A 60,000-nucleotide genomic window follows, 5' to 3' on the forward strand; every position below is an offset into this window, starting at 1 on the left:
ATCGGGAAATTGCGACAGGAGCAGGTGCTATTAGAGAACAATTAGCAGATTTGGATTTGCGAATTATTATAGAGAATTCTTTGGTCGAATGGAAGGAATTAGAAGACGAGGGGTATAGTGGAGATGAGTGGGAAGATAGAAAAAGACGAATAAGAAAAGTTTTTTTGATTAGACGCATGCAATTGGCGAAACATTTTATTCAAACAAATGTAGAACCAGAATGGATGGTTTTGTGCTTATTACCGGTTCTTCCTCCCGAATTGAGACCTATTGTTTATAGGTCTGGAGATAAAGTAGTGACTTCAGACATTAATGAACTTTATAAGAGAGTTATCCGTCGGAACAACAATCTTGCCTATCTATTAAAAAGAAGTGAATTAGCGCCAGCAGATTTAGTAATGTGCCAGGAAAAATTGGTACAAGAAGCCGTGGATACACTTCTTGATAGTGGGTCCCGCGGGCAACCGACGAGGGATGGTCACAATAAAGTATACAAATCACTTTCAGATGTAATTGAAGGTAAAGAGGGAAGGTTTCGCGAGACTCTGCTTGGGAAACGGGTCGATTACTCGGGGGCGTTCTGTCATTGTTGTGGGTCCTTCGCTTTCATTACATCAATGTGGATTACCTCTAGAGATAGCAATAAAGCTTTTTCAGCTATTTGTAATTCGCGATTTAATCACGAAACGCGCCACTTCTAATGTCAGGATTGCTAAAAGGAAAATTTGGGAAAAGGAACCCATTGTATGGGAAATACTTCAAGAAGTTATGCGGGGACATCCTGTACTGTTAAATAGAGCACCTACTCTGCATAGATTAGGCATACAGGCCTTTCAACCCACTTTAGTAGAGGGGCGTACTATTTCTTTACACCCATTAGTGTGTAAGGGTTTCAATGCAGACTTTGATGGAGATCAAATGGCTGTTCATCTACCTTTATCCTTGGAAGCTCAGGCGGAAGCCCGTTTACTTATGTTTTCTCATATGAATCTCTTATCTCCTGCTATTGGGGATCCTATTTGCGTACCAACCCAAGACATGCTTATCGGGCTTTATGTATTAACAATTGGAAAGCGTCGAGGTATTTGTGCAAATAGATATAATAGTTTCAGAAACTATCCAAATTTAAAAGTCAATTACAATAATAATAATTCTAAGTATAGGAAAGATAAAGAACCCCATTTTTCTAGTTCTTATGATGCACTGGGAGCTTATAGACAAAAACTAATCAGTTTAGATAGTCCCTTGTGGCTACGATGGAACCTGGATCAACGCGTCATTGGGTCAAGAGAAGTTCCGATTGAAATTCAATATGAATCTTTGGGGACTTATCATGAGATTTATGCTCACTATCTAATAATGGGAAATAGAAAAAAAGAAATTCGTTCGATATACATTCGAACCACTCTTGGTCATATTTCTTTTTATAGAGAAATAGAGGAAGCCGTACAAGGATTTAGTCAGGCCTATTCATACACTACCTAAACAAGAAAGTTAGATTCGGCGATGCCCCTCCCCTTTGCTTTCGGGGGGCATTCCGATTTCCCTAGTATCATCATTATTTGCCACGCGAATCCAGATTGAGATTGAGGCAATTAAGTTAATTAAATTTTCGAATCACTGACTCAGGCCCATTGTCGAATCCTACTCAGCAATTGTCGAATCCTACTCAGCCGAAAAGGGGGTACTTATGTATGGCGGAACGGGCCAATCTGGTCTTTCATAATAAAGAGATAGACGGAACTGGTATGAAACGACTTATTAGCAGATTAATAGATCATTTTGGAATGGGATATACATCCCATATACTGGATCAACTAAAGACTCTGGGCTTCTATCAAGCCACTACTACATCGATTTCGTTAGGAATCGAGGATCTTTTAACAATACCCTCTAAGGGATGGTTAGTCCAAGACGCGGAACAACAGAGTTTTCTTTTGGAGAAACACTATTATTATGGGGCTGTACACGCGGTAGAAAAATTACGCCAATCTGTTGAGATATGGTATGCGACAAGTGAATATTTGAAACAAGAAATGAATTCAAATTTTCGGATAACGGATCCTTCTAATCCAGTCTATCTAATGTCTTTTTCAGGAGCCAGAGGAAATGCATCTCAAGTACACCAATTAGTAGGTATGAGAGGATTAATGTCGGACCCTCAAGGACAAATGATTGATTTACCTATTCAAAGCAATTTACGCGAGGGACTTTCTTTGACAGAATATATAATTTCCTGCTATGGAGCCCGCAAAGGGGTTGTAGATACTGCTGTACGAACAGCAGATGCTGGATATCTTACACGTAGACTTGTTGAAGTAGTTCAACATATTATTGTGCGTAGAAGAGATTGTGGTACTATCCGAGGTATTTCTGTAAGTCCTCAAAATGGGATGACGGAAAAACTTTTTGTCCAAACACTAATTGGTCGTGTATTAGCAGACGATATATATATCGGTTCACGATGCATTGCCGCGCGAAATCAAGATATTGGAATTGGATTAGTCAATCGATTCATAACTGCCTTTCGAGCACAACCATTTCGAGCACAACCAATATATATTAGAACCCCCTTTACTTGCCGAAGCACTTCTTGGATCTGTCAATTATGCTATGGCCGGAGTCCTACTCATAGTGATCTGGTGGAATTGGGAGAAGCCGTAGGTATTATTGCGGGTCAATCAATTGGGGAGCCAGGGACTCAACTAACATTAAGAACTTTTCATACTGGCGGAGTATTCACAGGGGGTACTGCCGACCTTGTACGATCCCCTTCGAATGGAAAAATCCAATTCAATGAGAATTTGGTTCACCCCACACGTACCCGTCATGGACAGCCTGCTTTTCTATGTTATATAGACTTGCATGTAACTATTCAGAGTCAAGATATTCTATATAGTGTGAATATTCCCTCAAAAAGCTTGATTCTAGTGCAAAATGATCAATATGTAAAATCTGAACAAGTAATTGCGGAGATTCGTGCCGGAACGTCCACTTTACATTTTAAAGAAAGGGTACAAAAGCATATTTATTCTGAATCAGACGGCGAAATGCACTGGAGTACTGATGTTTACCATGCGCCCGAATATCAATATGGTAATCTTCGTCGATTACCAAAAACAAGCCATTTATGGATATTATCCGTAAGTATGTGCAGATCCAGTATAGCGTCTTTTTCACTCCACAAGGATCAAGATCAAATGAATACTTATGGTAAAAAAGATAGGGAAATTCTTGATTATTCAACGTCGGATCGAATCATGTCCAATGGCCATTGGAATTTGATCTATCCTTCTATTTTTCAAGATAATTCAGATTTGTTGGCGAAAAAGCGAAGAAATAGGTTCGTCATTCCATTACAATATCATCAAGAACAAGAGAAAGAACTAATATCCTGTTTTGGGATTTCGATTGAAATCCCCTTTATGGGTGTTTTACGTAGAAATACTATTTTTGCTTATTTTGACGATCCCCGATACAGAAAAGATAAAAAGGGTTCAGGAATTGTTAAATTTAGATATAGGACCCTAGAAGAAGAATATAGGACTCGAGCGGAAGACTCAGAAGAGGAATATGAGACCCTAGAACACGAATACAGGACCCGAGAGGACGAATATGAAACCCTAGAAGAATCTAAATATGGAATCCTAGAAGACGAATACGAATATGAAACCCTAGAAAACGAATATGGGAGCCCAGAAAACAAATATGGGAACCCAGAGAACGAATATAGGACTTTAGAGAAAGACTCAGAAGAGGAATATGGGAACCCAGAGAGCAAATATAGGACCCAAGAGGACGAATATGGAACTTTAGAAGAAGACTCAGAAGACGAATATGGCAGCCCCGGGGAAAGCGGCGAGGAAAAATATGGTACTTTAGAGGAAGACTCAGAAGAAGACTCAGAGGACGAATACGAGAGCCCAGAGGAAGATTCCATCTTAAAAAAAGAGGGTTTGATTGAGCATCGAGGAACAAAAGAATTTAGTCTAAAATACCAAAAAGAAGTAGATCGGTTTTTTTTCATTCTTCAAGAACTTCATATCTTGCCGAGATCTTCATCCCTAAAGATACTTGACAATAGTATTATTGGAGTGGATACACAACTCACAAAAAATACAAGAAGTGGACTAGGCGGACTGGTCCGAGTGAAGAGAAAAAAAAGCCATACGGAACTCAAAATATTTTCCGGAGATATTCATTTTCCTGAAGAGGCAGATAAGATATTAGGTGGGTGTTTGATACCGCCAGAAAGACAAAAAAAAGATTCTAAGGAATCAAAAAAAAAGAAAAATTGGGTCTATGTTCAACGGAAAAAAATTCTCAAGAGCAAGGAAAAGTATTTTGTTTCCGTTCGCCCTACAGTGGCATATGAAATGGACGAAGGAAGAAATTTAGCAACACTTTTCCCGCAGGATCTCTTGCAAGAAGAAAATAATCTCCAAATTCGACTTGTCAATTTTATTTATCATGAAAATAGCAAGTTAACTCAAAGAATTTATCACACAAATAGTCAATTTGTTAGAACTTGCTTAGTAGTGAATTGGGAACAAGAAGAAAAAGAAAAGGCTGGTGCTTCCCTTGTTGAGGTAAGAGCAAATGATCTTATTCGCGATTTCCTAAGAATTGAGTTAGTCAAGTCCACTATTTCGTATACACGAAAAAGGTATGATAGGACAAGTGGAGGACCGACTCCCCATAATAGGTTAGATCGCGCCAATAGCAATTCTTTTTATTCCAAGGCGAAGATTGAATCACTTAGCCAACATCAAGAAGCTATTGGCACTTTGTTGAATCGAAATAAAGAATACCAATCTTTGATGATTTTGTCGGCATCCAACTGTTCTCGAATTGGTTTATTCAAGAATTCAAAACATCCCAATGCGATAAAAGAATGGAATCCTAGAATTCCTATTCTAGAAATTTTTGGGCCCTTAGGGGCTATTGTAGCTAGTATATCGCATTTTTCTTCATCTTACTATTTACTAACGCATAATAAAATCCTGCTAAAAAAATATTTGTTCGTTGACAATTTGAAACAAACCTTCCAAGTACTTCAAGAACTTAAATACTCTTTAATAGATGAAAATAAAAGGATTTCCAATTTCGATAGTAACATAATGTTGGATCCATTCCTTTTGAATTGTCACTTTGTCCATCATGATTCTTGGGAAGAGACATTGGCAATAATTCACCTTGGACAATTTATTTGTGAAAATGTATGTCTATTTAAATCGCACATAAAAAAATCTGGTCAAATTTTCAGTGTAAATATGGATTCCTTTGTTATAAGAGCAGCTAAACCTTATTTGGCCACTACAGGAGCAACTGTTAATGGTCATTATGGAGAAATCCTTTACAAGGGAGATAGGTTAGTTACGTTTATATATGAAAAATCGAGATCTAGTGACATAACGCAAGGTCTTCCAAAAGTGGAACAAATCTTTGAAGCGCGTTCAATTGATTCATTATCCCCCAATCTCGAAAGGAGAATTGAGGATTGGAATGAGCGTATACCAAGAATTCTTGGGGTCCCTTGGGGATTCTTGATTGGAGCTGAGCTAACCATAGCCCAAAGTCGTATTTCTTTGGTTAATAAAATCCAAAAGGTTTATCGATCCCAAGGGGTACAGATCCATAATAGACATATAGAGATTATTATACGCCAAGTAACATCAAAAGTGCGGGTTTCCGAAGATGGAATGTCTAATGTTTTTTCGCCTGGGGAATTAATCGGACTATTGCGAGCGGAACGAGCAGGGCGAGCTTTGGATGAATCGATCTATTATCGGGCAATCTTATTGGGAATAACAAGGGCTTCCCTGAATACCCAAAGTTTCATATCTGAAGCAAGTTTTCAAGAAACTGCTCGAGTTTTAGCAAAAGCTGCCCTACGAGGTCGCATTGATTGGTTGAAAGGCTTGAAAGAAAACGTAGTTCTGGGGGGGATTATACCTGTTGGTACCGGATTCCAAAAATTTGTGCATCGTTCCCCACAAGACAAGAACCTTTATTTCGAAATAAAAAAAAAAAATCTATTCGCGTCGGAAATGAGAGATTTTTTGTTTCTCCATACAGAATTAGTTTCTTCAGATTCTGACGTAACAAACAATTTTTATGAGACATAAAAACCCCCATTTAACATTTAACCCTAAGGATACATAAAACATATTTTTTACTTTACTAGACTTTTGAACTTAGAACACTAACAGGTTAAATTTTAGATTTTTAAGATTTTTATTTTAATAAGTAAAACAAGTCAGTTAATTCATTAAATTAAGGTTTTGTTTATACCATGTATCAATGTATCAATGGCCAACTCTTAGTACAAGGTTCTCTCAGAACAATTATTATTTTATTTATTTCAAGCTATTTCGGATCTTTCTTAATCTTCAAAAAGAAATAAATTCCGTAATGGAATGTTAGGATGAAAAAAAAAGGAAGTGTGGAAAAAATGACAAGAAGATATTGGAACATTAATTTGAAAGAGATGATAGAAGCAGGAGTTCATTTTGGTCATGGTATTAAGAAATGGAATCCTAAAATGGCCCCTTACATTTCGGCAAAGCGTAAAGGTACTCATATTATAAATCTCGCTAGAACGGCCCGTTTTTTATCAGAAGCTTGTGATTTAGTTTTTGATGCAGCAAGTCAGGGAAAAAGTTTCTTAATTGTTGGTACCAAAAAAAGAGCAACAGATTTAGTAGCATCAGCTGCAATAAGGGCTCGTTGTCATTATGTTAATAAAAAGTGGTTCAGTGGTATGTTAACGAATTGGTCGATTACGAAAACTAGACTTTCTCAATTTAGAGACTTAAGAGCGGAAGAAAAAATGGGAAAATTCCACCATCTCCCAAAAAGAGATGTGGCAATCTTGAAGAGAAAATTATCTACCTTACAAAGGTATCTCGGCGGGATCAAATATATGACGAGATTGCCAGACATTGTGATCGTCCTTGATCAGCAAAAAGAGTATATAGCTCTTCGGGAATGTGCCATTTTGGGAATTCCTACTATTTCTTTAGTCGATACAAATTGTGACCCGGATCTCGCGAATATATCGATTCCAGCCAACGATGACACTATGACTTCAATTCGATTGATTCTTAACAAATTAGTATTTTCAATTTGTGAGGGCCGTTCTCTCTATATAAGAAATCGTTGATTAAGAATATATAGTGAATTCTTGGACAACTGCGTAGATTTATGGAATGACTTACTATATCTTTTTTTGCATAGAATTTGTTTTGCATAGAAAAAAGAAGGGGAATATTGATATATATTAGAGGGTATTGATATATATTATGATCTGATGTGCTTTCTTGGTATCCTAAATATCAAATTAATAGTTCAAGTTGCTGAGTTGAGAAAGAGATGGTTGAATCAAAAGAATTCCTTTTTTGAAGTTCAATTTTTATCAGAGGACAATATGAATATTATACCTTGTTCCATTAAAACACTCAAGGGGTTATACGATATATCGGGTGTAGAAGTAGGCCAACACTTCTATTGGCAAATAGGAGGTTTTCAAATTCATGCCCAGGTACTCATCACTTCTTGGGTCGTAATTACTATCTTGCTAGGTTCAGTTGTCATAGCTGTTCGGAATCCACAAACCATCCCGACCGACGGGCAGAATTTTTTTGAATATGTCCTTGAGTTTATTCGAGACTTGAGCAAAACTCAGATTGGAGAAGAATATGGTCCCTGGGTTCCCTTTATTGGAACTATGTTCCTTTTTATTTTTGTTTCAAATTGGTCGGGTGCTCTTTTACCTTGGAAAATTATAGAGTTACCCCATGGGGAATTAGCAGCGCCCACGAATGATATAAATACTACTGTTGCTTTAGCTTTACTCACGTCAGCGGCATATTTTTATGCTGGTCTTAGCAAAAAAGGATTGAGCTATTTCGAGAAATATATTAAACCAACCCCAATCCTTTTACCAATTAACATCCTAGAAGATTTCACAAAACCATTATCGCTTAGCTTTCGACTTTTCGGGAATATATTGGCGGATGAATTAGTCGTTGTTGTTCTTGTTTCTTTAGTCCCCTTAGTAATCCCTATACCGGTCATGTTTCTTGGATTATTTACAAGCGGTATTCAAGCTCTTATTTTTGCAACATTAGCCGCAGCCTATATAGGTGAATCCATGGAGGGTCATCATTGAATTGACTAGTTTTGGAATATAGTATTTTTTTTTTCAGCTTAGCTCAATTCATGCATGGTTCCAGATAATCTGCTTGGTTGCAATAGTTAGAAATGCGTATGAATATATAGCCTAGAGTTGTAGGAGAGAGAATAGAATAGACTATATTATGGAATTTTCAAAGTATATATGCATTAAGGAGGGTGGAGTCAGGCTAGATCTATACTATAATAAATATCCTTAATATCTATAAGTGGAGTCCTCTTTTATGCGGGTTTCCACTTTAAGCAATGATTTTAGAATCCGATTCAATAGAAAATGAGAAAATATGCAAACAAAATAGAAGAAACAAATGTATATAGGATATTGATATTATATTATATATTCCTAGGTTAGATTCATTATCTAATCCGATATATGGATATAGAATTCCCTTCTATGTAGTTCGGACAATTCACATTTCAATTTGATTTCAATTTGTACTTTTTAGTTACTTTACTTCTCCCCAATAGAGCTTAGAAGTAAGAATTTTTTGGTTGATTGTATCCTTAACCATTTCTTTTTTTTTGACACGAGGAACTACTCACCATGAATCCACTAATTGCTGCTGCTTCTGTTATTGCTGCTGGATTGGCCGTAGGGCTTGCTTCTATTGGACCTGGAGTTGGTCAAGGTACTGCTGCAGGACAAGCTGTAGAAGGTATTGCGAGACAGCCAGAAGCAGAAGGTAAAATACGAGGTACTTTATTGCTTAGTCTAGCTTTTATGGAAGCTTTAACAATTTATGGACTAGTTGTGGCACTAGCGCTTTTATTTGCGAACCCTTTTGTTTAATCCTAAAAAAAAAAGTTCTTTCGATTTCGATTAGATACTTTTTTCTTTTTTTAGTAAATTGGTATTTGCTTCCGCAATTCCAATTATATCAATACTTTATTTAATTTACTCCTATTTATTACTCCTGGAATTATCTATTTATCGGGACAGATAATACCGCATTCTAGGAAGGGCTGAGTTGAGTATGATTAATTTAGAAGATATGCTCGCCTTCTTATTTCCCGTCCTTAGTTTAGGAAAGTGGAAAGTTTTTTCCTTTTATTTTAGGAATTTTGGGAACGGAACATTTCAACAAAGGAAGCCTTTCACCGGTCAAACAAGACCTAAGACTTAATCTAAAAGAAATTACTAGATTGAATCTATTTGCATTAAAAAAACCGATCAAAAAAGGGCGAGCGAAGTAAGTGATCGAAAAACTTTGTTCTTTGTTCGTCCTATCTATAAGAGGAGAGCATATGAAAAATGTAACCCATTCTTTCGTTTTTTTAGCTCACTGGCCATCCGCTGGCAGTTTCGGGCTTAATACCGATATTTTAGCAACAAATCTAATAAATCTAACTGTAGTGGTTGGTGTTTTGATTTTTTTTGGAAAGGGAGTGTGTGCGAGTTGTCTATTTCAAGAATAGATTGGATCTATCCGGCTGCACTTTAGAATATTTTTTAGTATTTTTCGGATAAATAAGAAAAGGGTGCACGATCTCGACGAATTACTTCTGAATAAATTCAGAAATCATATGGAAGAACCATAGCATTTCGCGACTCATTGGTAAATCAATTTTGATTCTCTATAAACCAAGAATGTGAGACCATTAACACGGTTAAAGCTAAACTGCTTGAAGTCCAGGCAAAAAGAGGTACTCTTTCTACAACTATATTAGTATTAGTACCGAATTTAAACGGGAAATAGCTAATGTAAAATTTATCTGATATAGAACACTCATATCGATAAAATGGTTTGAACTATTTACTAGAAAAAAAAAGAAGGGGCACCCTGCCCTTTTTTAACCAATGCCGAATCGACGACCTATGTATAAAAAAGAGAAATTTTTTGGATTTGAAGAAAAAAAAAAAAGAATTCTATTAATTTTCATTTTCCATTTATTTAGTTAGTTTTTCTTAATGAAATTGAAATTATTAACTAAAGGGCAAATATAAATAAAGAAACAACTTTGCTGACCATGATATATTTTTATCTAGGCGGAAGAGTCCTCTTAATATTTATCTAGTCTTATATAGGTTTCGGTATATTGAAATATAAACATAAAAAATAAGATAGAGGATAGGCTCATTACTTATACTTAAAAAAAGATATGGAAATTGCTATAGCAAAAAAAGAAAAAAAGGAGCGTGAGAGCCAAATGAATCGAAAGATTCATGTTTGGTTCGGGAAGAGATCATAAAAGTTGTAAACTTACAAAATAATCTACTTTCATTAAAAGATTTATTAGATAATCGAAAACAGAGGATCTTGAGTACTATTCGAAATTCAGAAGAATTGCGTAGAGGGACCATTGAGCAACTCGAAAAAGCTCGGATTCGATTACAGAAAGTCGAACTAGAAGCGGATGAGTATCGAATGAATGGATACTCTGAGATAGAACGAGAAAAAGCAAATTTGATTAATGCTACTTCTATTAGTTTGGAACAATTAGAAAAGTCTAAAAACGAAACCCTTTATTTTGAAAAACAAAGGGCAATGAATCAGGTCCGACAGCGGGTTTTCCAACAGGCCGTACAAGGAGCTCTAGGAACTCTGAATAGTTGTTTGAATACCGAGTTACATTTCCGTACGATTCGTGCTAATATTGGCATTCTCGGGTCCCTGGAATGGAAGAGATAATTAAATTAATTAGGCCTTGAACTTCTACTTTCGTTTAGAATTTAGGCATTATTTTTCCCCTTGCTTTCGAAAAAAGAGTCAAGAAACACTAATGGCAACCCTTCGAGTCGACGAAATTCATAAAATTCTCCGCGAACGTATTGAACAATATAATAGGAAAGTAGGGATTGAGAATATAGGTCGCGTAGTTCAAGTGGGGGATGGGATTGCTCGTATTATAGGTCTTGGTGAAATAATGTCGGGTGAATTAGTCCAATTTGCAGAAGGTACTAGGGGTATTGCTCTGAATTTGGAATCCAAAAATGTTGGGATTGTATTAATGGGCGATGGGTTGATGATACAAGAGGGCAGTTTTGTAAAAGCAACAGGAAGAATTGCTCAGATACCCGTGAGTGAGGCTTACTTGGGTCGTGTTGTAAATGCTCTGGCTAAACCTATTGATGGGAAAGGCGAAATTATAGCTTCCGAATCTCGCTTAATTGAATCTCCTGCTCCAAGTATAATTTCCAGGCGTTCCGTATACGAACCTCTTCAAACAGGGCTTATTGCTATCGATTCGATGATTCCTATAGGGCGCGGTCAGCGAGAGTTAATTATTGGGGACAGACAGACTGGCAAAACAGCAGTAGCTACAGATACAATTCTCAATCAAAAAGGGCAAGGTGTAATATGTGTTTATGTAGCTATCGGTCAAAGAGCATCCTCCGTAGCTCAAGTAGTAACTACTTTCCATGAGGAGGGGGCCATGGAATACACTATTGTAGTAGCTGAAATGGCGGATTCACCTGCTACATTACAATACCTCGCTCCTTATACGGGAGCAGCCCTGGCTGAGTATTTTATGTACCGCGAACGGCATACTTTAATAATTTATGATGATCTCTCCAAACAGGCACAAGCTTATCGCCAAATGTCCCTTCTATTAAGAAGACCTCCCGGCCGTGAGGCTTATCCAGGGGATGTTTTTTATTTGCATTCACGCCTTTTAGAAAGAGCCGCTAAATTAAATTCTCTTTTAGGCGAAGGAAGTATGACCGCTTTACCAATAGTTGAGACTCAATCTGGAGACGTTTCCGCCTATATTCCTACTAATGTAATCTCCATTACAGATGGACAAATATTCTTATCGGCGGATCTATTCAATGCCGGAATTCGACCCGCTATTAATGTGGGTATTTCTGTTTCCAGAGTAGGATCCGCGGCTCAAATTAAAGCCATGAAACAAGTAGCTGGCAAATCAAAATTGGAACTAGCTCAATTCGCAGAGTTACAAGCCTTTGCACAATTCGCCTCTGCTCTCGATAAAACAAGTCAGAATCAATTGGCAAGGGGTCGACGATTAAGGGAATTGCTTAAACAATCCCAGGCAAATCCTCTCCCAGTGGAAGAGCAGATAGCTACTATTTATACCGGAACAAGAGGATATCTTGATTCGTTAGAAATCGAACAGGTAAATAAATTTCTGGATGAGTTACGTAAACACCTAAAAGATACTAAACCTCAATTCCAAGAAATTATATCTTCTAGCAAGACATTCACCGAGCAAGCGGAAATCCTTTTGAAGGAAGCTATTCAGGAACAGCTGGAACGGTTTTCCCTTCAGTAACAAATAAATTTGGCATATCTACTCTTGTTATTTTGCATGTCTACTCTTGTTATTTGAATCATGCAAAAAAGTTTTCTTTGTTTTTAGTTTAGTATAGTTATTTAAAGAATAGATAGAAATAAGATTGCGTCCAATAGGATTTGAACCTATACCAAAGGTTTAGAAGACCTCTGTCCTATCCATTAGACAATGGACGCTTTTCTTTCGTATTTTATTCTTTCTTTTATTCTTTCTTTTATTTGTTGTCTTCTTCCGAGAAAAAACTGTTAGACCAAAACTCTTTTAGGAAATCAAAAAATCCAGATACAAATGGATGATGTATATATCATGCATATATCATTAAAGAAGGAGTATGGGGCCGGTAGTGGGAATCGAACCCGCAACCCCAAGGTTATGAGACTTATGAGCTACCAAACTGCTCTATACTCTTAAACTAAAGAGGGGTAACTAGTGGATAAAAGAGGGTTCGATACGTCCCTCTACCATATCTATACAAATAGAATAGTCCATTTATACAGAATGGTAAAGAGGGCTCCTCTATGATTATCAATTCCAGAAATCCATACAAATACGAAAGGGTATTTTATCCTTACCAACTGGATCTTGTTGCACCCGGTAATAAACATTCATAAACCATTTCTCGAAGTACGTGTCCGGATAGCCCAAAATGTCGATAGTTAGCTCTAGGTCTTCCGGTCAAAAAACAACGTCGATGAAGGCGTGTAGGTGCACTATTACGCGGTAGGGATTGCAATTTTTCTCGCATTTTCGTTTTTTCACTCAAACTCAAGGGAGAAACTTTGCTTCTTATCTTTTTTTTTAAAGATTGACGAATCAAATGATATTTCTGTTCTAATTTCTGCCGCTTCTTCTCCCTCTGAATCAAACTCTTTTTTGCCATAATGTGCCGTTGCTATTATTATCAAGTATACGGTTCTAATCCTAGATGGAAAAATAAATAGAAAAAGAAATTTAAGAAGGCGGATCCTCCCTCTCTATCAAGAGTAATGAACTAGGTGCTGATACAGTACAAAAAAACAAACTAAATTAACCAAACTTGCCTGATGTTGAGGCAATCAAGAAAGCTGCATAAGTGAATATATAACCCACGGAAAAGTGAGCTAATCCAACCAATCTTGCTTGCACAATGGAAAGAGCCACAGGCTTATCTCTCCAGCGAATTAAATTAGCTAAAGGTGTGCGTTCATGAGCCCATGCTAAAGTCTCAATTAATTCCTGCCAATACCCCCGCCAAGAAATTAAGAACATAAATCCAGTAGCCCAAACAAGATGTCCAAATAAGAACATCCAAGCCCATACCGATAAACTATTCATCCCAAAAGGATTATATCCATTGATAAGTTGTGAAGAGTTTAACCATAGGTAATCTCTTAACCATCCCATCAAATAAGTGGAGGATTCATTAAATTGTGAAACGTTGCCCTGCCATAATGTGATATGTTTCCAATGCCAATAAAAAGTAACCCACCCAATGGTATTTAACATCCAGAAAACTGCCAAATAAAATGCGTCCCAAGCAGAAATATCACAAGTACCGCCGCGCCCTGGGCCGTCACAAGGAAAACTATACCCAAAATCCTTTTTATCCGGCATTAATTTGGAACCGCGTGCGTCTAAAGCGCCCTTTACTAAAATCAATGTAGTTGTATGCAAACCTAGAGCAATAGCATGATGAACCAAGAAATCCCCAGGTCCTATTGTTAAGAAAAGCGAATTACTATTCTCATTAACAGCATTCAACCATCCGGGCAACCATAGGCTTCGACCCGCATTGAAAGCGGGGCCATTCGTTGAAGATAAGAGTATATCGAACCCATATGTCGTCTTGCCATGAGCAGATTGTATCCATTGGGCAAATATAGGTTCGATCAAGATTTGCTTTTCTGGAGTACCAAAAGCAAGCATGACGTCGTTATGAACATAAAGGCCCAAGGTATGGAATCCTAGAAAGAGGCTAGCCCAACTTAAATGAGATATGATAGCTTCTTTATGGTCTAACATTCTTGCCAATACATTATCCTCATTCTGTTCCGGATTGTAATCCCTAATGAAAAAAATAGCTCCATGAGCAAAAGCCCCTGTCATGATGAACCCCGCAATATATTGGTGATGAGTATATAAAGCAGCTTGAGTAGTAAAGTCTTGTGCTATGAATGCATAAGGAGGTAAAGAGTACATATGTTGAGCTACTAAGGAAGTAATAACCCCTAAAGAAGCTAGAGCAAGACCTAACTGAAAATGAATCGAATTGTTGATTGTGTCATAAAGGCCCTTATGCCCACGCCCTAATCGACCCCCCGGAGGAGTATGCGCTTCTAAAAGATCTTTAATACTGTGCCCAATTCCGAAGTTAGTTCGATACATGTGACCGGCAATGAGAAAAATAAATGCAATAGCTAAATGATGGTGAGCCATATCAGTCAGCCACAAACTTTGTGTTTGTGGATGGAATCCCCCAAGAAGAGTTAGAATGGCAGTTCCCGCTCCTTGAGCGGTACCAAATAAATGATTACTCGAATCAGGGTTTTGGGCATAAAGATTCCACTGACCCGTCAAAAGGGGTCCCAACCCCTGGGGATAGGGTAATACATCTAAGAAATTATTCCATCGAACGTACTCCCCCCTGGATGCGGGAATAGCAACATGAACTAAATGTCCTGTCCAAGCCAAAGAACTTACCCCGAAAAGTCCTGACAAATGATGATTGAGACGAGATTCCGCGTTTTTGAACCACGAAAGGCTTGGTTTCCATTTGGGTTGTAGATGTAACCAACTCGCTATTAAGGACAGCGTAGAAAGAAATAATAGAAAAAGAGCTCCAGTATAAAGATCTTCATTGGTGCGTAATCCTATTGTATACCACCACTGATAAACCCCAGAATAAGCAATATTCACTGGACCAGCAGCACCTCCTCGAGTAAAGGCTTCCACAGCGGGTTGACCAAAATGAGGATCCCAAATCGCATGAGCAATAGGTCTTACGTGTAAAGGATCCTGTATCCATGATTCAAAATTTCCTTGCCAAGCTACATGAAACAGATTTCCGGACGTCCATAGAAAGATTATTGCTAATTGCCCAAAGTGAGAAGCAAAAATGTTCTGATAAAGACGTTCTTCAGTAATATCATCATGACTTTCGAAATCATGTGCGGTAGCAATACCAAACCAAATACGACGAGTAGTGGGGTCCTGAGCTAAGCCTTGGCTAAACCTGGGAAATCTTAATTCCATAATGCCTTTCAAATCCTCCTAGCCACTATCCTACTGCAATAATTCTCGCTAAGAAGAATGCCCATGTCGTGGCAATTCCACCCAGAAGGTAATGGGTTACTCCTACAGCACGTCCTTGTATAATGCTCAAGGCTCTAGGCTGAGTAGCAGGAGCAACTTTTAATTTGTTATGAGCCCAAACGATAGATTCAATGAGTTCTTGCCAATAACCACGGCCGCTGAATAAAAACATTAAACTGAAGGCCCAGACAAAATGAGCACCTAAGAAAAAAAGACCATATGCAGATAATGAAGAACCATAAGACTGAATGACTTGCGATGCCTGTGCCCACAAGAAATCTCGAAGCCACCCATTAATCGTAATGGAACTCTGTGCAAAGTTTCCCCCTGTAATATGAGTTACCACCCCTTGATCACTTATGGTACCCCAAACATCCGACTGCATTTTCCAACTGAAATGGAAAATGACTACCGAAATTGCATTGTACATCCAGAATAAACCTAAGAAAACATGATCCCAAGCAGATACTTGACATGTTCCCCCTCGGCCAGGCCCATCGCAAGGAAAGCGAAAACCTAGATTTGCTTTATCGGGTATCAAACGGGAACTCCGAGCAAATAAAACACCTTTCAAAAGTATTAATACAGTCACATGTATGGTAAATGCATGAATGTGATGGACTAAAAAATCTGCGGTTCCTAATGGAATCGGTAACAAAGCCACTTTGCCACCTACTGCTACTAACTCGCCGCCTCCCCACGTTAAGCTAGTACTTGTTGTTGCACCAGGAGCTGTTACGCCAGGCGCAGTAGCATGGATATTTTGTACCCATTGAGCAAAGATAGGTTGTAATTGTATGGCGGTATCCGAAAACATATCTTGTGGACGGCCTAAAGCACTCATGGTATCATTATGAATGTACAAGCCAAAACTGTGAAAACCTAGAAATATACATACCCAGTTAAGGTGGGATATGATTGCATCGCGGTGTCTAAGGACGCGATCTAATAGATCGTTGTATCGAGTAGTTGGATCATAGTCTCTTACCATAAAAATTGCTGCATGTGCAGCAGCACCGACTATTAGAAATCCGCCAATCCACATGTGGTGTGTGAACAAGGAAAGTTGTGTACCATAGTCAGTAGCTAGGTATGGATAGGGAGGCATAGAATACATATGATGAGCTACAACAATGGTTGTAGAGCCTAGCATAGCTAGGTTAAGAGATAATTGAGCATGCCATGACGTTGTTAAGATTTCATAAAGACCCTTATGGCCTTGTCCTGTAAATGGGCCCTTGTGAGCCTCCAAAATATCTTTAAGTCCATGGCCAATACCCCAGTTGGTCCTATACATATGACCTGCGATTAGGAAAAGAATAGCAATAGCTAAATGATGGTGTGCAATATCGGTCAGCCAGAGACCACCGGTTACTGGATCTAGTCCTCCACGAAAAGTCAGAAATTCTGCGTATTTGGACCAATTTAAAGTGAAAAAAGGGGTTGCTCCTTCGGCAAAACTAGGATAAAGTTGAGCCAAAAGGTCCCGATTCAAGATAAATTCATGAGGAAGTGGTATCTCTTTAGGATCCACCCCAGCGTCAAGAAATTGGTTAATTGGTAAAGATACATGAATTTGGTGTCCCGCCCAAGAAAGAGACCCAAGTCCTAATAATCCCGCTAAGTGGTGATTCAACATGGATTCTACATCTTGGAACCAGGCCAATTTGGGAGCGGCTTTGTGATAATGGAACCAACCAGCAAAAAGCATTAACGCTGCAAAAACCAATGCACCAATTGCAGTACAATAGAGTTGTAATTCACTAGTTATTCCAGATGCTCGCCAAAGCTGAAAAAAACCAGAGGTTATTTGGATTCCTCGGAAACCCCCACCTACATCACCATTCAATATTTCTTGCCCTACTATAGGCCAAACTACCTGAGCACTGGGTCCAATGTGAGTAGGATCACTTAGCCATGCTTCATAATTGGAAAAACGGGCACCATGAAAGTACATGCCACTCAACCAAAGAAAGATAATGGAAAGTTGCCCGAAATGAGCACTAAAAACTTTTCTAGAAATCTCCTCCAAATCACCAGTATGACTATCGAAATCGTGAGCATCAGCATGTAGGTTCCAGATCCAAGTGGTAGTATCAGGGCCCTTAGCTAGTGTTCTTGAGAAATGGCCGGGTCTCGCCCATTCCTCAAAAGATGTTTTTACAGGATCCCTATCCACAACAATTTTTACTTCTGGTTCCGGCGAACGAATAATCATTAACTCCTCCTCTTTCCGGACAAGACATACAAAGAGACCCGCCAACTGTCTTTTTTTTTAGTGAATCTTTGAAAGATAGATTTTGAAAGATAGATTTTGAAAGATAGATATTGTGATTAGTTCTTTTCTTTACTATACTACCACCCTTCTTTTTTTTTAGTTATTCACTGGAGCAATTATATATTAAAGTCAATCCGAGGCAAGTGTTCGGATCTATTATGACATAAAGGTTAGGTGCCTAACGGACATTGTTTATCTTGAAAAAACAAATATTTCTCGGCGTAAGAAAAAATCTTTTTTATTTTAAATTTAAGAAACTAGTGTATTTTTTTTTAGGGCATAAGCTCCTATCTATATCTACTTTCCTTGAGCATAATATAGGGTTTTTTATTTTTTATTTGATTCTAAATTCCAAGATAACTCATTAGAATTATTAATAAGATGGTTCTAATATATTAGCAATATTTAGATTGGCCCCCTTTTTTTTATTCACTTTATTACTTCTATTCTAGACCCTATCCCTATGGTTTATTCTTATGAAATATCTTATAAAATAGAAGGTATAAGAAATGGATATAATGAAATTCTTGATTCGATCTTACGACCTAATTTATTTGATTAATGGATCAACAACCAAACCATCCATTTTAGGAAAAAAAAGGAGCATGGTCTTATTCAAATTCAAAGCGCTTCGTAATCTTCAACCAGTTTTGTGCTTCAATATAATTTCCCGGAGTAAGCGCTATAGCTTGTTTCCAATATTCAGCAGCTTGATCAAACCAAGCTTCCGCAATTTCCGAATCACCCTCTAGAATGGCCTGTTCTCCTCGGTCGGAATAGGCAGTTCCTTCCCTTAGAACCGTACTTGAGAGTTTCCTACCTCATACGGCTCAGAAATTGCTATCTTAATTTCCCCTATCTTAACTGAATTCGATTTATCAAAAATCGATCCAATTTGTTCTTGTGTTAAGCAGAAGAAATTAATTACCTAAGTTTCAAACCCTAATTTTTCTCAATAATTAGTTTGATCTTTTTTCCCACCTTCAGAAGAATGAAGCATAGATAGATATAGAGCCTTCGTTCAAATTTTCTGAAAGGTAACTATCCCGGTTTCATATATGAAATCTCTATAGAATCCTTGAAAAAGACTTTTTTCCATAAGAAAGAAAAAAGAACTTACTATCTTTGGGATCTGATACTACACCGCTGCTTAATCCCTTAGTGGATCGGCTCTATTACATAAGCGGATTCCTAAATTTTGCCCCATATCATGGGATAAGTAAGCAGTTTTTTTTAGTTGTATCGACCCAGTCGCTCACTAATTGATCTTTACGGTGCTTTCTCTATCAATTTGAGAAACTTTATCCATAGAGTAGTAGTATAGGCCATACTTTCTTCGTTTTTTGATTCTCGTGAAGTGTCCTTCCTTCCTACAGCTGATAGGGAAAAATCGTTGTTTTTACGATCCCTATGTAGAAAGCCCTTTTTTCCAGTATTTACTAGAAAATTTGATCCTCTCTTTTTTTGTCTTTCTATAGTGGAGATAGTCGCACGTAATGACAGATCACGGCCATATTATTAAAAGCTTGCGGTAAGAAGGGGTTTCGTTCTAGTGCCCGGAAATAATATTCCAAAGCCTTTGTATGCTCTCCATTGCTTGTGTGTATAAGGCCTATGTTATAGAGTATATAACTTCGATCATAGGGATCGATTTCTAGTCGCGTAGCTTCATAATAATTTTGCAAAGCTTCCGCATAATTTCCTTCGGATTGAGCCAACATCCGTTACGGTCGTTCATTCTATTCAAAAAATCTCCGTTCCAAAACCGTACATGAGGTTTTCATCTCATACGGCTCCTCCCTTCTGTACATAATAGTACTAAGCGAAATAATCTTAATCTATAGAATCAAAATAGAATTAGTCCCGTCTCATTATGAACCGAAAGGGGCTGGTATTTTTCCAAGAAATCTCTAGCCAACCTTCCCACAAGAGGTTTTTCTTAACACCAATGAATTCTATTAATGCTAGAGGAAAACGATAGCTCCAATAATTTCTTTGTTCTCAACGCCTCCTATTTAGAGGAATTAGCTACTTCAACGATCTTTGATGGTTATAGGGGTATCCAAAGTACAAACCTGATGGTTGTTTGTTATCCCAACCATTCTTCCCAGCCCTGATACCGATCAGGAAAGGGGTAATTTCTACCAAAGTTTTTCTCTTGTTGATTCCTATTTCTAGGTGTAGTGCTTTTCTCCCCTATGCTGCCTACGGATACTAATAGAGTGGCCTGTAATCCATACCATACCATATCCTGTAGGTGTAACCTTTCGCTCAATACTCAAATCTACAATTGAAGTATCTGAAGCCGCATCAATCGAGGATACACGACGGAAGGAATTGTTAGTTCGCCTCACCTTCCCGAAGCGTGGGTTTGCTTGCTTTACAAATTTGGTTCTCTCTATGCCAACCCCTTTTCTTTTTCCTAAGACTGAGGTATAGGTAGGTCTAAAAAAAAGCAAAAAAAAAAAGAGTCAAATCGCACCATCTCTATAATAAGTAAATGCCTTTTTTTCTCCTGAGGTTGTCGGAATTATTCGCAATAAAATATTGGCTATAATTGAGAAGGTCTTATCAATGAAATTTCCATTTACACGGGATCTAGGCATAATTCCCAAGCCATTCTATATAGAATTGTTTTCATTCCTTCACAAAATAACATAAAAACAAACACATTCGATTCTTATAATTATAAATAGATTGATCCATATGCTCTAAATCCATATGTTTTAAATGGATAAGAGAGATATGGATTTTCCGCTCAGCTCAAATTGTATCCTTTTCCTTCTGCTTGGACACGAAGAGATATGCAATATTTGACTAAGACTGGATTTCATTCCACTTTCCTATTTCTGAACAACAACTTATGTCATCAACTATTTCGTGTTTTCAAAGTTATTAATTGTCTCATACTCTATTTTTGATTTCAATGGTGTAGCGTATCTTATGCAAACGGAATTCTAAGGTTTCTTTATTTTATTATGCAATAAGAAGAATTCTTGCATTCTCTTTTTCTTTAGTTGCGGGAAAACCTAAATTAAAACTTTTATTTTATAGCGAGCGCAATTTCTAGTAAAAAATCCTGTATCCTTCCACCTAGATCAAAAGGAATTTTTCCAATAGAACTAGGGAACCCCCGAGCGGTTGCGGTTGTACCTGTACTGCAGGAATAAGAAAACTCGCTATTCACTCAGTTTATTTTCCATAATAAGTTATGTAGGAAAGATGGCCGAGCGGTTCAAGGCGTAGCATTGGAACTGCTATGTAGACTTTTGTTTACCGAGGGTTCGAATCCCTCTCTTTCCGTTTTTCTTAATTCATCAACGTTAAGGATCACAATGTATCAAATCAAATAGCAATTTATTCCAGTAATAATATCTTATATTATCTTATTTTTATTTAATAGAAATTAAAAATTCTCTATAGCAAATTACTGTGGTATGTAAACATAGAGGAAAAAAGCAAAAAGGATCCTAATCCTAGGGTTAATCAATTTTAGCTAGTTGATGGGAAAATACGAATTAATGGTAATGGTCTTAGGGCTATTTAGTTCGGGGAAAGGGGAAGGGGAAGAAAATTCTATGAACCTTTCCTTTTTTCATTAAGTTCAAGTCTGACGAGAGTAATATTCTACAACTAACAACTCATTTATTTTGAGACCGACCCACTTCCTATCTAGGATTTTATTTACTAGTCCTTTATATTCCAATGTGTCAATCGTCAAATGGCTTGGCAATTTCCCCGGGTCCGATGAAGCAATATAATTTTGAACCAGACCTTTTGATCTTTGGTTATCTTTCGTAGTAATAATATCTCGGGGTTTGCAACGAAAACTTGGTATATTGACTATACGGCCATTAACTAAAATATGTCTATGGTTGACTAATTGGCGGGCCCCAGGAATGGTTGAAGCCATACCCAATCGAAAAAGGATATTATCCAAACGCATTTCAAGTAATTGTAGTAAAACCTGGCCTGTTGACCTTTTTGCTTTTCCAGCGATATGTACATATCTAAGTAATTGTCGTTCTGTCAGACCATAATGAAAACGCAATTTCTGTTTTTCTTGAAGACGAATACGATATTGCTCCTTTTTCCCAGAATTGAATTTTTTTTTAAGATTACTTCCGGATTTAGGTGTTTTTCTAGTGAGTCCTGGTAAAGCTCCCAAACGGCGTATTTTTTTTAAACGAGGTCCTCGATAACGGGACATGAAGACTCCTTTTTTTTATTGAAATTTCATTTTACACAATTAATTTCATTGTATTTACATTACAGAATACATCGAAATTAAAACTGAATTAAACTACAGGATAAACAGAGTAAAATCAACTAAAGTACCACAAAAAATGGAATTTCATCAAAATCTGTATTTTTTGTATTTTTTGTATATATATTATTTATTTTATTGTTTTGTATCTAGCAAAATAGTAAGGTAAAAAACATAAAAGATCCTGGATTCTCCATTTAATTCGGAAAAAAAGAGATTCTTGTTCGTAGAACATCGATAGAGAAAAAAAAAGCCGACTATCGGATTTGAACCGATGACCCTCGCATTACAAATGCGATGCTCTAACCTCTGAGCTAAGTGGGCTTACATAACGGAAATAGTGTAACAAATAGAAATAGGTATAGTATAGGAAATCCGTAAAATCTCAGATATTAGTTATTACTCTTAGCTATTAACTAGTTCTAAATTTGAAGTTCTACTTATAAAAAAATACTAAATAAAAAAATACTAAAACTTCTTAAAGATAAAGTTAGCTTGATATGCTTAACTATAGGATATTTAAAAAGAAAATTATAGACTTTATGGGTATTTTCATTCGATCATTATAGACTTTATTATTTGTTAATAATTTGAGGATTAATATTTCACTAAGGGGAACATAAAGTCAGAGTAAATAAAATTGATAATTCTGATTAGAAAAAAAGAATAAATATCCAGCGTTATAGTATAATTTCGAATACTATAAAAAAGTAAGACGGGAGGTGGGGGAGATAAAAAGTTTTGGATATATTGATTCGGATTGAATTGCAAATACATCAAGGATAGAATCAATGTAATTCAGAATTGCAATAAGCAAGCGGGGTCTCTCAAATAGAGTCGAACTGAACTGCTAGACTACGTTGAGTGATGAACTCAATGATTCAAAAAAAAAACTAAGAGATGGATGAAATTACACAAGGAATCCTGGTCTCAAAGAAGAGGGAAGTGGGGATATGGCGAAATCGGTAGACGCTACGGACTTGATTGTATTGAGCCTTGGTATGGAAACCTGCTAAGTGGTAACTTCCAAATTCAGAGAAACCCTGGAATTAAAAAAGGGCAATCCTGAGCCAAATCCGTGTTTTGAGAAGGGATTCTCGAACTAGAATACAAAGGAAAAGGATAGGTGCAGAGACTCAATGGAAGCTGTTCTAACGAATCGAGTTAATTACGTTGTGTTGTTAGTGGAATTCCTTCTAATTCTAAATTAGAGAAAGAGGGGTTTTATACTTTATACATTTAATAAACACGTATAGATACTGACATAGCAAACGATTAATCACAGAACTCATATTATAATATAGGTTCTTTATCTTTTTTAAAATTTCAAAATAAAATTCGAAATGATTATGAAATAAAAAACTCATATCATAATTTTATTTTGAATTATTGTGAATCCACTCCATTCGAATATTGAATAATCAAATTCTTCAATTCAAATTCAAAGTTTTGAGAACTTTTAAAAAGAAAGTGGATTAATCGGACGAGGACAAAGAGAGAGTCCCATTCTACATGTCAATACTGACAACAATGAAATTTCTAGTAAAAGGAAAATCCGTCGACTTTTTAAGTTGTGAGGGTTCAAGTCCCTCTATCCCCAAATCCTCTTTTTTTTTCTTTTTATCAATGGGTTTAAGATTCATTAGCTTTCTCATTCTACTCTTTCACAAAGGAAAGGAATGCGAAGAGAACTCAATGGATCTTATCCTATTCATTGAATAGATTTCTTTTTTATTAGAGTATCGGCAAGAAATCTTGGTTATTCACTCTATTTTTAAGTATTATTTAAGTAAACCATGCACAATGCATAGGGCTACCCCCCCCCTTTCAAATTTTGAATTTGAAATACTTTAATTGATTTTTTAGTCCTTTTAATTGACATAGATACAAATACTCTACTAGGATGATGCACAAGAAAAGGTCAGGATAGCTCAGTTGGTAGAGCAGAGGACTGAAAATCCTCGTGTCACCAGTTCAAATCTGGTTCCTGGCAGAGAAAAAAAAAGATCCACCGAATAGGTATTGATCCAAATACCTCGAGATGGATTGTGATACATATTTATTAATAATATATAATATAGATAGAGTATGATTTATTCATCTAAGTGGATAAATCTATAATATAAATATAGAGGCACTTCTTTTTAGAGAAGTTTTAAAATATACCCTTTCTTTATGATAAGGAAGGGGGTGAGATTAGGTTCCCCTTTATTTTTTTGCGTTTCTTTATTTTGTATTCCACTATTCCGACGAATATTTTTTTAGTCTTGCTTATCTTTATCTTATCTTATTTTCCTAGTTGTGCTAAGTCATGTGCGCGATACAAAGTTCCTGGTAGAGAACTTCTTTGAGTCATCCTATTTTTCTGTTCATATGAAGGAAATTAATATGTGATTTTCAAAATAGGGGAATCCAAATGAAACCCTTTTTTGGCTCAGTCTATCTGGAATGCTTTTGTATAATAGGAATTAATTATAAATAGGTATTCCGTTTCATCTAGGAAAAGAACCTAAAAATATTCCTTGACTTGAATAAAATCTGGAGTTGTGTTGTATAAGTGAGCACGAATTTCTTATCATTCAATGAGCATCTTGTATTTCATAAAAATTGGGGGTTATATAGTCCTTACGTAAGGGCCAGCCTATCCAACTTTCAGGCATTAGGATACGTTTAAGGCGCGGATGATTATCATAAGAGATTCCCACCATATCATAAGATTCGCGTTCTTGAAAATCGGCACTTCTCCAAATCCAGAAGACAGACGGAATTCTAGGATTATCCTTTTGGGCAAAGACTTTTATGCAGACTTCTTCTGGATTATCTATACCGTATTGTATTCTTGTAAGATGATACACGCTAGCTAAAGATCCACCGGGTGCTACATCATAAGCACATTGGGAGCGTAAATAATTATAACCATATACATATAAAATGACAGCAATGGAATCCCAATCCCCTGCTTTTATTTGTAAAGTCTCTATTCCTCGGTGATCAAAGCCCAAAGATCTATGAACCACCTCATGTTTGACTAGCCAATTAGATAACCAACCCTGCTGCATTGTCTTCATCTCTCCCTCTTTGTATAAATATTTCCCATTTCGGATGCAAGTTTGAAAGATTGCTCTGCTTTTTCTTTTTCTACACAAAAGAGCCCCCCCCTCCTAATTCACTAATTTGTAGGAAGGTACTGGACTTTTGGATTTTAAAAAAGTTTCAGAAGATATATCTAATGTCGATGGTGATTGATAGAGCAATTCTTGCTCATAAGTTCCTGTATGAGTACTGCGCCTAACATAAAGCTTGTGACTGGTAGTAAAACATCTTTTTTTATTTTGAGATAGAGTTCGATCCTCAACTATTTCTCGCGATATCTTCTTACGAAGTTTTGTTAGGGCATCTATAACTGCCTCCGGTTTAGGAGGGCAGCCCGGCAAGTAGACATCCACAGGAATTAACTTATCAACTCCCCGAACAGTACTATAGGAATCCGTACTGAACATTCCCCCTGTAATAGTACAGGCTCCCATAGCAATGACGTATTTTGGTTCAGGCATTTGCTCGTATAATCTCACTAAAGACGGAGCCATTTTCATTGTTACCGTACCGGCTGTTAAAATTAGGTCTGCTTGCCTAGGACTTGATCTTGGTACCAATCCATAACGATCAAAATCGAATCGTGAACCTATTAATGAAGCAAATTCAATGAAACAACAACTGGTACCGTATAGAAGGGGCCATAAACTGGAGAGTCTTGACCAATTCGAAAGATCATTTAGTGTAGTTGAAATAACAGAATTGGAACTTGTTTGGTCAAGTAAGGGAAACTCAATCAAATTCATAACTGTCTCAATAGAATCTTTTCCTTCTTTTTTTTTGTCTAAATATTCAGTTAAGACCATTCCAAGGCTCCTTTTCGCCATGCATAAACTAAACCGACAACTAAGATAAGCACGAAAATCAAAGCTTCGATAAAAACGGATACACCCAATACGTCGAAACTCATTGCCCAAGGGTATAGAAAGACGGTTTCCACATCAAAAACAACAAAAACGAGCGCAAACATATAATAGCGTATTCGGAATTGTACCCAAGCCCCTCCCATGGGTTCTATACCCGATTCATAACTAGAAAGCTTCTCTGGTCCTTCACTAACCGGGGCTAAAAGCCCTGAAATCGAAAATGCCAAAATAGGAATAAGGCTTGCTATTATTAGAAATGTCCAAAAAATATCATATTCGTGAAGCAGAAACATAATGTACTCCCATTAATGTGGAATAGGCGGAACTTAAATTAGTCAATTCAATTCAGCATTGTCAATTTATCCAGAACTTCTCTCTTTTCCTCGGTGAAACAAGAATCTTTTTTGTTCAAACAAAAGCGCTTAGTTTAGCCTTTGTTTCCTCTGTGCTGCATCTTCTTTAAAGATTCATCCAATGGAATCCCAACTCCCTTTCTTTTGGATTTCCATTCTATTTAGATATGGTGTATGTAGATCTAATTCTTATATAAAGAAAACTTTATCGTTTCACTTTGTCTCGCTTTCTCTAGAATCTCTATAAAAAAAGAATAGCTCTATCCTTTATTTACTATTTAATAATAATAAGAGACTATTAAATAAAAATGAGAATACTACTAATTAGAATAATTAGAACCTAATTAAGATAGTAGGACTAATCTATGCAGTATAATGAGAAGTAATACTATAAAAATAAAAATAAAGAACTCTATTTCAGAACTATGAGACAGAATATTCTGTTTTCTTATTTACTCTTTACTTTATTTTTTCTATTTTTCGTTTTTCTTTTCCTGTCTGTATGATTTTGATTTTCGATGAATGAGCCTTTGGTAATGCTTTTATCTCTATTCTATGTCGCAGGCGCCTATCCAGTCTATAAACAAATACTAATGCGAAAATGAAAACTATACTAAACTAAAGAAAACATAGGATAGAGATCCTAAAATAGAAAAAAGGGCATATTAGGGCTATACGGATTCGAACCGTAGACCTTCTCGGTAAAACAGATCAAACGGATTATTATCGAAATGATTTGAACTGTTTCAAAGACCCAACATGCATTTTTTTGCATTGGGCTCTTTCATAAACTGATTTAAAGATCAGTTAGTCCACCATAGTTTTTCTTTACGGAAAGATAATGAGATGGCTCCCTGTGCTCTGATTGATTTTTTGTATTATGATCTATCTAGGAGCAATACCAAAGTGTTTCAAAGGAGGATTACCTTGACTTAGGTCTGCCTCTGGTCTAAATTAAATCAACCTAAGTGAAATGGAGTCTCTATCGTTCCACTGCAAGAGTTAACTATGAGACTTCATACACCTTAAAGTTCATAGAACGAAAAGAAGTTTTTTGGAGGCCCTTATCCTCATTACGCCTAGCATTTAGTGGGCTGGATATTTACCTTATCAACTAGCAAATCCATAAGGGTTCTATTTGATTAGGCACCTGAATTGGCACCTGAATCGGACTGAACCGACTGTTTGTCAGGCTACTGTTCTCCTATTCTCTCGAATCTATGAAGTAAGACATTGATTTTGCAATAAGATCGATTATGTTCATTGCATAATAAGCTCCTTTGAAAAGCATTGGCGCACGTGTAAACGAGTTGCTCTACCGAACTGAGCTATAGCCCTTATCAGAGATATCTTAACATATAGAGAATTTCTTGTCAAGATGAATATTTTCTAATGCCAGAGGATATCCCTTTGATCTGTATCTGTTTAGTATTTAGTTTAGTATTTAGTATATAACAGACCAATAACAGAGCGGTATTGCTTAGAAAAGGGATTCAATATATAATCGATCGAAGTAATGGGTCTTCCTTTGTGGTGATAAATTGCCTACTTAACTCAGTGGTTAGAGTATTGCTTTCATACGGCGGGAGTCATTGGTTCAAATCCAATAGTAGGTAAGTAGGTAGAAAAATTACTAGATAGCATTGGACTTACTTCGCTTCGCTATCTAATAACTTTTTCTACCCCTCTTCCCTTTTTCTTTGTATCAACTATAAACCACTGGATTGTCTTCAATTGGATGGGGGAATCCAATTGACAGCCTCGATTCGTATCCTAGCTCGTCTGAGAGCGAGCTTCGCTTCAACCAAATCTTTCGTACCCTCAGCTTTACTCAAGTTAGCTTCGGCTATTTCAAGTGCCTTTTGAGCTTCTTCCGGATCAATATCACTACCCAGTTCCGCATCATTTCCTAAAATGATGATCTCATTATTAACTATTCTCGCAAAACCGCTCCACAGAACCGCCGTTAACCATTGGTCGTTGAGGAGGCGTATTCTCAAAGGACCCATATCTACTGCTGTGTTAATAGGGGCGTGGTTTGGTAATACGCCAATTTGGCCACTATTCGTGGATAAAATGATTTCTTTCACTTCACAATCCCAAATAATTCGCTTAGGAGTCAGTACATAAAGATTTAATTTCATTTCTGCGATTTGTTCTCCTCTTCTAAGGTTATAGCTTTCGTGCTAGCTTCATCGATGTTACCCACCAAATAAAAAGCCTGTTCAGGTAGGCCGTCTAATTCTCCGGAAAGGATTAGTTGAAATCCCCTAATAGTTTCCGCAAGAGCAACATACTTTCCTGGAGAACCAGTAAAAACTTCTGCCACAAAGAACGGTTGTGATAAGAAACGCTCAATTTTTCTTGCTCTTGCTACAGTTAAACGATCCTCTTCCGATAATTCATCCAAGCCAAGAATTGCGATAATGTCCTGAAGTTCTTTGTAACGTTGTAAAGTTTCCTTAACTCTTTGCGCAGTTTCATAATGTTCGTTGCCAACGATCCGAGGCTGTAACATAGTTGATGTTGAATCTAAAGGATCTACTGCTGGATAAATACCCTTGGAAGCTAATCCTCTGGAAAGTACGGTAGTAGCATCCAAATGTGCAAATGTTGTGGCAGGGGCAGGGTCGGTCAAATCGTCCGCAGGTACATAAACTGCTTGAATCGAAGTTATAGATCCCTTTTTAGTAGAAGCAATTCTTTCTTGCAAAGAACCCATTTCTGTACTAAGAGTAGGTTGATAACCCACTGCGGAGGGCATTCTCCCTAATAAAGCGGATACCTCTGATCCTGCTTGAACAAAACGAAAGATATTATCGATAAATAAAAGCACGTCTTGCTTATTAACATCTCGGAAATATTCTGCCATAGTTAGGGCAGTTAAACCAACTCTCATACGAGCTCCCGGTGGTTCATTCATTTGGCCATAGACTAGAGCTACCTTTGATTCTTCAATATTTTTTTCATTAATTACTCCGGATTCCTTCATTTCCATATAAAGATCATTTCCTTCACGAGTCCGTTCCCCTACTCCACCGAATACGGATACGCCCCCATGAGCTTTAGCAATGTTATTGATTAATTCCATGATCAGTACTGTTTTACCTACTCCAGCCCCCCCAAATAGTCCTATTTTTCCTCCACGTCGATAAGGAGCTAAAAGATCGACGACCTTAATACCTGTTTCAAAGATGGATAATTTCGTATCTAACTCGATAAAGGCAGGCGCAGATCTATGAATAGGGAACGTTGCACTACTATCTACAGGACCCAAATTGTCAACAGGCTCCCCAAGAACGTTGAAAATTCGTCCGAGAGTAGCTCCACCGACCGGAACACTGAGAGGAGCTCCCGTGTCAATCACTTCCATTCCTCTCATCAACCCGTCCGTAGCACTCATAGCTACAGCTCTAACTCGATTATTTCCTAATAATTGTTGTACCTCACAAGTCACATTAATTTGCTTATCGGCAGTGTCTCTACTCTGGACTACTAAAGCGTTATAAATATAAGGTAACTTGCCCGGGGGAAAAGTGACATCCAGCACGGGTCCAATAATTTGATCGATACGACCTGTACTTTTTTCTTCACTTGTGGAAACCCCGGGACGAGAAGTAGTAGGATTGGTTCTCATAATTATCACATAATTAAAAAAAAGGAATTTGTCGAAATTTTTCTTTTTTTATTGTTGAATAATGCCAAATCAAATCAAAAAAAATCCAAAAGTAAAAAGGAAATGAATTAGTTAATTCAATAAGAGAGAAAAGGGGACCAGGACTTGATTTCGTTGCCCAAGCGAATCCCATTCAATCGTTTACTCATGGAATGAGTCCGTTGGAAAGTTCAATCAATCTTTTTTTCATATACATTTTGCCTTTTGTGGAGGATCTGTGCCTACTCTACTTTCCTATCTAGGACTTCGATATACAAAATATATACTACTGTGAAGCATAGATTGCTGTCAACAAAGAATTTTATTAGTATTTAGTTAGGTATTTGCATTCCAAATAAGAAAAGAGACCTATTAAGAACTTGTAAAATAAGGATTAGGGATTAATTTGGGTTGCGCTATACCTATCAAAGAGTATACAATAATGATGGATTTGGTAAATCAAATCCATGGTTTAATAACGAACCGTGTTAACTTACCATAACAACAACTCAATTCCTATCGAATTCCTATAGTGGAATTCCTATAGGATAGAACATACACAGGGTGTACGCATTATATATGAATGAAACATATTCATTAACCTAAGCATGCCCTCAATTTTCTTTAATGAGTTGATATTATATTAATTGAATATCCTTTTTGTTTTACGAGATTTTTGCTAAAGTTTCATTTACGCCTAATTAACATCGAGTAGACCCTGTTATTGTGAGAATTCTTAATTCAAGAGTTGTAGGGAGGGACTTATGTCACCACAAACAGAAACTAAAGCAGGTGTTGGATTTCAAGCTGGTGTTAAAGATTATAAATTGACTTACTACACCCCAGAGTATGAAACTAAGGATACTGATATCTTGGCAGCATTCCGAGTAAGTCCTCAGCCTGGGGTTCCGCCCGAAGAAGCAGGGGCTGCAGTAGCTGCCGAATCTTCTACTGGTACATGGACAACTGTTTGGACTGATGGACTTACCAGTCTTGATCGTTACAAAGGACGATGCTATCACATCGAGCCTGTTGCTGGGGAAGACAGCCAATGGATCTGTTATGTAGCTTATCCATTAGACCTATTTGAGGAGGGTTCCGTTACTAACATGTTTACTTCCATTGTGGGTAACGTATTTGGGTTCAAAGCCCTACGTGCTCTACGTTTGGAGGATCTACGAATTCCCCCTACTTATTCAAAAACTTTCCAAGGCCCGCCTCATGGTATCCAAGTTGAAAGAGATAAGTTGAACAAGTATGGCCGTCCTTTATTGGGATGTACTATTAAACCAAAATTGGGATTATCCGCAAAAAATTATGGTAGAGCGTGTTATGAGTGTCTACGTGGTGGACTTGATTTTACCAAAGATGATGAAAACGTAAACTCACAACCATTTATGCGCTGGAGAGACCGTTTTGTCTTTTGTGCCGAAGCTATTTATAAATCACAGGCCGAAACCGGTGAAATCAAGGGGCATTACTTGAATGCGACTGCGGGTACATGTGAAGAAATGATTAAGAGAGCTGTATTTGCGAGAGAATTAGGGGTTCCTATTGTAATGCATGACTACTTAACCGGGGGATTCACCGCAAATACTACTTTGGCTCACTATTGCCGCGACAATGGCTTACTTCTTCACATTCACCGTGCAATGCATGCAGTTATTGATAGACAGAAAAATCATGGTATGCATTTCCGTGTATTAGCTAAAGCATTGCGTATGTCTGGGGGAGATCATATCCACTCCGGTACAGTAGTAGGTAAGTTAGAAGGGGAACGCGAAATGACTTTAGGTTTTGTTGATTTATTGCGCGATGATTTTATTGAAAAAGATCGTGCTCGCGGTATCTTTTTCACTCAGGACTGGGTATCCATGCCAGGTGTTATACCGGTAGCTTCAGGTGGTATTCATGTTTGGCATATGCCAGCTCTGACCGAAATCTTTGGGGACGATTCTGTATTACAATTTGGTGGAGGAACTTTAGGACATCCTTGGGGGAATGCACCTGGTGCAGCAGCTAATCGAGTGGCTTTAGAAGCTTGTGTACAAGCTCGTAACGAAGGGCGTGATCTTGCTCGCGAAGGTAATGAAATTATCCGAGCAGCTTGCAAATGGAGTCCTGAACTAGCCGCAGCTTGTGAAGTATGGAAGGCGATCAAATTCGAGTTCGAGCCGGTAGATACTATCGATAAGAAGGTCTAAAAAAAAATAAACGAAATAAAAAGAGAAAAAAATAAGTTATGAAATGCAGTAATTCTTCTTTATTCTTCTAATTGATTGCAATTAAACTCGGCTCAATCTTTTTTTTTATAAAAAAGATTGAGCCGAATAAAAATAGATCATGATATGATCATGAGACTTGACAAATCGAGATTCGTCTATTCTATATATCTAGAATATATATATATATTAAGGTATAATACAATAAAGAAATAAAAAGAAAATAATAAAATATAGTAGTATCATATGATAATGGAATCAAATACGCAGTATTTACAGAAAAAAGTCTTCGTTTATTGGGAAAGAATCAATATACTTTTAATGTCGAATCGGGATTCACTAAGACAGAAATAAAGCATTGGTTCAAACTCTTCTTTGGATTAAGGTGGTAGCTGTGAATAGCCATCGACTACCTGGAAAAGGTAGAAGAATAGGACCTATTCTGGGCCGTACAATGCATTACAGACGTATGATCATTACCCTTCAACCGGGTTATTCTATTCCACTTCTAGATAGAGAAAAAAACTAAAGGAGAATGAATGAAAAAAGACATAGTTTGGAAGTTAGACCTTTTTATAAGACTCTCTTTCAATTTCAAAAAAGAGGACGTTTGAAACTTTTAACAGGCGTAATCGTGAGTCAACATGCTAGAACTAGATAAGGAAGTTTTCTATAACCTTAATAAAAAGGATAAAAAGGTAGTTTTAGTTTATGACTCCGATCAAGAGCGAGAAATCCTTGATTTGGGATTGGACATAGAACCTGGACCCATCGGAGAGACGTTGAAAGGAGCGTATCCTGATGGTAAGAATTATACTTTCGTGGAAATACAGCGCTATAGACTTCAGTGTGGTAGAGTAGACGTTTTGTTCCTAATTTTTCTGGACCAAACCTCCGCTCCGACCCAACGATACAATGAATTTTTTCTGTTCATATTCATAAATAAAAAAGATTAGGAATCGCAATGCTACTATATGCGTCCAGAGCAGTATTTTGAATACTATTCTTCTATAATCCATTATTGCGCGGGGTCTTACTAACAGGACTTCGCGGCACAGGACGGGTCTTCGTCGAAAAGCTAACACCACCCGGCATTTTCATACCCTTTCTTTGGGTGGTATATCGCCTTTAAAAGTCTAAGAGGGTAGTAGGGGGGATCTTAAGAGGGTAGTAGGGGATCTTAAGAGGGTAGTAGGGGATCTATAGTAGGTAAGATAATTTGCCCTTTGATTTTGATTGAATATACTATTTTTCTGCCTTTACCACGCATTATTGTATGCGCTTCTAGAGAAGTATGTATGCAGGAAGTAAATTCTAGTCGCTTTCTTTTGAATCCAATTTCAAATTAGATTAGAAAGATAGAAAGGCCATGAGGATGGGAAAATAAAAAAAATCTTTTTAATTAGTTCTCCTTTTTTGGAATTTTCTTATTATCCTTATCATTTTTTTTACAGAATATTTTGCAAACTAAAAAAATACAATAGTCAATATTCCTTATAATAGATATACTTAATTATATCATAAGAATCTTAAGATATTTTTCGACTAGATAGAAATAGTAAATTTGAATTGAGACACCTATTCCATGACGGATTTAAACTTACCTTCTATTTTCGTGCCTTTAGTAGGCTTAGTATTTCCGGCAATTGCAATGACTTCTTTATTTCTTTATGTGCAAAAAAAAAAGATTGTCTAGTATTTTTTAGTGTAAGTAATATAATATGGTAGGGTATGTGACTTTTTCTACACACACTTTCTACACACAAATGAAAAACGGCTATGGATGCAGATATAGGCTACGAGCATAAATGCATGAATATGCAGAGCTTGGTATAGCGAGTTTTTTTTTATTTATTTTAATTGAATCAACGAATATTTTTTGAATAGAAAGTCAATGTATCTAACCTATTATTTCACAGGAGTACTAGTTGCTGAAGGCGATTTCAGAATCAAAAAAAGTAAAGGCAAAATTATTTAGCTTATTCTCTCAATTTCAATCGACCGCTGCTGGATTTAGTATATCTAATATGAATTGGCGATCAGAACACATATGGGTAGAACTTCTAAAAGGTTCTCGAAAAAGGAGTAATTTTTTCTGGGCCTGTATTCTTTTTCTAGGTTCACTAGGATTCTTATTGGTTGGGACTTCCAGTTATCTTGGTAAGAATATTATATCTATACTTCCATCTCAAGAAATTCTTTTTTTTCCGCAGGGGGTCGTGATGTCTTTCTACGGAATCGCAGGCCTATTCATTAGCTCCTACCTGTGGTGTACTATTTTGTGGAATGTAGGTAGTGGTTATGACCGATTCGATAGAAAAGAGGGAATAGTTTGCATTTTTCGTTGGGGATTCCCTGGAATAAAACGTCGCGTCTTCCTTCGATTCCTTATGCGGGATATCCAATCAATTAGAATTCAGGTTAAAGAGGGTCTTTATCCTCGTCGTATTCTTTATATGGAAATCCGGGGCCAGGGGATCATTCCCTTGACTCGTACTGATGATAAGTTTTTTACTCCACGAGAAATTGAACAAAAAGCTGCCGAATTGGCCTATTTCTTGCGCGTACCAATTGAAGTATTTTGAGGTATCTTTTTTGAACTGAATTGAATGAAGAAAAGATAAATTGGAAGAAGAAAAGTTTTCTCAACATGGGGAGGAAGTCCCTTCGAAATTGGATTTGTTATTGTAAGGGGATTTTTAAGTATTTATCTAAAGGAAGGAACAAACGAGGATAAGATAAAATTATTTTAAATTTTTTTTGTCGAAGTTAGATATATTGCATACTATTCTTCTCTTCCATTTTCACCCGAAAGGGCTTTTTTTATTCTATTTCACTATTTCATTCCATCTAGATCTAAGAAAGAACCCAATGCACTGAAATTCCACTAATATACAAAAAAGAAGAATAGATACAGGGTATCAAACCTATAGAGTTTTTGCTTCAAAGAAATAGAAATATCATGAAATAGAAATATCATCATATAGAGTCAGGGAATGGAATAGAGTCAGCGAATGAAGCATATTCATTAACAACTCCATTTACAGATCAAAAATGAAAAAAAAGAAAGCATTGCCTTCTTTACTATATCTTGTATTTATCGTACTTTTGCCTTGGGGGGTCTCTTCCTCATTTAACAAATGTCTGGAACTTTGGATTAAGAATTGGTGGAATACCAGGCAATCCGAAACTCTCTTAACTGATATTCAAGAGAAAAGGATTCTAGAAAGATTCATAGAATTAGAAGAACTTTCTCTCTTGGACGAGATGATAAAAGGGAAACTAAAGACACATGTACAAAAACCTCCTACAGGAATACACAAGGAAATAATACAATGGGTCAAAATAAATAATGAGGATCATCTCCATATCATTTTGCATTTCTCGACAAATATAATCTGTTTGGCTATTCTAAGTGGTTCTTTTTTTCTGGGTAAAGAGGAACTTGTCATTTTGAATTCTTGGGTTCAGGAATTCTTCTATAATTTAAATGACTCAATAAAAGCTTTTTTTATTCTTTTAGTTACTGATTTTTTTGTTGGATTTCACTCCACCCGTGGTTGGGAACTAGTAATTCGTTGGGTCTATAACGATTTTGGATGGGCTCCTAATGAGCTTATTTTCACTATTTTTGTTTGTAGTTTTCCAGTAATTCTAGATACATGTTTGAAATTTTGGGTCTTTTTTTGTTTAAACCGTCTATCTCCTTCGCTTGTAGTCATTTATCATTCAATTAGTGAAGCATAAATTCATTTGATCTCCCGATATTAATATTAATCAAATTAGCATCTTTCTTTAGAAAGAAAGCCCTTTTCCATTTTACCAAAATTCTTTCTATTTATACCTGCTTTAAGGTATTCATCATTGCAGTACAACTGTTGCAGTAGAATGCCAACAAATTCGTGTATAGGGAACTAGATTAGCTTAGCTACCTATCTAATTTATTGTAGAAATTCTGGGATCTGTGATTGGACATGGAAAATAGAAATACTTTTTCTTGGGTAAAGGAACAGATAACTCGATCGATTTCTGTATCGATCATGATATACGTAATAACTCGGACATCTATTTCAAATGCATATCCCATTTTTGCGCAGCAGGGTTATGAAAACCCACGAGAAGCAACTGGGCGAATTGTATGTGCCAATTGCCATTTAGCTAGCAAGCCCGTCGATATTGAAGTTCCCCAAGCTGTGCTTCCCGATACTGTATTTGAAGCAGTTCTTCGAATTCCTTATGATATGCAATTGAAACAAGTTCTTGCTAATGGAAAAAAGGGAGGGTTGAATGTAGGTGCTGTTCTTATTTTGCCCGAGGGATTTGAATTAGCGCCGCCCGACCGTATTTCCCCTGAGTTAAAAGAAAAGATAGGAAATCTTGCTTTTCAGAGTTATCGTCCCGATAAAAAAAATATTCTTGTGATAGGCCCTGTTCCCGGTAAGAAATATAGTGAAATTGTCTTTCCCATTCTTTCCCCTGATCCTGCTACGAAGAAAGATGCTCATTTCTTAAAATATCCTATATATGTAGGGGGAAACCGAGGAAGAGGACAGATCTATCCTGATGGTAGCAAGAGTAACAATACAGTCTATAATGCTACGTCAACAGGTATAGTAAGAAAAATACTACGTAAAGAAAAAGGGGGGTATGAAATATCCATAGTTGATGCATCAGATGGACGCCAAGTGATTGATATTATACCTCCCGGACCAGAACTTCTTGTTTCAGAGGGGGAATCCATCAAGATTGATCAACCATTAACAAGCAATCCTAATGTGGGAGGTTTTGGTCAGGGGGACGCAGAAATCGTGCTTCAGGATCCATTACGTGTCCAAGGCCTTTTGTTCTTCTTCGCATCCGTTATTTTGGCACAAGTTTTTTTGGTTCTCAAAAAGAAACAGTTTGAAAAGGTTCAATTGTACGAAATGAATTTCTAGGTCCCGGAATTTCTTACCATCAAGTTGGTAAAAAGCCTCGATTTATTGGCAATTGCTAGAATTATCTATGATCTTTTTTGGAAATCCTTTTTTTGTTTAGACTTTTTTTTGTTTACGAGATGTCTGGAATTCCTTATTTATATCTCATGCAAAAGAAGAGAATCCAAGGCAAAGGCGAGAACAATAAAATTTAAATTTCTTTCGAGGGATTGCAGGTCTTCTTAATCGTCTATTCGGCACAAGAAAAAGGCTTTTTCTTGTGCCGATTCTTCTTGTATCAAAATAAGAATCCTTTTTCTTCCTAATTCGTCAAAGATTACTTTACTATTTCTTCTTTATTCGGGTCTGTCTCTTGGGCCTCTTTTTCTTTTGCTTAGGTTTAGCCGAGGTAGTGGACAAACAGAGGGGAAGAAAATATGGCGGGGGACAAATTTCTTGTGATTGTAAGCAAATAGAATTGCTTGGCTTGTTTAATTAAGTTTAACTTCAAACTTACAGAAATTTTGCAAAAAAAAGTAAACTCTTCCATTGAAGGTTTTTTTTTTATTTTTAGGCTAGTTGAATAGTTTTGATTAAGGTTTTATTAGTTTATTACTCGAAACTAAATCAAGGATTTTCAGGATACTTCCTTTGTGGAATAAGATATTGGATCCTCGAGTGATCTCTTTTTCTTGTTGCTTCATAAGAGTGAATCGAATAGATTCAATTCGCGTTATAAGAGTAAAAATTCCGCGGGTCCTTTCCGCTCTAATCAGATAAAGGGGGTAAGGACCCGCTAAGCTCCTACTTTTTCATGTTTACAATCTGGTCCCTCCGATTACTATAGAGATGAACCCAATCCAGAATATGAACCATAAAAGAAAACACCTACTAAACCAATCACAGGAATACCAGCTACAGTACCTATCAGCCAAAGAGGAATTCTTCCAGTAGTATCGGCCATTTCCCCTACTTTCCTCCACATTTTATCAATTGGTCATGCTAGAGACAAAAACAGTCATGGGTAGTTATAAGGATGGTATCTTTCCAAATGGGATAAGAGAATTCTTATTAGTCTCTTTCTTTCTCTCAATTGAAGAAGTAATTGGAAAATAAAACAGCAAGTACAAAAATGAGTAATAAACCCCAGTATAGACTGGTACGATTCAATTCAACATTTTGTTCATTCGGGTTTGATTGTGTCATAGTTCTATAGTTGGAATTTGGTTTATCGTTGGATGAACTGCATTGCTGATATTGATCCCAAGAAAAAAACAGTAGGTACAGCTAGTCCGTGAATAGCCAGCCATCGCACTGTAAAAATAGGATAGGTTCGATCTATGGTCATTGAGGGCCTCCTAAAAGGATCTACTAAATTCATCGAGTTGTTCTAAAGAATCAAAACGGTCGGTTATTAACGGAATTCCTTGTCGGCTTTCCGTGAAATATTCGTTTGGCCTAGGACTTCCAAACACGTCATAAGCTAAACCCGTACTGACAAATAACCAACCCGCAATGAATAGGGAAGGTATAGTAATGCTATGAATAACCCAGTATCGAATACTGGTAATAATATCAGCAAAAGAACGTTCTCCCGTGCTTCCAGACATGCTGAACTCCCAAAATTTTTGTACATTCAAAAAAGGAATTGATTCCGTAAAAGATGGGATCAACCAGTAAATAGAAAATTACTGATATTTCATCCTTGTGAGATTGTCAATTTTGTACCAAAGGTGTATTTTGAGTATACCGAATTAGTATAGCTATCCTTCCTATGGCACAGCAATCTGGTTTTGCCTGGTTCCGAAACATAATTACTTTTTTTTGTCTATAGGTAAGCTATATGTTATTCAAGGCGTCAATAGAAAACCCCTTTTTTGTAGGTTCTATTTATTTTCCTTGGCTTCGGAATAATAGAGTAATTCGGAATAGCAGCCAAAATCTTGGGAAAATCTAAGTTAATGATCAATAGGTTTGGATAAATAATTTAGGAAGGATATTCTCATACTGACACAATACAAGGACAAGTATATATATGTGAAATTTATCCTTTCATAATTCGTAATTAATCCTTGTCTTGTTTGTTGGATTAGGTCTAACTTTCTTGACCAAACTGCGAGCGTGGAACTTTACGAGATGAAATAGGGAAAGACAGAAGATAGAATAGAACTTAAAAGGATAATTGAAGTGACTCGTCTTCGAATCTACTTTGGTTGGAGTTCGAAAAAGGAATAAAAATAAAGTAAATTCAAGGAAGAGCTTTCTTTTTTTTTTAACAGACCCTCGGGAGGTCGTGGAATGCTTTTCTTCTCCTCTTATTCCATATAGAATACAATCAGTTAAAATTAAAATAAGAAGGAATAGGGGAATATTCGATCGTTCAGTCCAAAAAGAGGGTCCTATTGAAAAAGAAATTATCCAAAATAGAAAGAAGTTTTTTTTTCAAATTCAATTGTTTATTTATCTCTTATTCCGAAATTTCCCTGAAAATCCAATTTCATTTTTTCATTCAATGGGGTTATATGATCTAGTTCTTAATATTATTACTTTACTCAATTGAAAAATTCCATAACAAATCTCTTGATTCGAAATTAGGGACTCATGTATCATCTGATGAATCCACTTTCTTTTACACTTCTGTATCTCACTCTATCTTGTTTTTTAGTATTATCTAAAATAACTGATGAATTATGAATTTTCCATAACTTAGGTAAATGCTTTACCAACATATGTAGTGTAGTAAAAAAAAATAAATGGAATTTAACTCTTTCATGCTTACTTTAACTAGTTATTTCGGTTTTCTACTGGCTGCTTTAACTATAACCCCAGCTCTATTTATTGGCTTGAACAAGATACGTCTTATTTGAATTGACTGAATAATAATAATTCAGAAAAGCAAAATCTTTCTTTGGGATTCCTGATATTCTACGACTCTTTTCCAGACTAATTAGGAATTCTTTTCTTGGTCATTGAGATTCGTGGATAATTTAGAGTACTATTTAGGGATAGATCGTACCTCTTTTTTTATCCCCCCGAACAAATCGAAATGATTGAAGTTTTTCTATTTGGAATCGTCTTAGGCCTAATTCCTATTACTTTAGCGGGATTATTCGTGACTGCGTATTTGCAATACAGGCGTGGGGATCAGTTGGATCTTTGATTGAGTCATTTTTTTTTTTTTATTGACCTCCTCTCTGGTCTGGAGGAGGTCAAATTGGAGTTACAATTCAATTTTGTTAAATTATTTTACTCTGCTTCGACATAAGATAGATGGAATCACGCTCTGTAGGATTTGAACCTACGACATCGGGTTTTGGAGACCCGCGTTCTACCGAACTGAACTAAGAGCGCTTTCATTCATTCAAAAAGAAAATCTTTTTCTATTCCTAATGTATCTCACGTACGTATAGTCTCCACAAATTCCAGTTATACCCACTTTACTTTAATTGATCTCGTTGCTACTGCCTATAAAGAAGAAAGAAGTAATAGGTAGGGATGACAGGATTTGAACCTGTGACATTTTGTACCCAAAACAAACGCGCTACCAAGCTGCGCTACATCCCTTTTCCAAATTAAATTGTTGTGCAATGCCATTGTACACAATTCCTGTCTTCTTTTCCACATCATAATTTTCTTATTCTTTCTCTATCTATATATAGAACCCTCGTGTCATTTCTTCTTTTTGGTCTCATATAATTAAGGAATTATATACAGCTAAAATCCAATAGAATTTCGCCTATAAAAGAAAGATTACTTTTCCTTGATAATATATAGGAAGAAGGGGTCATCTTTTTATTTTTTAGGGATAGGACAATTTCGGAAAATTTCGTCGATTATGGTTCAGTTTATATATAGCATAAGTTTATGATCATATATGTATTCCAACAAGGAAGGAGGATTTTCAATGCGGGATATAAAAACATATCTCTCTGTAGCACCCGTGCTAAGTACTCTATGGTTTGGTGCTTTAGCAGGTTTATTGATAGAAATTAATCGTTTATTCCCGGATGCTTTGTCATTCCCTTTTTTTTAATTCTAGTTATTGCTATGGGAGGGATAGATTTCTTCGTGATATGACAAAATTTTATCTTATCCTTTTCAATCTTTTTTTAGTATCGGAAGGAAAAAGAAAGAAAAGATGGATTGGGTTGAACCTCAGAGTCATTAAAAATTTGGTAAACCCTATTTTTAAAAATAGAAATTCAATTTAAAGGGGTACCCAAGCTAAATCAGGCCTCAGAAATCAGAGCATAGAAAAAGGCGGGGCTGACTAATTAAATGAAAGGATTTCGAACCAAAATCTTTGCTAATTCGACAAGGATTGTATTCTTTAATTATTTCTCTATTTTTTATTACTTAATTTAAGAATAAAAAAAAATTATTCTAATGAATTTTATTCTTCTTCTTCGGATTCAAAATAGAAGAATAAAAGAATAAGTAGAAGAATTAAATTAAGTCAATCCAAAAGGAAAAGGAGGTTCATGGCCAAGGGAAAAGATGTTAGAATCAGAGTTATTTTGGAATGCATCAGTTGTGTTCGAAAAGGTGCCAATGAGGAATCGACGGGGATTTCTAGATATAGTACTCAAAAGAATCGCCACAATACACCCGGACAATTAGAATTCAAAAAATTTTGTCGTTATTGTCGCAAGCATACGACTCATCACGAAATAAAGAAATAGGAACATCGTGTATTCGATCTTTCCAAACAACAGAAAGAGTAAGAACTTCATATTTTATATATAAATAAAACATAGTATAGAATACAAAATACAAATCAACTCATCTGATTTCCGGTCGATATTATTTCATATGTATAGAGGGTATTCATATACTATAAATATGAATCAAATAAGATATGGATCAAAGAAAAACTACTTCTTCTGGATCCTAAATTAATAAAATAAAGAAGTGCATTTTCCAATTTTAAATTAAATAAGGAATAAATCATGTATACATCTAAACAACCTTTTCTTAAATCTAAGCAACCCTTTAGTAAATCCAAGCAAACTTTTAATAAATCCAAGCAACCCTTTCGTAAATCCAAGCAAACTTTTCGTAAATTCAAACAACCTTTTCGTAAATCTAAACAACCTTTTCGTAGGCGTCCCCGGATTGGCCCGGGAGATCGAATTGATTATAGAAACATGAGTTTAATTAATAGATTTATTAGTGAACAAGGAAAAATATTATCGAGACGAATAAATAGATTAACCTTGAAACAACAACGATTAATTACTCTTGCTATAAAACAGGCTCGTATTTTATCTTTTTTACCGTTTCGTAACTATGAGAACGAAAAACAATTTCAAGCCCAGTCAATTTCAATAATTACAGGTTCTAGACCCAGAAAAAATAGACATATTCCTCAATTAACGCAAAAGTACAATTCCAATCGAAACTTAAGAAACTACAACCAAAATTTAAGAAACAACAACCGGAACTTAAGTTCCGATTGTTGATGTTTTATTCGAATTCGCAAGGGCCAGACCTATATATATTATAAAGAAAGTAATCCAGCTCGTCGATTCCTACCACTTAATCTTAATTTATTGTATCTTCCCGGAGTTCCCTCTCCGGGAATTCATCTTTTATTATTCCAGTATATTACTTTATTTATACCTTTAATTGATGATCTTTATTTTATTGGAAATCGTGTAAAGATTATTTGGATTTGATACAGCTACTTGTGCAAGCATTTTACGATTAAGAATCAATTTCTTCTTGTACAGGTTGTGTATTAATTTACTATAACTATCGAATACTTTATATACCCGCGTTGCTGCGTTTATCCGAGTGATCCACAAACGACGAAAATCCCTCTTTTGCCTACCTCTATCTCGATGAGAGGAAACAAAAGCTCTTTTTACTTGTTGGGTAATCATTCGATTAAGTCTTAAATGAGCCCCTCTAAAGTTTGAGGCAAATGAACGCATTTTTGTTCGTCGTCTCCGGGCTATATATCCTCGCGGAACTCTGGTCATTGAATCAAATTAACCTTAATGAATAACTAATGATTTCTCTTCTTTTAGCCACCCTTTTTCTCATTAATAACAAAACTAATTATTCCGATATATAAAATATTAATTCCAATGGCTTTTGCTATAGTAACCTTCCCAACCACGATTTTTTATTCCACTCCGTTCAGTTATTTCTATACGAAATAACAAATTCATTCTAAATAATACTAAAAAAAATAGTGGGTTCCATCGTTTCTATGGTTCCCTTTTAAACGGTGAGGCCCTCTCTATACACCGGAGCCCTTTCTTTCATCAAAAAGTATTACGAACTTGTATAGTTCACATTCTTTGGCTCTACCTATCCATTATAGAGTAAATAGCTCTTTTCACAATAAGAGTTATCCATACAGTGACGGTATTTAATTATGAAAGTTGGCTAAGTAGCTGACCCTGTTAGTCCGTTCTTTATAAGATAAAAGAGCATAAGCCTTTTTCTTTTTATTACTATTTCCTCCGCTTAATGGATAACCATTTGCTACCAATGGGAGAATTGCTTCTTATTTCCAAATTTAGATAATTCGATTTGCACCAAAGGAAACCAGAAATTCCATATACCATAGAAATCTAGGATAGAGAAGCTATATCCTATTCATTGGTACTAATCAGGGATACTTCAAATTTTTTTTATATTTGTTTGAAGTCATGATCTGAACGAGTCGCACATACACCCTAGCACATGTTCCTCGACGCTGAGGGCATCCTTTAAGCGCAGCCGTTTTTCTAGCATTTCGTATTGGCTGTCTTGCGTTTCTAATAAGTTGTTTAACCGTTGGCATGTTGTATGTATATAGAAAAAAATGGATTGGTTTAGATCCATCTTAACCTGATGATTGCTCATCATGAAGTCTTTCTATTTTCTATTAAATCGAGGAAAACACGAATTTAGCTGTGAAATAACTTTACAAGAAATCCGGACACTACCAATCCTTAAACATTTCCGGAAACCACACTGGATCAGTATCGCAGTGCTTGTCAATCATTTCATCCCCTACAATATCGACAAGTCCATAAGCTTTGGCTTCGTCTGCTGACATAAAAACATCCCTTTCCATGTCTTCGGATACAACCCAAAAAGGCTTGCCTGTTCTTAGTGCATAAACCCTTGTGATCATTTCGCGAACTTTGTGTAACTCTTCTACTTCTAGTAAAAATTCTGGTGTCCTTGCCCGATAATAAGCACTAGCAGGTTGGTGAAGCATAATCCTCGCGTGAGGGAATGCTATACGCTTGGCGGGTTCTCCTCCAAGCAGAATGAAGGACGCCATGGACGCGGCTATTCCGAGGCATATTGTATATATATCTGGTGTCACCGTTTGCATCGTATCAAAAATAGCCATTCCTGAGATTAGCCAACCGCCTGGGGAGTTTATAAACAAAAAAATATCACTAATTCCATCTTCTATACTCAGATATACCATGAGACCTGTAATATGATTCGTGATCTCGCAACGAATCTCTTGACCTAAAAAAAGTGTCCTTTCTCGATACATAACATTGTATAAGTCAACCCAAGTCGCTTCTTCATCTCCAGGAATCCGGTAAGGTACTTTTGGAACACCAATGGGCATATTAGATTAATATTATTAAATTTAAGTAAGAAACACTTTAATATGGAAACGTAAGAATGGAACAGAAAGAAAGAATCTGCAGTTTATTGTCTTAATTTTTATTCTTATTCTATTCTATTTTATTCTTATTCTATTCTATATGAATACTATAGATTCTATTAATACATAGATGGAAAGGTTATACATATAAGAAAGGTAAGACAGATTGAATAAAGAAAAAGGAATGGGTGATTCGAATGCTAAACAAAGAGGGGTAGCGATCTATTCTTCGTTTTTTCCAAATTGGCCAAGTTACCCATTGCATATTGGCACTTATCGAGTATAGAATAGATCTGCTTCTCTTTCTTCTTATGAACAGAATTGGCTTCTTATTTTTAATGGAATGAAATAAATATTCGCGCTTTCTGACACAGAATCCCCTAGAAGGGTTAGGTACAATGGATAATCTTTTTCAATGCGATAAAATAAAGCGACATCGTGTCTATTTTTCTTTGCTAAAGGGGTATTTCCATGGGTTTGCCTTGGTATCGTGTTCATACTGTCGTATTGAATGATCCGGGTCGATTGCTTGCGGTGCATATAATGCACACAGCTCTAGTTTCTGGTTGGGCTGGCTCAATGGCTTTATACGAATTAGCAGTTTTTGATCCCTCTGATCCTGTTCTGGATCCAATGTGGAGACAAGGTATGTTCGTAATTCCCTTCATGACTCGTTTAGGAATAACGGATTCGTGGGGTGGTTGGAGTATTTCAGGAGGAACTGTAACAAATCCGGGTATTTGGAGTTATGAAGGTGTGGCAGCTACGCATATTGTGTTTTCTGGCTTGTGTTTCTTGGCAGCGATCTGGCATTGGGTATATTGGGACCTAGAAATATTCTCTGATGAGCGGACGGGAAAACCCTCTTTGGATTTGCCCAAGATCTTTGGAATTCATTTATTTCTTGCAGGGGTGGCTTGCTTTGGCTTTGGGGCATTTCATGTAACGGGTTTGTATGGTCCTGGGATATGGGTATCCGATCCTTATGGACTAACTGGAAAAGTACAAGCTGTAAATCCAGCGTGGGGTGCAGAAGGTTTTGATCCTTTTGTTCCGGGGGGAATAGCTTCTCATCATATTGCTGCGGGTACATTGGGTATATTAGCGGGCTTATTCCATCTTAGTGTCCGTCCGCCTCAACGTCTATATAAAGGATTACGTATGGGCAATATTGAAACTGTACTTTCCAGTAGTATCGCTGCTGTTTTTTTTGCAGCTTTCGTAGTTGCTGGAACTATGTGGTATGGGTCAGCAACGACCCCAATCGAATTATTTGGGCCTACTCGTTATCAGTGGGATCAGGGATACTTTCAGCAAGAAATATATCGAAGAGTTAGCAATGGTTTAGCCGAAAATCTTAGTTTATCAGAAGCTTGGTCTAAAATTCCCGAAAAATTAGCCTTTTATGATTATATTGGTAATAATCCGGCAAAAGGGGGATTATTCAGAGCGGGCTCAATGGACAATGGGGATGGAATAGCTGTTGGATGGTTAGGACATCCCGTCTTTAGAGATAAAGAAGGACGTGAGCTTTTTGTACGCCGTATGCCTACTTTTTTTGAAACATTTCCGGTTGTTTTGGTAGATGAGGAGGGAATTGTTAGAGCGGACGTTCCTTTTAGAAGAGCAGAATCCAAATATAGTGTTGAACAAGTAGGCGTAACGGTGGAGTTCTATGGTGGCGAACTTAATGGAGTAAATTATTCTGATCCTGCTACTGTAAAAAAATATGCGAGGCGTTCTCAATTAGGGGAAATTTTTGAATTAGACCGGGCTACTTTGAAATCCGATGGTGTTTTTCGCAGCAGTCCAAGGGGTTGGTTCACTTTTGGTCATGCTACCTTTGCTTTGCTCTTCTTTTTCGGACACATTTGGCATGGCGCTAGAACATTGTTCCGAGATGTTTTTGCTGGTATTGATCCAGATTTGGATGCTCAAGTGGAATTTGGAACATTCCAAAAAGTGGGAGATCCAACTACAAAGAAACAGGCAGTCTGATACACATTGTTATGGTATCTTTCACCTCTCTTTTTTGATTTGACATCTCCCATCCTTTCTTTGACTCTTTTTCTTTCTTTATATGGGAAATTCTCCCAAATGACAAATGAATAGGTGTGGAAGTTATAATTGTAAATAAACCACGATCGAATCTATGGAAGCATTGGTTTATACGTTCCTTTTAGTTTCGACTTTAGGGATAATTTTTTTCGCTATCTTCTTCCGAGAACCACCTAAGGTTCCACCAACTCCAACTAAAAGAATAAAATAATTTCATTTAAGTAAGAAGTCTCCCAGATAGGGGGACTTCTTACTTAAATTAGTCTCCGTGTTCTTCGAATGGATCTCTTAATTGTTGAGAGGGTTGCCCAAACGCGGTATATAAGGCATACCCAGTAAAGCTTACAAGTAAACCAGATATGGAGATGGCGACTAAAGTTGCTGTTTCCATTTTTATAGAATTTCAAGATTACAATGGATCTACGAAAAGATCGTGTATTTACAACTACAACGGAATAGTATACAAAGTCAACACCAATGATTAAATATAATTTATGGCTACACAAACCGTTGAAGATAGTTCTAAACCTAGGCCAAAACGAACTGGTGCAGGTAGTTTACTGAAACCCTTGAATTCGGAATATGGGAAAGTCGCCCCGGGTTGGGGGACTACTCCTTTTATGGGGGTCGCAATGGCTTTATTCGCTATATTCCTATCTATCATTTTAGAAATTTATAATTCTTCCATTTTACTGGATGGAATTTTAACCAATTAGGTTTCTACTAACTAAAACTAGGAAGTCAGAGTTTTTCCATCCAAAAAAGCCTTTCTAGTTTAAGCTCTACATTTCTAGATATTATGGTAGTTCGACCGCGGAATTTTTTTGTTTCGGTATCTCTGGAATATGAGTGTGTGACTTGTTAGAATTGATCCTATTGATAATACATAGAAAGGGCCTGTTATCTCTATCAAGATGATTCTAATTCGTCAGATATTATTTATTCTAGTATCTGGAACACGAAATAGATAGAGTGGATCAAAAAAAATGGAACTATGATTCATACTCACTATTAAGACCTCGCAACCAGACTGAAAAATTCAAGTAGTTCTTAAATAAAAATAAAAAAGAAATTTTCTTCCTTACAATTTTGTTTGCCCAAAAGACAACTTTTTTTCTATCGATTTTGTCGAGTCATTACACTGATTCAATTTCAATAAATGATTATCAAGCGGTTCTTATTCGAAGAACCCTTGCCTTTTGTTTAGCTTGAGACTAAATCATCGTGGCTCTAGTATGAATCTAAGGTTTTAATTGAACTGATTCATAGGATCACAACAAGATAATTTCTATATTACGCATAAAAAAAAATCCAAAATAGGGAAGAGAAAAGTCAAGAAGCCTCTAATGACCAACATAAGGGAAAGGAAGAAAGAAAGACGCGCCAACTTGAGATTTTTTGGCATTATCATCACAAAGAAGATATTCCGGATTTTTTTTATTTGCTATCTTCAAGGCAAATCGACCCGATTCAGTGGCTGATGAAGTTTTGAACCTTTTTTCTAATATTCGTTGAAAATTTGTGTGTTTCTGCTTGAGCCGTACGAGATGAAATTTTCATATACGGCTCTTAGAGGGGGGCGTGGGTTAGTTACCTATCTCAATAAAGTATATGATTGGTTTGAGGAACGTCTTGAGATTCAGGCAATTGCGGATGATATAACTAGTAAATATGTTCCTCCCCATGTCAACATATTTTATTGTTTAGGGGGAATTACACTTACTTGTTTTCTAGTACAAGTCGCTACCGGTTTTGCTATGACTTTTTACTACCGACCAACCGTTACAGAGGCTTTTTCCTCGGTTCAATACATAATGACCGAGGCCAACTTTGGTTGGTTAATCCGATCAGTTCATCGATGGTCAGCAAGTATGATGGTTTTAATGATGATCCTGCATGTATTTCGTGTGTATCTCACAGGGGGATTTAAAAAACCCCGTGAATTAACTTGGGTGACAGGTGTGGTTTTGGCTGTTTTGACTGCATCATTTGGTGTAACTGGTTATTCTTTGCCTTGGGATCAAATTGGCTATTGGGCAGTCAAAATTGTGACAGGTGTACCTGACGCCATTCCGGTAATAGGATCGCCTTTAGTGGAGTTATTACGCGGAAGTGCTAGTGTGGGCCAATCCACTTTGACTCGTTTTTATAGTTTACATACCTTTGTACTGCCTCTGCTTACTGCCGTATTTATGTTAATGCACTTTCCAATGATACGTAAGCAAGGTATTTCGGGTCCTTTATAGGGAAGGCATATCATAGAGAATTCTAATTCTCATATATCATATCGGGTAGGTTGTGGTATTTCATTGCTACAAGCATGGGTTATTGTAAAATAACACATGTCATTTGGATACTTCTCTTCAACTCCGAAGTATTTTTATACGATACAAATAGTTGAAGTTAATTTTACGAAAGAAAAAAGGCGGATTATGGGAGTGTGTGACTTGAATTATTGATTTGGCCATGCAGATAAAGAATTGGATCTGCCACATTAGAATTCACAACCAAAGGTGTCTCCGCATCCAATCAACATGTAAGTCCCCTACCTAGGAAGGATAGGCTGGTTCACTTGAGGAGAATATCTTCTATGATCATACCGCAACCATGTCATCCATGAACAGGCTCCGTAAGATCCCATAGAGTGGAAATGGAATCAGTCATGTGACATGATCCAATTCTCTATTTATTACACTTACCTTTTTATTATAGTATGGAAATGCATTCATTTTCTTTGCATCGATTGTGATCCGCAATACTATCGGAGTAAAAGAAGGGATCTAAGGAAGAATGTAGGCTAAACTTTTTGATTTTTTATTAGTAACAAGTAAATATTTTGTTTGGAGGTAAGAAACTTGCGATATTGAGGGGATAAATACCAACTAATCAAGAGACATGAGACAATCCACAAAGCAATTGATCATGATCAAATTTGTAAGCCCACTTGGATATTGAGCATTTACCCATAAGAATAGGATTATTTTCAATGAGTAGTGGTAGGTGCAACTTTGGAAAAGAGAATCTGATAAAGCTTTTTTTGTCTAGAGTCATTGAGTCATTATATACCTTAATTCTATTAAGGATCTTCCGCGGTCTTATTTCTTTCACTCTTGCTCGAGCCGGATGATGATAAATTCTCATGTCCGGTTCCTTTGGGGGATGGATCCTAAAGAGTTCACCTATCCCAATAACAAAGAAACCAGACTTAAATGATCCTGTATTAAGAGCTAAATTAGCTAAAGGGATGGGACATAATTATTACGGGGAACCCGCATGGCCCAACGATCTTTTATATATTTTTCCAGTAGTAATTCTAGGTACTATTGCATGTAATGTAGGTTTAGCGGTTCTCGAGCCATCAATGATTGGTGAACCGGCAGACCCGTTTGCAACTCCTTTGGAAATATTACCCGAGTGGTACTTCTTTCCCGTGTTTCAAATACTCCGTACGGTACCCAATAAGTTATTGGGCGTTCTCTTAATGGTTTCTGTGCCAACAGGCTTATTGACAGTACCTTTTCTAGAGAATGTCAATAAATTCCAAAATCCATTTCGCCGCCCAGTAGCTACGACCGTTTTTTTAATCGGTACTGTAGTAGCTCTTTGGTTAGGTATTGGAGCAACACTACCCATTGATAAATCGTTAACTTTAGGTCTTTTTTAGATTTTTTTTGATTCATTCAACCATGAAGTACCATAGGTATCTAGGAAATAGTTACTTCCAAGTAGAATCTTCCCTAGATACCTAAAATCCATTTTATTATTTTATTATGATCCATTTCGCGAAAATATAGATTGTACCAAAGATGCAAAATTGTTTTCTTTTTTCTTTTTATTCTATTCTAACTCGAAAAAGAAGAAGAAAAAAAATTGCAATGGATTTAAAACGAGAGTTTATTCTTAAGTAAATCAATTGGGAGATGCTTCTCTAGAGTGTCCCATATATGTTTTCTATCTTCCATACGAAAACTGTCAATTCTCATAAGATCTTCTTCAGTCTTACTCAAAAGGTCCAATAGTGTATGTATATTGGCCCTTTTTAGACAATTATATGTTCTAGAAGTTAATTCTAATTGATCAATAAAAATACAATTCAATGGAATTCCTTTTTTGTTTTTCTTTAGATTAGTTAATCTTTTTTGAAAAGTAAAAAGGGGTGGAGTAAACCTGTTTTTATTTTCTTCGAAACTAGTGCCCTCTTCCTCGGCGTGTAGAAAAGGAAGAAATAAATCAATCAAATTACGAGAAGCCTCATAAAGCGCTTCCTTAGGGGTTAAACTTCCATTAGTCCATATTTCTAGAAAAAGTATCTCGTGTTTTTCATTTCCATTCCCACAAGAAAAAATACTATAATTCACATTTCGAACAGGCATGGATACAGCATCTATAGGATAACTTCCATCTTGATAGTTCTTTCTGAGTTCTGTCTGATATCCACGATCTCTCTTGATCTGTAAATCAATACAGAAATCAATGGGCTCTGTCAAGTTAGCTATAGGTTGTGCCGTATCAACGGTTTCTACGGAAGGCGGTAAGATGATATCTTGAGCAGTTATGTATCTAGGACCTTTGACGCAAATTGATGCGTCTCTAACTCCATAGAGATTACTTCTCAATACAATTTCTTTCAAATTTAGTAAAATTTCTTGTACGGATTCTTCAATACCTGCTATTGTAGAATATTCGTGTGGCACGCTCCCAAATTTTGCACGTGTGATACATGTTCCTTCTATTTCGCCAAGTAAAGCTCTTCGCAAGGCAATACCAACGGTGTCCGCTTGACCTTTTCTAAGCGGGGACAGAATGAAACGACCATAATAAAGACGCTTACTATCTACTCTTGATTCAACACACTTCCACTGTAGTGTTTGAGTGGATCCTGCTACCTCCTCTCGAACCATAATAGACTAGTATTATTATTTTATCATTGAATCGTTTATTTCTCTTGAAAGTTGAAAGCGGGTTAATTCTTTTACAGACGTCTTTTTTTAGGTGGTCGACATCCATTATGCGGCATAGGTGTTACATCGCGTATACAACTTAATCGCACACCACTTTTAGCAATGGCTCGTAATGCGGCATCTCTTCCACTACCAGCGCCCTTTACCATAACTTCTGCTCGTTGCAAACCTACTGTACGAATAGCATCTACTGCTGTTCTTTGACCAGCATAGGGTGATGCTTTTCTTGAGCTTTTGAATCCACAAGTACCGGCCGAGGACCAGAAAACCACCCGACCTTGTGGGTCTGTAACAGTTATAATGGTATTGTTGAAACTAGCTTGAACATGAATAACCCCTTTTGTTATTCTACGTGCACTCTTCCGTAAACTAAAACGTGCATTCCTACGTAAACCAATACGCACTTTCTTACGTGAACCAATTTTTGGTATAGCTTTTGCCATATTTTATTATCTCATAAATATGAGTTAGAAATAAAAAAAAAGATACAAAGATATCCGTTTCAGGGTAAAATACACCCTTTACTTTAATTATTTGAAATTATTTTATTTGGAATTGGAACATTTCCGCGGGTACTTTTTTTTTACTTTTTAGACAGTAAAGTTCTTTTTCGAAAGATTACCCCTGTCTTTGTTTATGCTTCGGATTAGAGCAAATCACTCTAATTCGTCCACGCCTACGAATCAGTCGACATTTTGTACAAATTTTACGAACGGAAGCTCTTATTTTCATATTTCCGTATCCTTTTTTAAACTATGAATCTAATATTTTGGAAAAAAATAAGTCTCTTCGCTTGAATTTTAGAACTTAGAATTTATTACCCTAGAAAAAAAAAAGAAAAACCTAATCCTTTGAATCTTTGGTATTCTTCAAATCTTCGCTATCCTTCAAATCTTCGCTATCCTTCGAGTCTTCGATACGCTTCGAATCCTTATGGGGAAGTCTATAAATTATACGTCCCTTGCTTGAATCATAACGACTTACTTCAATTTTGACCCTATCCCCCATCAGTATTCGTATAGAACTAGACCGGATCTTTCCTGAAATATAGCCTAGGATGATGGTGTCATTCTCTAGCCGAACGCGGAACATTCCATTGGGTAGGGCTTCCGTAACTAAACCTTCAAAAGTAACTTTTGCTTCTCGGGTTTTTTTTTTCTCTCCTATTTTTTTTTTCTGTCATATTTTTTTCTCCTATTTTTCCATTTTTATTTTCAAAATAGGAAGGGCGAGGTAGAATTCGAGCACTATAGGCGGGGCGATTACCATATATAACATAAGACTTCTCCCCCAATTCTGTTTAGTCGAGCTTCTCGATCTGTCATTATCCCTCGAGAAGTAGAAAGAATAGCAATTCCCATTCCACCCAAAACTTTAGGAATTCCTTGATAGTTGGTATAAATTCGTAAGCCGGGTCGGCTAATACGCTTTAAAAAAGTTCTTGTTCTATATATTCCTTTTCGAGTCTTTCTCTTTTGATGTCGCAAAGTTGAAACCAAGAAATATCTGTTACGTTCCTGATGTTTCCGAACACTTTCAAGAAAACCCTCTCGTAGAAGTATTTTAACAATGTTTTCGGTAATATTTGTAGATACTACTCGAACTGTTCCTTTTTTATTCATGTCCGCGTTTCTTATAGAAGTTAGTAAATCAGCAATAGTGTCCTTGCCCATAAGACTCTAATTCTAGGTTCCTCCTAATTTTTCTATAATCAACATGTTTTCTTTTTTTTTCTTTTCATTTTGGATTTTAAAACATATACGTAAAACACAATCTACTAATATTAATTCTTTGATCTAAATTTCGCCTACTAGTATTTATAATACTTCAGGAGCTAATGAAACTATTTTGGTAAAATTCAATTCTCTCAATTCCTCGGCAATCGCGCCAAAAACTCGAGTTCCTTTTGGGTTGCCTTTTTGATCAATTATAACCGCAGCATTGTCATCATAGCGGATTATTATACCGTCTTCGCATTTGAATTCTTTACATGTACGTACAATTACAGCTCGAATTACTTCGGATCTTTCTAGAGGCATTTGGGGCAATGCGTCTTTGATTACAGCAACAATAACATCACCAATACGAGCATATCGCTGATTACCAGCAGCTCCTATGACTCGAATACACATCAATTTTCGAGCTCCACTATTGTCTGCTACATTTAAAAGGGTCTGAGGTTGAATCATATTATTTTGATTTCAATTTGTTATTTCAATGCAAAAGGATGAAAGAAATATTGTCTTTCCAGAAAGAAAAACCGGGCATTTTTTTTCTTCCATACCCCTTTTAGGGTTCTATATCTCTAATCGAATAAATTGACTTCGTATGGGCATTTTACTGGCCGCTATGGAGATAGCTGCTCTAGCTACAGTTTCAGATACTCCCCCCATTTCATAAAGTATACGACCTGGTTTAACAACGGCTACCCAATATTCGGGGGACCCCTTTCCCGAGCCCATACGTGTTTCCGTGGGTCTTAGTGTAACCGGTTTGTCGGGAAATATACGTACCCATATTTTTCCACCACGACGTGCATATCGTGTTATTGCTCTTCGTCCTGCTTCTATCTGTCTCGCCGTGATCCAAGCGGGTTCAAGTGCTTGAAGAGCATATCTACCAAAACAAATACGATTGCCTCGGAAGGATTTTCCTTTCATTCTTCCTCTATGTTGTTTGCGAAATCTGGTTCTTTTGGGGTTATAGTCGATGGTTCTCTTTCTTAGTTCCATCTCTACTCCAAAACTGGACATGAGAGTTTCTTCTCATCCAGCTCCTCGCGAATGGAATGAGAAAGCATGTAAATAAATTTCTCTAATTCCATAATATTTAAAAATATTACGGTACGGATAGATACACATTAATAGATAATAGAAAAAGTTAGGTTTTTTTTTTATTTTTATATTGAATTTGTTAAAACAGAAAAATATAATATATAGTCAAAAAAGAAGATCTAGAATATATCCAGATGTGTGTGGATATTTATCTAAATTCTATATTTATAGATAATAATGTAGTCCTTCTAAAAAATATCCTTATTTTTACTCTTATTGAATCGCGGTAAAGTATTCTAATTCAATAAGAATTTCGCGGGCGAATATTTACTCTTTCCTGTCTTATTTGTTAATTTATAAACTTACCAAATAAGACAATTTTTTTGGTTTGTTCCGCCATCCCACCCAATGAAGTGTTAGGATTCTTTTCAATAAAATCCTATGGAATCATAGGTTCTGTCGTTCCCACTGCTTCTCCTTGAATGGTTAGGTCTGAATCCCGCAACGGAGCTTCCAAAAAATTTCTTTCCGAGTTAATTTTCTCAGTTTTATTAACCCGGGCGGCTCTTTATTATTGCTTAAAATTTGTAGTTCTTCTTTCAAGTTACAATTTTTCATTCTCTATTAGTTTTATTATATTGATGCTTTTTCACATTGCCTTTTATGATGTAATTCATAGACCATACACAGTGGAATTCTATATCTTATTTATTTCCTCTTCCTTCTTTCTATCATCCCTCCCTTTATCCACATCCCTTTAGTTTTGCTTCACAACCTAGAATCCCATTTTTTTTTTAGATAAAAAAGTGCAGTTGCTACAACTATATGACACATCTACTCATTTATGATAGAGGTATTTATTCATATAGTGACTGTTTCTTAGTTAGGATCTCGACAATACGAAGCAATAGGTTGGTTATTAGTATTAGTTAATTTTCTATAATTACTAAGTTTTTTTCTTTAAAAAAGAAAAAAAAATAACGAGTCACACACTAAGCATAGCAATTATATTAAATGATTTATCAATTTTCATTAAATCTTATAGAAAGAGGTAGAATTTCTTCTTTTGCAGGGATTTCAGGAAAAAAGTCTCTTGTCATTTTTTATTCTATCAATGGACAGAATTCGAAGACAAGATTAGTTATTCTTCGTCTACGAATATCCAAATTTTTACACCTAATACTCCATAGATAGTTCGAATTGGATAGCAGCAATAATCAATTTTAGCGCGGATTGTTTGGAGGGGAAGTCTGCCCCTTTTAATGGATTCGGCACGTGCAATTTCTTTTCCTCCGAGACGACCCGCAATTTTTACTTTTACTCCCCTTATATCTGCTTTTTTAGTTAATTCAATGGCTTTTTTCATTGCCTTTCGGAATGAAACTCTATTTTTTAATTGGAAAGCTATATATTCTGCAAGAATGTTAGGCTGTCTATAAGGTTCTTTAACTTTTTCGATAGAAATATTAAATCTCTGGTTTACAGAGTTAATTTCCTTTTGTAGATCTTTCTCTAATTCTTCGATTGCTCCTTTTTTCTTTAATAAATTTGGGAATCCAATATGGATTATGACGTGGATCGTATCGATTTCTTTTTGAATTTCTATATGTGTAATTACTTCGGAACTTGAACCTGAGTCCATTTTTCTATTATGTGTAATTACTTCGGAACTTGAGTCTGATTCTATTTTTCTATTCGAGCCCTTTTTCCTATTCTTTTGTATATAGTTCTTGATACAATCCCTTATTTTTTTATCTTCCTGTAGACCTTCAGAATAATTTTTTGGTTGTGCGAACCAAAAGGAATGGTGTTTTTGGGTTGTACCAAGTCTGAAACCGAGTGGATTTATTTTTTGTCCCATATTTTTCTATTCTATATTTTTTTTTACTGGGAATCGAAATCTTAGATGGATCTAAAGGTTATTTAGATTTCTTTACTATATTTAGTACAATTGTTATATGACACATGCTTTTTTTTATAGGGAAACTACGTCCTCGAGCTCGAGGTCTGAATTTCTTCATAATAGTACTCCTACTGACTTCGGCTTTAGTAATGAATAAATTCGCTTTGTCGAAATCCCTATAATGAGTTGCATTTGCGGCTGCCGAATAAACCAACTTTAAGATGGGATAAGATGCTCGATAGGGCATGAGGTTCAGTATCATAACAGTTTCCTCGTAGTAACGCCACCGAATCTCGTCAAGAACTCTTTGTGCTTTGAAAACAGACATAGGGATACGTTTTTGTGCTTTGAAAACTCTCTCGAACTTAAGTAGACGATCGGTTGGAACTTTCCTTGCGAGTTTCCTTAGCCCACTTTTCTTCTTCTTTATCCTAGGGATATACTTTACTAGTTTGAAACTTGTCATAAATAAGTTTATTCCCCGCCTACCTTTACTTTATTTTGAATCTTTTTTTTCTTCTTAATCTTTCTATTCAGAATTCAGTTAACGACGAGATTTAGTATCCTTTCTTGCATTTTCATAACTCGTAAAATGCCGAGTAGGCACGAATTCTCCCAATTTGCGACCTACCATAGGATTTGTTATGTAAATAGGTATATGTTCCTTTCCATTATGAATCGCAATTGTATGGCCAACCATTGTGGGTAGAATGCTAGATGCCCGGGACCACGTTACTATTGTTTCTTTCTCCTCCTTCATATTGACCTTTTCTATCTTTGCCAATAAATGATGAGCTACAAAAGGATTCGTTTTTTTTCGTGTCACAGCTGATTACTCCTTTTTTCCTTTTTAAAGAGTGGCATTCTATGTCCAATATCTCGATCGAAGTACGGAGGTCAGAATAAATAGAATAATGATCAACGGAAAAAAGAAAAAAATCCTTTAGCTGGATAAGGGGCGGATGTAGCCAAGTGGATCAAGGCAGTGGATTGTGAATCCACCATGCGCGGGTTCAATTCCCGTCGTTCGCCCATCGCATTATTGCAAATTCCAAAAATGCAATTTTCCATATTCCTAGTTACGTATTTACTTACGGCGACGAAGAATAAAACTATCGCTATATTTTTTCCTTTTCCTAGTTCTTCTTCCAAGCGCAGGATAACCCCAAGGGGTTGTGGGTTTTTTTCTACCAATGGGAGCTTTCCCTTCACCGCCCCCATGGGGGTGGTCCACAGGGTTCATAACTACCCCTCTTACTACGGGGCGTTTACCTAGCCAACACTTAGATCCGGCTCTACCCAAACTTTTTTGGTTCACCCCAACATTACCCACTTGTCCGACTGTTGCTAAGCAATTTTGGGATACTAAACGGACCTCCCCAGATGGTAATCTTAAAGTGGCCGATTTACCCTCTTTTGCAATGAGTTTCGCTACAGCACCTGCTGCTCTAGCTAATTGCCCACCCCTTCCACGTGTGATTTCTATGTTATGCATGGCCGTGCCTAAGGGCATATCGGTTGAAGTAGATTCTTCTTTTCTCTCAAAAAACCCCTTCCCAAACTGTACAAGCTTCTTCCAAAGCATACGGCTTTCTAGATGTATATGACGATCTCTAGACAGATGGATCTTATATGAATCATATGATGAAGTACCACATGAGTGGATATATAGGAAAGGAATCCAAATCTGCCGAATCGCTCATGTTATGATCTTCTACATCCTAGGTCTCTGCGTTCCGTCATCTGGCTTATGTTCTTCATGTAGCATTCAGATCGAATGACTCTATGAAATTACGTCGATACTTCCACATATTATGGGTAACGTAGGAGACATCCCTATTTTCCCCCGGGGGTCTTAATTACCACTGCTTAGCTTTCAATTTGCCTCTGACCATCAAATTAAATGTGAATAACCCGTCCTCCTCTCTTTGAAACAAGGGGCGCTTCCGGTTCTGTGCGTGCTTCAAACAATTTTGTCTTCTCCATATTACCATATCTCTAGAGTCAATAATTTTCTATGAGGAACTACTGAACTCAATCACTTGCTGCCGTTACTCAACAGTTTTCTGTTGAGGTCTATCCCGTAGAGGTAGTCAAATTGGATCAGTGATCGATTTCTAGGTTTCGTCGTAAACCTAATTGGTTACTTCCAATTACGTAAATCAATAGTTCAAACCGCACTCAAAGGTAGGGCATTTCCCATTGATATAGGAACTTTTGTACCAGAAACAATAGTATCTCCAATTATAGCCCCTCTGGGATGTAAAATATATCTCTTCTCACCATCCCCATAGTGTATGAGACAAATGTATGCATTTCGATTAGGGTCGTATTCTATGGTTACGATTCTACCAGATATGTCTTTTTGATTCCGTCGAAAATCTATTTTACGGTATAGGCGCTTATGACCTCCCCCTCTATGCCTTGCGGTAATGATTCCTCTGGAATTACGACCTTTACCACAACGGTGCCGTCCATGGATCAAATTATTTCGTGGATTGGATTTCACTTGCCTGTCTACGGTTCCCTTGCGTGTGCTCGGGATAGGTGTTTTGTATAAATGTTTCGCCGTATTATTAAGTATTCTCCTTTAGTTTTTTTCTCTATCTAGAAGTGGAATAGAATAACCCGGTTGAAGGGTAATGATCATACGTCTGTAATGCATTGTATGGCCCAGAATAGGTCCTATTCTTCTACCTTTTCCAGGTAGTCGATGGCTATTCACAGCTACCACCTTAACACCAAAGAAGAGTTCGACCCAATGCTTTATTTCTGTCTTAGTGAATCCCGATTCGACATTAAAAGTATATTGATTCTTTCCCAATAAACGAAGACTTTTTTCTGTAAATACTGCGTATTTGATTCCATCCATAAATCGACTTTCCCTCCTATGCTCTGAGTTCCAGTATCGATAAGAATTCGAGTTCTTATTGTTCTTATGTTATGGTATGAATATACCATACCAATTCGTTATGTATGGATGATGGATGAGATTCCATGGATAGAGAGCCAGTTCCAATAGACTTATGGAATGTTCCCGTTCGTGTGCATCCAGCAGGAATTGAACCCGCAAATTTACCAATTATGAGTTGGGCGCTTTAACCATTCAGCCATGGATGCTTAACAGGGATCATCGTACATCGTAAATAACCAATTTTCATATAGAAAGACATATCATAGAAAAATGAAATCGAAAATATTCCGAGATGGCAAATATTCGGAGATGACTATGAAAACACCTCTCTGGATCCTCGAATTGAAAGAGAGATTGAGAGGGATCAAG

General features: G+C 36.6%; 9 protein-coding genes and 6 non-coding genes across 15 annotated transcripts in view; 6 read left to right on the forward strand and 9 right to left on the reverse strand.

Moving 5' to 3' along the window:
- Window positions 1-1,678: 1,678 nt before the first annotated feature.
- On the forward strand, window positions 1,679-6,826 carry LOC123421960 (DNA-directed RNA polymerase subunit beta''). The gene has a single exon (XM_045107626.1). It carries the CDS (start codon window positions 1,695-1,697, stop codon window positions 6,126-6,128), a length of 4,434 nt encoding a protein of 1,477 aa, XP_044963561.1. The 5' UTR covers window positions 1,679-1,694; the 3' UTR covers window positions 6,129-6,826.
- Window positions 6,827-6,917: 91 nt separating this feature from the next.
- On the forward strand, window positions 6,918-8,487 carry LOC123421967 (ATP synthase subunit a, chloroplastic). Its single transcript, XM_045107632.1, has one exon. The coding sequence runs from the start codon at window positions 7,313-7,315 to the stop codon at window positions 8,171-8,173; it is 861 nt and encodes a 286-aa protein (XP_044963567.1). The 5' UTR covers window positions 6,918-7,312; the 3' UTR covers window positions 8,174-8,487.
- A 2,327-nt stretch (window positions 8,488-10,814) lies between these two features.
- On the forward strand, window positions 10,815-12,538 carry LOC123421964 (ATP synthase subunit alpha, chloroplastic). The gene has a single exon (XM_045107629.1). It carries the CDS (start codon window positions 10,918-10,920, stop codon window positions 12,430-12,432), a length of 1,515 nt encoding a protein of 504 aa, XP_044963564.1. The 5' UTR covers window positions 10,815-10,917; the 3' UTR covers window positions 12,433-12,538.
- Window positions 12,539-12,557: 19 nt separating this feature from the next.
- Window positions 12,558-12,629, reverse strand: TRNAR-UCU. The gene has a single exon. It is a non-coding gene; the product is annotated as a tRNA-Arg (tRNA).
- A 5-nt stretch (window positions 12,630-12,634) lies between these two features.
- LOC123421962 (photosystem I P700 chlorophyll a apoprotein A2) lies at window positions 12,635-15,780 on the reverse strand. The gene has a single exon (XM_045107628.1). The coding sequence runs from the start codon at window positions 15,682-15,684 to the stop codon at window positions 13,480-13,482; it is 2,205 nt and encodes a 734-aa protein (XP_044963563.1). The 5' UTR covers window positions 15,685-15,780; the 3' UTR covers window positions 12,635-13,479.
- Window positions 15,710-18,159, reverse strand: LOC123421961 (photosystem I P700 chlorophyll a apoprotein A1). Its single transcript, XM_045107627.1, has one exon. The coding sequence runs from the start codon at window positions 17,960-17,962 to the stop codon at window positions 15,710-15,712; it is 2,253 nt and encodes a 750-aa protein (XP_044963562.1). The 5' UTR covers window positions 17,963-18,159.
- Window positions 18,160-18,263: 104 nt separating this feature from the next.
- LOC123421969 (photosystem I assembly protein Ycf3) lies at window positions 18,264-27,948 on the reverse strand. The gene is made up of 3 exons (XM_045107633.1): window positions 20,505-27,948; window positions 19,518-19,745; window positions 18,264-18,794 (listed from the first exon to the last, which is right to left on the reverse strand). The coding sequence occupies exons 1-3, from the start codon at window positions 20,626-20,628 to the stop codon at window positions 18,634-18,636; spliced, it is 513 nt and encodes a 170-aa protein (XP_044963568.1). The 5' UTR covers window positions 20,629-27,948; the 3' UTR covers window positions 18,264-18,633.
- Window positions 21,239-21,325, forward strand: TRNAS-GGA. Its single transcript has one exon. It is a non-coding gene; the product is annotated as a tRNA-Ser (tRNA).
- TRNAT-UGU lies at window positions 22,541-22,613 on the reverse strand. Its single transcript has one exon. It is a non-coding gene; the product is annotated as a tRNA-Thr (tRNA).
- On the forward strand, window positions 24,210-24,282 carry TRNAF-GAA. Its single transcript has one exon. It is a non-coding gene; the product is annotated as a tRNA-Phe (tRNA).
- Window positions 27,949-28,649: 701 nt separating the features above from the next.
- Window positions 28,650-30,619, reverse strand: LOC123421965 (ATP synthase subunit beta, chloroplastic). The gene has a single exon (XM_045107630.1). It carries the CDS (start codon window positions 30,236-30,238, stop codon window positions 28,742-28,744), a length of 1,497 nt encoding a protein of 498 aa, XP_044963565.1. The 5' UTR covers window positions 30,239-30,619; the 3' UTR covers window positions 28,650-28,741.
- Window positions 30,620-30,708: 89 nt separating this feature from the next.
- On the forward strand, window positions 30,709-32,564 carry LOC123421966 (ribulose bisphosphate carboxylase large chain). Its single transcript, XM_045107631.1, has one exon. It carries the CDS (start codon window positions 31,021-31,023, stop codon window positions 32,458-32,460), a length of 1,440 nt encoding a protein of 479 aa, XP_044963566.1. The 5' UTR covers window positions 30,709-31,020; the 3' UTR covers window positions 32,461-32,564.
- Window positions 32,565-40,671: 8,107 nt separating this feature from the next.
- TRNAW-CCA lies at window positions 40,672-40,745 on the reverse strand. The gene has a single exon. It is a non-coding gene; the product is annotated as a tRNA-Trp (tRNA).
- Window positions 40,746-40,884: 139 nt separating this feature from the next.
- On the reverse strand, window positions 40,885-40,958 carry TRNAP-UGG. Its single transcript has one exon. It is a non-coding gene; the product is annotated as a tRNA-Pro (tRNA).
- Window positions 40,959-59,079: 18,121 nt separating this feature from the next.
- The window catches only part of LOC123421959 (NAD(P)H-quinone oxidoreductase subunit 2 A, chloroplastic-like), a 4,702-nt gene continuing 3,781 nt past the window's right edge, over window positions 59,080-60,000 (reverse strand). Inside the window, exon 2 of the mRNA XM_045107625.1 lies at window positions 59,080-60,000. This exon is cut by the window's right edge and continues 3,654 nt beyond it. The gene's annotated coding sequence lies outside the window, so the exon portion shown is untranslated.

The sequence above is a fragment of the Hordeum vulgare genome, unplaced genomic scaffold (genome assembly GCF_904849725.1).
Source record: "Hordeum vulgare subsp. vulgare unplaced genomic scaffold, MorexV3_pseudomolecules_assembly, whole genome shotgun sequence".
In the NCBI taxonomy this organism is placed as follows: domain Eukaryota; kingdom Viridiplantae; phylum Streptophyta; class Magnoliopsida; order Poales; family Poaceae; genus Hordeum; species Hordeum vulgare.

Coding starts and splice junctions, on each gene's coding strand:
- LOC123421960 (XM_045107626.1), top strand. CDS start 1,695: ATGGCGGAACGGGCCAATCTGGTCTTTCATAATAAAGAGATAGACGGA.
- LOC123421967 (XM_045107632.1), top strand. CDS start 7,313: ATGTGCTTTCTTGGTATCCTAAATATCAAATTAATAGTTCAAGTTGCT.
- LOC123421964 (XM_045107629.1), top strand. CDS start 10,918: ATGGCAACCCTTCGAGTCGACGAAATTCATAAAATTCTCCGCGAACGT.
- LOC123421962 (XM_045107628.1), bottom strand. CDS start 15,684: ATGGAATTAAGATTTCCCAGGTTTAGCCAAGGCTTAGCTCAGGACCCC.
- LOC123421961 (XM_045107627.1), bottom strand. CDS start 17,962: ATGATTATTCGTTCGCCGGAACCAGAAGTAAAAATTGTTGTGGATAGG.
- LOC123421969 (XM_045107633.1), bottom strand. CDS start 20,628: ATGCCTAGATCCCGTGTAAATGGAAATTTCATTGATAAGACCTTCTCA. Junction 19,746..20,504: donor ATTTACTTATTATAGAGATG/GTGCGATTTGAC, acceptor AACGACCGTAAC/GGATGTTGGCTCAATCCGAA. Junction 18,795..19,517: donor TATGGCCGTGATCTGTCATT/ACGTGCGACTAT, acceptor CTGCCTATTCCG/ACCGAGGAGAACAGGCCATT.
- LOC123421965 (XM_045107630.1), bottom strand. CDS start 30,238: ATGAGAACCAATCCTACTACTTCTCGTCCCGGGGTTTCCACAAGTGAA.
- LOC123421966 (XM_045107631.1), top strand. CDS start 31,021: ATGTCACCACAAACAGAAACTAAAGCAGGTGTTGGATTTCAAGCTGGT.